We start from the raw sequence: 71,610 nt of genomic DNA, 5'->3' as shown, positions 1-71,610 counted from the left end.
TTCCTGACCAGTGCCAGAAGACTGACTCAGCCTCAGGTCTCCTCCCCCAGGAAACGTCTCTTGACCTTTGGAGTCTGGGAGAGGAAACCCTGGTCAGACCCCCTTGTACCTTGCATGTCCCTCTAGGTGGTGAGAGCTTGCTTTCATGTCCACCTCCATGTGACTATGAGTTTCTATAGGACAAGGACTGTAGCTTTTTAACCCCAAATCCCTGATGCCAGGCATATAAATAGAGTGAATGAGAGAAGGAATGCCTGAAGGACTTGCCCCCATCCCCATGCCAAGCAGCGTGCAACCATGAACCTTGGGACTTTTCCAAAGCCTCATGGCAAAATAGAACAGCCATGGGCTTTGGAGTTGATAAACCTTGCTTCAAACCTTGGCTATCTTACATACAAGCAAATTCCTCCTTAACCTCTCTGAACCTCAGCTTTCTCATCTGAAGAATGGGGACAGTGCCTAACTCTGATACCAAGCAATTGGGAAGATACGAAAAGTGGTTGGCACACAGTAGGCCCTCAGAACAGGCTAGCCCCCTTCCTCCTCCTCACACTTCATCTTGACTCAATTCCTTCTTCCTGGACCCTTGCCTGGGTAAATATGTAGCAATAGGGAAAAGGTTAAATAAACTATGGTATATTAATAAGATAAAATGTTATTCAGCTAATAAAAATAGCTTAACCAATAATTTTTACTAGTTTCCTTTTTTTTGCACAAAAATGGTGAAAATTTCAAAAACCAGATTTTTTTTGCACACCAATAATTTTTAATGGCATAGAAAGTGCTCATGTATTCATGTAAAGTGAAGAAAAGACCAAATTATTCATGCAGTATGATCTCAGCCATGTAAAATGAATATACATATGCATGCTTGCACATGCAATAGACAATTTCTGGAAGACACACAAGGAACTCTTTTTTTTCCCCCACTCCCCAGGAACTCCTAACAATGGTTTCTTCCTGGGTGGGAGAAGAAAGTTGGAGGTGGACTTTGACTTTTCACTTTATAACCTTTTGTTCTACTTGAGTGTGTGTGTGTATACATACATACATACATATATATACACACACATATTTGTGTGTATAATTGTGATTTAGCTGTGAGTATATATTAATATTTAAATGAAACTCAAAAGTCAGAAAAACATAAAGGGAATAGAACAAGACTTCAACAGTGGTTATTTTGGGAGTAGTGGAATTACAGGATTATTAAAATGCTTGTTTGTCTTTTTCTACACTTTCTAAGTTTTCTACGATGAATTTATAGTTCTTCCATAATCAGAATTAAGGGCAAAACTTACTTGAAGTGGCTCCCCTGGGGTGGGGTTGGGGGAAGGAGCAGGTGACTGTGTCTAAAGGGAGAAGGAGCATGAGACGGAACCAGGCAGAGGCAGTTGTATTTTTGGAGCCATGTGGTTCCTCCTGAGTCAACCAACTTGTTGTTTGGCCCCAGCCTGCCAATGGAGGCAGGAAATGCTCCCACTCCTGCCTGGTTCAGTCTTAGTCATCCTCTAGGAGAGGAGGGTAGGGTATAGGGGCAGGAGGCTAGCTGGGAGGAGTCTCCCTCTGCCCCTGGAGACTTCTGGACAGAGAGGTCCCAGGAAAGAGTCTTTAACCCAGGCATCCTATCCACCCATCATCCTCACCCTGGGGCTGGCAGGGGCTGGGAGTGAGCAGGTAAGGTTGAGGGAAGAATACTGGAAAAATACCCCCTGGCCTTTGGTAGATACCACTGCATCCTCCTGTGGAAGCTGTTGTGAAAATTAATTACCATTTGTCCAGGGCTTTGAGATTCCCCAGATGAAAGACTCGGCAGGAGAGTCATAATGAATGTGTGTTTATGGTTCTGACTTTCATCCCAAACAGCTGTCATGACAATCACGTGTCCCTCACCTAACCTCCCACTACCTGAACATCCTCACCTCAAAGCACCAGAAGTTGAACATCAGTATTGACTCAGACCTGACAGGGAAGGAGGGAAGAGCAGGGGACAGGTGATCTCCTATCATCCTGCATTTCAGATGGGTAAACAGGTGTTCCATCCCCCGACAGGTTAAATAGAGGAAATTGTGACAAAGTCTAGGAAGCAGAGGAAGGAAGCCTTGGAGAGGAGGTCAATGGATTACTCTGGGCCAGTTCCTGATTGTGCCATCATCTTGAAGCCCAGACTCTGTCTTTCTTTTGGATAGACGGCTGGGAGGAATTCTAGGACGCCCAGGCTCAGGCTCTGCTTTCCAGTGCTAGGCACGTTTATCCCTATACCCTCAAGGCAAATGGAATTCATTCCAACTGCTGATTCCTCCAGCAAAATGAATCGATTCTTTGCTAATTGCTTCAGAACACACTTTTGGAATTTTCTTTTTTTTTTTGAGACGGAGTTTTGCTGTTGTTATGCAGACTGGAGTGCAATGGCACGATCTCGGCTCACCGCAACCTCTGCCTCCTGGTTCAAGCAATTCTCCTGCCTCAGCCTCCAGAGTAGCTGGGACTACAGGCGCGCACCACCATGCCCAGCTAATTTTTGTATTTTTAGTAGAGACGGGGGTTTCACCTTGTTGACCAGGATGGTCTCGATCTCTTGACCTCGTGATCCACCCGCCTCGGTCTCCCAAAGTGCTGGGATTATAGGCGTGAGCCACTGCGCCCGGCCTGGAATTTTCTATTTTTTAAAAATTACTTTTTAACTAATGTAGAGATGAGAGTGTCACTCACTGTGTTGCTCAGGCTGGTCTTAGACTGCCGGCCTCAAGCGATCCTTGCCCCTCAGCCTCCCAAAGTGCTGGGATTACAGACTTGAGCTACCACACCTGGCCAGCTTCCAGACACCTTTTTTTTTGAGGAGTCTTACTCTGTTGCCAGTCTGGAGTGCAGTGGCACAATCTCAGCTCACTGCAATCTCCACCTTCCAAGTTTAAGTGATTCCCCTGCCTCAGCCTCCAGAGTAGCTGGGACTACAGGTGGACACCATCATGTCTGGCTACTTTTTGTATTTTAGTAGAGACAGGGTTTCACCAAGCTGGCCAGAATGGTCTCAATTTCCTGACCTCATAATCCACCCACCTTGGCCTCCGAAAGTGCTAGGGTTACAGGCGTGAGTCACCGTACCCGGCCTCCGAACGTTTTTGACCACAGCTGAATTCTGTCACCTGGCTCCTGAATCTGAGCAGGAAAGTCTTTTGTCTTCTGGGTTCTTTCCATTTTGTCTTTCCTTCTTCATTTCATACATAAAAATAGTTATCTGTAAAGCCACTCAGTGCAATTCTGGGCAAGTGTATGGAGCAAATGAAGAGAGGATCCTGAAGGGGCCAACCTGTCACTTGAGGAGACTGCATTCTTATTGGAGAGTTGGGCCCTTGCTTATAAGACACTTAAACAATCTAAGCCAGGTGGCGGTGGGGGGTGGTGGGGAGCAGGCAGGAGAAAAGGCCTGGGTCCTGAGGAGAGCAGGATGGCTGTGGACTGGAGAGTTCTGGAGACTCTCCTTGGACCCAGGTAAGGACATAGCCTAAGCAGAGACAATGAGGAGCCTCTCACAGCCAGAACTGAAGGTTCACCTGGGACAGGGGCAGGCAGGGCTGGGTAAGATTGTGAAGGCCCTTGAACACCAAGCTAAAGAATTGGGATTTTTGTCCAGAGGACAGTGAAAATCCATTGGAAGTTTCCCAATCAGAGATTGATAGGATGTAGAGTTTGAGAGGAGGTTAAAATATCTCACCAGGAGGTAAATCTTAGCATCTCTGAGTCAGCAGCTCTAACAGGGAATCATCATCTTCCTCCTCAGATCAGCCCCTAACTTCTATTTCAGCTAATGACACGTCAGCACCAATGTCACTTCCCCCGGTGCTCTCTGACACACTATCCAGTTTTATTTTTTTCACAGCACTTGTCACCTTCGGAAATGATCCTGTTTATGTACTTGTTTACTTCCTTTTTCTCTGTCATCTCATAGAATGTAAGCACAATGGGGTAGGTGGGGGGTTGTTACCTGATTTGCTCCCTCTTACATCTCTAGCACCTCTAATAGGACCAGGCTGATGGCAGATGTTCAGTGTGTATTTGTGGAATGAATGAATAGATGGATTGATAAATGGATTCATGACACCACTTTTCTCAGTTACCTGGGCCCCAACCCCATGGTGATACTTGACTCATCCTTCTTCCTCCTCTGCAGAATCTAGTTATTTCCATGTGTATGGATATTATCTCTCCATCCCCCCTGCCTTCTCCTTTGCTTTTCCACTTGTACTCTCTAAGCAACTTGGAAACAGAAGTTCCTCACCATTTCCCTCACGGGGCTCAGGACAGGGCCTTGGCAATGACAGTTCTCACTGATCCAGTCTTTACATTTTTCCAAGAATTTTTCACATCATCTTGCTCTACCTAGGGGAGATTCAAGACTTGAACCTCAGTCTTCAACTCTAAACAACTTATTGTGGTTATTCTCATTCTACTGTTGTTCTGATCTGTGCATAATTTATGATGAATGAATGAATGAGTGAATGCTGAGAGTACTAAGAGTAACTGTAGAGGAGAAACTGAAAAAGGGAAGATCATGTTGACACGAAAGGACAGAAAAGAACAGGAAGACAAGTGAATGGAAGTGGGGAAGCAGGGGTAACCAAAAACTGGGCCTGGAGAGGACAACCCCGCAGGGACTGGATTACTCTGTGCTCCACTGTCTTCTAATATAAGACAGAAAGCCAGGTAGCCAACCCAGGAGAAGATGCCAGAGACAAAGTTAAAGGGGCAGGGGCCTGGGCAAGGTGGCTCATGCCTGTAATCCCAGCACTTCGGAGGCCAAGGTGGACAGATCCTCTGAAGTTGGGAGTTCAAGTCCAGCCTGACCAATATGGAGAAACCCCCATTTCTACTAAAAATACAAAATTAGCAGGCGTGGTGGCACATGAGTGTAATCCCAGCTATTCGGGAGGCTAAGGCGGGAAAATTGCTTAGACCCAGGATGCAGAGGTTGCAGTGAGCCGAGATTGTGCCATTGCACTCCAGCCTGGGCAACAAGAGTGAAACTCTTGTCTCTAAATAAATAAATAAAGGGGGCAGGGAAGTTCTGAATCCAAAGGAAATATTATCTATCAGTTTGTGAGTTTATTACTTATAAGCAATAAGTACTAAAAATATAAGCAATTCCCCTGGGCAAAAATTATAAAGAATAAAAAAAGTATTAAAATAATTAAAATCACTAGTTATTGCACCAACCAGAAAATGTCTTTCTAATATTTTGATGTACATCCTTTCAGACTATGTAAATAATCATAAATATAAAATAAGTACAGGCACTTATATTTTATATATCATAGTATGTATAATACACACATCATGTATATACTTACTAGATATACCTGTGTGTATGTATATACAATATACATACACTAGCATATACACACATCTGTTGTTAATAAAGTGAGATACATACAGTTTTGTAACCTGCTTTTTGTTCACTTAATGACATGTTATGAACACAAAGGAGTTTTTATAAGCCCAAAGGGTAGTTTGAAAAGACAACCTTTGGGATAAACAGGAAGCCAGAGAAGATATATGAACTTAAAGTGTGCAGCTAAGCTCTGTGGTTTTGACAAATATTATTAAAGTAAATAAATCTTAAATGTCCTGCCAGGTTAGGTAATGATTAGCTCCCTATCAGCAAGGCCACTAATTCACAGACTCATAGGATGTTGGTTCTCAAAGGTGCCTTTGAGGTTATCTAATTCAATCCCCTTACCTTCAGCACTGAGAAACTACACACCCAGAGACATTGAATAACATGCCTAAAGTGCTATGACTGGTAAACCACAGAGCTAAGATGAAAGCCAAATCCCTTGACTCCCAGTCCGGTGCTCTTGCCACCAAACAATGCTCATCAGCAATGTACGTGCACTTCAGCTACATGAAATGATGTGCAGAATGGAACAGAGAGTGACGCGGCCCCAGATCCTGTGGTTGTCTGGGTATATAACATTGACGAAGGGGTGTGTGTCAAGAAAGCAGCAAAGTGTCCCTGGGCAGGTCATTGGTGAGACAGTGGAGCTCATTAGTGAGGAGTGGCTGGCCCTGATGTCAGACCACTGAGAACCAAATCTTGGTTCTCCTATTGATCTTGCTGTACCTTTGGGCAATTTATGTAAACTTTTTAGCCTCCATGTTCTTTTCTGTAAAAAGGAGGTAAGAGTGGTATCTACCTCATCAGATTGCAGTGAGAATTAAGAGAAAATGCACACAAAGAGCTTAACAAGGTGCTTGGCATATAGAAAGGGCTCAATGGGGCCGGACACAGTGACTCACACCTGTAATCCCAGCACTCTGGGAGGCCAAGTCGGGTGGATCACGAGGTCAGGAGTTTGAGACCAGCTGACCAACATGAAGAAACCCCATCTCTACTAAAAATACAAAAATTAGCCAGCTACTCAGGAGGCTGCGGAAGGAGAATCACTTGAACCCAGAAGGCGGGGGTTGCAGTAATACAAGATCACACCACTACACTCCAACCTGGGTGACAGAACGAGACTCTGTCTCAAAATAATAAATAAATAAATAAATAAGAAAGAGCTCAATAAATGTGAGCCATCACGATTATTAGTACTTGGGTATAAAGGCCAATGTCCTTGTAAACTTTAAAAGGAGCATATGATAGCTGTCCTTGGCTGCAGACATGTATAGGGAAAGGGGACTTAGAAGGAAGTCCAATATGCCAGCTTTGTCCACTATGAGGGCAGTAACTGAGAGACATCAACATCACCAAAAAAGGACATATGGCCCAGGATGGAGCTGTAAGCAGCTGGAGACTCAGGGACTGTTCAGTACTCTCACTGGAAGTCACCCCCAAGATGCCACAGTGAGGCCATCCCCATATTCCTGGGGCCAGCCACTTATTATACAAATCAAGGGTGAAGAAACATTTTATTAATATAAAACATATCTATGAATATAAAGACTGGGCATGGTGGCTCATGCCTGTAATTCCAACACATTGGGAGGGCAAGGCAGAAGGATTGCTTGAGCCCAGGAGTTCAAGATCAGCCTGGGCAGTATAGTGACACCTCATCACTACAAACAAATTTTTAAATTAGACTGGTACTGTGACATGTGCCTGCAGTCCCAGCTACTTGGGATGCTAAGGTGGGAGGATGGCTTAAGCCTGGGAGGCACAGGTTGCAATGAGCTGTGATCTCACCACTGCACTCTAGTCTAGCCTGGGTAACAGAGCAAGACTGTCTAATAAAATTAAAAAAAAAAGCAAGAGTAGAAATATTAATATCAGGCAAGGAATATTATCAGGGACAAAGAGGGACGTGGCTCACACCTATAATCCCAGCACCTTGGGAGGCTGAGGCAGGGTGATCACTTGCACCCAGGAGTTCAAGACAGTCCAGGCAATATAGTGAAACCCCGTCCCAAAAAAGAAAAAAAAAAAGTTAAAAAAATCAAAAATCTTTAAATAAAAGAGGGGCATTTCATAATCATAAAGGGCTCAATTCATCAAGAGGACACACGGACCTAAACACTGCTGCACCTAACAGAACTTCCGAATACATGAAACAAAAACTGATAGAACTGAAAGAAGAGACAGACAAATCCCAATTTTGGCCGAAGACACTCCTTTCTTGGTAATCGACAGAAAAGTAGCCAGAAAGTAAGTATATAGAAGACTTGAACCACATTGATTGATGATGAATCAGCTTGGCTTAATTGACATTTCATAACATTCTACCCTAAGCCATGATATTACACATTTGTTTTCCATGGGCACGTGAAATACTCACCAAGGTAGACTCTGTTTTGAGCCATCAAATTAGTTTCAGTGAATTTCAAGGGACTGGAGTCATACCAAGTACGCTCCCTAGCTACCTCAGAATTAACCTGGGCATCAGCAACAGAATGACACCTGGAACACCCCTCCATTTTTGCAATTAATCAGGTAGATCAAAAAAGAGATCATTTCAACCTGAGGAAGCTGAAAAAAGGAAAGACATTATAAGGGAAATTAGAACGTATTTGGAACTGAATAAAAAGGAAAATATGCATATCAAAATTTATGGAAGTTTAGAGGAAAATTTTTACCTTTGAGTGCTTATATTCTAAAGGAAGAGAGTAGAAAATCAATACTCAGTTTCCACCTTAAGAAACTACAAAAAGAAGAGCAAATTATACCCAAAGTAAACAGGAAGAAGTAAAAAATAAAGAGTGAAAATTAGTAAAGTAGAAAACAGACAATATAGAATAATCGATGAAACCAAATGCTAGTTAATTGGCAAATTTCTATCCAGACTTATCAGGAGAAAAAACAGAAAGGACAAGAATTACTATTATCAGGAATGAGAGAAAGAACATCAACATAGATCCTAAGACCTCACAGGGATAATGAGGAAATATTAACAACTTTACGCTAAACAAATTCAACAACTTCAATGAAATGAACAAATTATTCGGAAGACCCAAATTAACAAAGCTTACTCAAGGAGGCTAGGTGTGGTGGCTCATACCTGTAATCCCAGCACTTTGGGAGGCCAAGGTGGACAGATCACTTGAGGTCAGGAGTTTGAGATCAACCTGGCCAACATGGTGAAACCCCAACTCTACTAAAAAAAATACAAAAAAATACCCAGGCAGCAGGGTGCGTACCTGTAATCCCAGCTACTCGGAAGCCTGAGGCAGGAGAATCATTTGAACCCTGGAGGCGAAGATTTGAGTGAGCTGAGATCATGCCACTGCACTCCAGCCTGGGCAACACAGAAAGACTCCATTTCAAAACAAGAAAAAAGAAAGAAAGGAAAAAAACCTCACTCAAGGAAAAAATAAGTAACTGGAATAGCTCTCTAGCTCTATTTACCTATAAAAAATCAAATTTATAACTATAAAGCTTCACAAAAAGAAAACCAAACTTATTCAGTCCCAAATGACTACTTGGTAAGTTCCCAAACATTTAAGGAAGAAATAATACCAATTCTGTACCATATCTTACAAAAACTTGGAAGAGGAAAGAACTCTCCCTAATCATTTCATGGGGGAAGCATTATCCTGATACCAAAACCAGACAAATACATCACAAAAAAAGAAAAGACCAAAGACTAATGTTCCTCAAAAACGTAAATACAAAAATCTTCAACAAAATATCAGCATATCAAACTTAAAACTGTGTAAAAAAAAGATAGGCCGGGCACAGTGTCTCATGCCTGTAATCCCAGCACTTTGGGAGGCCAAGGTGAGTGAATCACTTGTGGTCAGGAGTTTGAGATCAGTCTGGCCAACACGGCGAAACTCCCTCTCTACTAAAAATACAAAAAATTAGCTGAGTGGCGTGGCCTGTGCCTGTAGTCCCAGATACTCTGGAGGCTGAGGCAGGAGAACTGCTTGAACTCAGGAGGCAGAGGCTGCAGTGAGCTCTGATCTCGCCACTGCACTCCACCCTGCATGACAGAGCGAGACCCTGTCTCAAAAACAAAACAAAACGAAACGAAACAAAACAATACATCACGATAAAGTGGAATTTATCCCAGAAATACAGAGTTTGATCAACACTCAAAAATCAATTTATGTATGAAATTACATGTACATGAATTAATCCCTTTACAGTAGCATCCAAAAATATTTAGGAATAATTTGACAATGGAAGTGCAAGACTTATACACTGAAAACTACAAAACATTGTTGAGAGAACCTACAGAAGAATAAACGGAAAGCCATCCCCGTTCATAGATCAGAAGACTCAATATTATTTACTTAATATATACCGTAAATGTACAATGAGTAAATTTTTATTGTATGTAAATTATACCTTAATAAAGCAGATTTTCACAAATTACAGGCATTATTATGCCACGTGATAGTACTACAAAGGAAAGGTATAGGTACCAGAAAGACAAATAATATGGAATCCTGAAATCTGAGAAGGCTTCTTGGAGGAAGGGAATCAAGAGTGAGGGCCAAAGCACAGCCGTAAATGAGCAGGGTAATGAGGGGAAGGATGAGGCAGAGGGAGGGATGCGTGCAAAGCCTCGAGGCTTGACTCCTTTCCACAATAGCCTTTCCTTAGAAATCCCACTTCTGCTTGTCCAGTCCTCAATGCTCCACAGCTGCAATTATTGTAAGTGGTAATCACTACCACCATTCATTAAGGACTTCCCATGTCTTTGACCTCATCTTAGGCCATTACTCCTTATCATATTTATTGTTCAAAATTGTACCCACAAGGTAGATTCAATTAGTATATCCATTTTATGAATAAGAACGTTGAGACTTTGAAAGATGAAATTGGACCACATCCACACAGCTAGAAAGCAACAGAGCCAGAATTCAATCTCGTGGTTATGAAAATCCATTTACTTTATACTTTCCATTACACAATTCACTGAATCTTCTCTCCAGGCCAACTATCACTACCTCTCTCAGCTCTTTTTCATATAATATAGCCTCCAATCCCTTCATTGCCTTCTATGCCATTATCTGTAAACACACCAGTTTGTCCACATCCCATTTACGATTCAACTCCCAAATCTAAATGTAGTAACGTTTAAAGAGAAGGCTTTGTAAAGTTAGCAAACTTTCATGACAAGATTACTTGAATATTTGTTCCAAATAACAAATAGTTTTTTGTGTTGTTTTTTGAGATAAGGTCTCCCTCTGTTGCCTAGGCTGGAGTGCACTGGCATGATCACAGCTCACTGCAGCCTTGATCTCCTGGACTCAAGCCATTCTCCCAGCTCAGCTTCCCAAGTAGCTGGGACAACAGGTGTGTGCCACCATGCCTGACTAATTTTTTAGAATTCTTTGTAGAATTAAAATTTAATTCTTTGTAGAGATGAGGCCTCACTATATTGCCCAGGCTGGTCTCAAACTCCTAGTGTCAAGTAATCCTCCTCCCTCGGTCTCCCAAGGTGCTGGGATTACAGGGATGAGCCACCACACCTGGCCTAACAGATCTCATAACCACATTTAAGGGGTCTAGACATGGAGACGCATACGGAGAAGCTGTTAAATTTCCTTTTCTGGAGAATAGTACAGTTTGGAGCATCAGTCTCCAACCTTTTTGGCATCAGGGACCAGTTCTGTGGAAGATAATTTTTCCACAGACAGGGTCAGGGGCTGGTGAATGGTTTCAGATCAGGCATAAGACCTCATAAGGAGTGCACAACCTAGACCCCTCACATGTACAATTCACAATAGGGTCTGAACCCCTATCAGAACCTAACACCGGCCCTGATCTGACAGGAGGTGGAGCTCAGGTGGTAATGCTGACTTGCCCACCTCTCACCTCCTGCTGTGTGGCCCAGTTCCTAACAGGCCTCTGACTGGTACTGGGTCTGTGGCCTGGGGGTTAGGGAACCCTGGTCTAGGGGAGAGTATGGCCCTGGAAGTCCATTGTAAGTTGGGTATCCTGGCTCTAAAATATTCACAGCCTCTAGCTGTGTAGCCTCGGGCAGGATAGGTCATCTCTCCATTTCCTCATCTGTAAAACAGGGCTAACAATATCTACCTTGCAGGTTCTTGCAGATCTTAAATGAGAGACCACAGGCAAAGCACCCAGCACCCAGCCGGACCATAGTAAGTGCTCAATATATTATCTCTCTTTCTTGCCTTTTTGTAGAAAACAGGTCATTCTGGCCTCGTTTGGAGATGGTTCTTCTGAAGCAGGAGATAGAACTATGTGACCTTTTGAAATTATTTCCAGTCTGGCAACTCTAGGACATTACAGGACCTGCTCCTGGTCCCCTGCTCCTTCCACAACCCTCACCCTTACACTCACGTACGTACAGGTTGCCTTTGGGAGCAGCTTCCCTTTTGGGTCCCAGACAGTGGGGTTTCCTCGGGTCTGGCATCAGAAGCCATGCTTCCTGATTCTAAGTCCATTGTTCTTTCCTTGTGGGGATAGTTTTTCATCTTTCTACCATAGTGACATATTTAAGGCTTCACCATCTGGAAGGTTAGTTCCTTTTAAACAATATATTTTCTCCTCACCTCTGGAAGAAGCCAGAATGAAAAATGCACAGATGCTTCTAGGGCTTGCTTTAAGCCCCTATTTAGTGGCTTCTTGGTTTCTGTAAACTTCGTAAGTGAATGGGTGTGTTGGGGATGGGTGATGGGGTACTGGGAAGGGATCGAACCTATGACTACAAATAAACTAGGATTTAAATTTTAGTTACCATGGCTGGGCACAGTGGCTAACACCTATAATCTCAGCACTTTGGGAGGCCAAGGCGGATAGATCACTTGAGGTCAAGAGTTAGAGACCAGTCTGGCCAATATGATGAAATTCCATCTCTACTAAAAATACAAAAAAAAAGAAAAAAATGTAGACGGGCATGGTGGTGCATACCTGAAATCCCACCTACTGAGGAGGCTGAAGCATGAGAATCACTTGAATGTGGGAGGCAGAGGCTGCAGTGAGCCAAGATCACGCCACTGCACTCCAGCCTGGGCAACAGAACAAGACTCCATCTCAAAAATAATAATAATAATAATAAATAATTTTTAATTAAATTTAGTTACTATAGTTGATTGCACTGGGACAAGCAGGGTACATTGTTTTATTATTTATTTATTTTGAGACAAGGTCTTGCACTATCACCTAGGTTAGAGTACTATGGTGTGATCATGGTTCACTGAAGCCTCAACTTCCTGGGCTCAAAGTGATCAGTAGGGTTTTTTTTTTATGGTGGTTTTCTGGGGCCTTCTTATGGAACACTCAAGTTTCAGGTCCGACCAGCCAGGTTTCTGAACTTAGAGGAAACTGATTGGTCCCAGGGTGGGCACCTGACCCAAGGGCAGCCCAGCTGTAGGCTGACTAGAGACCAATGAGGTGAGGTGGTACATGGCCTCTGACCAATGAGGTAGCAGTAATTAGCTAAGGCTAGGAATCTGCTTCCTCCAGGACTGGGGAAGAACCGGCAAATAGGCCCTGGATAAAGGAGCTAGCATGTTTGGAGGGTCGTAGGGGCTCTGAGTGAAATGGAGAGAACAGCTTCTGCTTCTGACCAGCGTTTCATTCCGTTTGTCACTCACTCCTTCACTCAACCAGTACTCATTGAACACCTAGGATAAGTCAGAGTAACCTGTTTGGTTACTCTTGAAATGCAATGTAATCTGTGTTCTCCTGGGGTGCTTCTAGTCTGAAGAAGATAACATTAATAAAATAATCACAGAGAAACAAATAATTTTTAAACTTTGATGAAATATGAAGAAAATATATAGAGAGCTATGAGAGTTCCAACAGGGACATCTGACTTAGTCTGGGAGGGCTTCCCTGGGAAGGTGAAGTTTGAACTGAAAGGCGAAAAACCAGTATGAGTTAATCAGCTGGAGGGTGAATTTATAGGAGAAAGGTTCCAGTCAGAGGGACCAGGATGTGCAAAGGTCTTGAGGCAGAAGGGATGTTGGCATGTTTAAGGGATAATCAGAAAGTGAATGTGGATGGAATGTAGTGTAACTGGGCATTCAATGCCACTTGCATTTATCCACAAACGCTTTTCCTTAATGTAGACTGAGGAGACTTCCTTGCAAACAAAAGCCCAATGGACAGAAGTACCTATGATACACCCCAGGTGTTCAGAGAGGTACAAGATCAATTAAGTAGTTTCATTCTAGTTCTACCATTGGGCAAGTTACTTAATATCTCTGAAGCTCAGTTTGTGCATCTGTAAACATGAGATACAAAAACATTTATACAAGGCTGCGATGAGAATTAGAGACAATGCCTATGTGTCGAGGGTGGTTTATGGCACAGAGCAGGTGCTTTATAAACATTTTTAATGCTAACCAAATAGCCCAGAAAATGCTATGGCTCAATAAGAGCTCATTTCTTTTTGAACTCTGAGGTGGGAGGTGGGGGTGGGGTATTCATAAGAAAATTAATGAGCAATGCAAGAGAGACTAAGGGGTGGGCTGAGTAGGGTGTGAATTGTTAGCACAGGTAACACAGCCATAACCACAGGCTGGCATATCTGAGGAGCTTGGGTGTGAGGTTGTGCTGAACCATAGGTAGGAGAGGATGGAGCTGGAGGCTAGAAGAGAAGAGCTGGAGAAGGTAACTGTGTGGGGCTAAGGACATTGGTCCAACTAAGGAGGCGGGCTCCAGGCTAGGAAGGAAAGCCTGGTGAATAGTTGTCAGTACTCATGAACCCATGAAGGTGGGGCCATATGGCTGTTTTCTCCTGAATCCCAGGTTCTAGAAGGGGCTGATTGCCAAGTGGATGGAAGGATGATGGTTATTTAAGCATGGGAGTCCCCTCCATCCCATTCAGTGGTTAGGGGTCAGAAGGCGTGAGCCATAGCTTTGAGCATCTGTCCATCAGTGCCAGCACTCTCCATAGAAGGGTACTGGCAGCAGAATACATGGCTGAAAGTAGAGGGCAGTTCCAGTGATTCTGAGGCAAGGATCCAGGGCCCCAGCTATGAGTTTTGGGCTCTGGACAGAATCTATTTCAGAAATAAGAGACAACATGGCAGACTCACTGAAAAGGTAAAGGAACCCAGTCTTACGAATGAGCCCTTAAGGGTTAGACGGAGAACAGCAGTACTGAGGATGCCCAGCCTATTCTCTATATGTATTTATACCCTATTTCATTTCATAAATGCACTGGAGTCTAATCTTTAAAGAGGGTGTAAAAGTTTTGCTGTTCTTTTTAAGGATGCTGAGGAAATGGAAGTAAAAGAAAAATAAAGACGGGAAAATTTAAAGGAAACAGGGTGGAATCAATACCAGAAATTCATGTTAAGTTCATACAAAACTACCAGAAGTGGGCTAAGAATTTAGTTCTGAGCTGCCTGGTGGCCTTAGCAAGTAAGGGAAACAGGGGTAGTCATGACCTTTATGGTGTCCAGAAGAAAAACTACCAGCAACTCTAAGAGACAGACCTGTTCAGAGTACTGAAATTGGGAAGGCATTTTTCTGAGGTCCTCACACAGTGAAGATCCATGGGTACCCAGGGCTCCTGCCAGCACAGTGGATGCTGGGCAGAGGCTGCTCACACAACTCCTGCCCCATCAGGCCTAGCTCATTAGCTAGGGTGGATCTGAGGGGGCTTGCCCACAGGTACAGCTGGGAAAGAAAAAACGAACATCTCTCTTCTCCCAAACTCATCTCTCCATGTGATGATGCTTGGAGACTGACAGAGGTGCTTCTCAAAACCTGGGGATGAAGGATCTAAACACCATCAGCTTGAATTCCCACCTGGCACTGGAAGCCAGTGTGGAGTTGGGTCTTGGCAAGAATGGAGATGTAATTAATGAAGAGACTATTAAGTAGAGTGAGGGTTCTAGAGCCATCCCCAGCTGTGGGGCTTCACTTGACTTACCCTCCAGTGACTCACCCGCCGATGAGCAATCCTCATATGTCTGATTTAGAGGACTTACTCACCCTTCAGAGAAAGACTTTAATGAAATAAAGCAAATGTCAGCAAGTGGGATGAGCTTAGCACATCACCCCAGTCTGCATCCAGCTTCCTATTCCCTGGCTTTCCCTACTCAAGATTCCTTCAGCCACTCAGCACCTGCACAGGCTCACACAATGGGCAGTCTTCAGGGACACACTGTAGTGCTGGTCAGAGGCTCAGAAATGGGACACCAACAGGGATTAGGCACCACCTAGACTGAGTCTTGGAGAAATCTAGTCCGTAGAGGTTGGAGGTTAGCTCTAAAGCACTGGAGAGTTGGGGGCAGGGCAAGGGCTAGAACCCAGAACTTCTCACCACCTGGTCTGGTGCTCTTCACTGTGGAAGCTATTTGGTTACTCAGATGAGGGGAGTGGTCTGAAAGAAATTCAGCATTCTGATCCTGGGTGACCTTCTCATCTGTGGACTTTCCAAGGAACCTCTGAAAGGAAAGGTGGGAAAAGGAAAGGCAGGTGGAGAGAAAGACCTCAGGCAAAGCCTTTGAGGTGAGTAGTTTAGGGAGCAGGGCTGCCTGTGCTCGGCAGCCATCTCGCTATTTGTTGACACAGGGCATGTTGGGGGAGCTGAATGCCCTTTGGACCCTCCAGCATTGACAAGTATGGATGGAATCCCGATGTCAGGTATCAGCTGACTGGGATGGCATAAACCCCAACCAGCTCCCTGTTCCCTCAGATTAGGAACAGGCCCCAGGAGTTAGGCTGGAGCCCAGGCAGAACCGATCATGGGAAGGTGACAATTGCCCCTTCCTTCCTCCACCTACGCAGAGGAAATTACTCATAAAGCAAGTCGATTCAGCCTTGGATTTAAACCCACTAGCTGAGGGATTTACTTTGGAACTTCTGGGGAATGATCTAGAATTAGTTGCTGGAAAGAGGGGTTCTGGCAGGCAGGCAAGGCAAACCATCACCTCATTCACTTCTCCATCCCTTGGCCACTTACCCAGCCTTTTCTGAGTCTGCCATGTGCCAGGCACTGGAGGGAGGAGGCTGGTCACAAGCTTGGCACTCAGGTTTACTGGAACCAAGGGCCTTATGCTTTAAGGGACTCTTGGGATCATCTAACTCAGTTCGCTCTTTTCACAGCTGAGGAATCTGAGGTTCAAGGAGAGCTTTTTGCCTACTGTGATGGGAGTGCAGGGCCCTGAGTGGGCAGATACTCTGATCACCTCCCTGTGAGGCCTGCACCAAGGACTCCTCTTACAAGTGAGCTTAGGGAAACCCTCAGTTGGAAAGCAACATTCTGTATCGTCACACCAAAAGCTGCACCTCCACCACCACCACCCTGTGGTTCATTTAGAAATAAATCCCAGTGAAGCAGGCTGGGTCCCCACCCAAAGGTATTCCTACCTTATCCCAAATCACCGACAACATGAAGAAGTGCTTTTTCCTTTTACTATTTTTATTTTACACTATAAAAAACAACAACCATCAACATACTGCTTTTCTTCACATTCACATGGGTTTTAGAAAATTATTGCCTTTTCCCCTGGAGAAATAACCAACAGACAAAAAAAAAAGGTAGTACCACATTGCAAAATCTGTAAATCCCAGAAGTCCACAGCTTGAAGACAACCTCCAGGGGCAGGAAGGAAAACAACTGTCACAAGAGACATAAGCACACAGAAGGACAGAAAGCTGAGGAAACCAGTGCTCAACACCACTGACCCAGGATACACAGCAAGTACCCTTTTCCTCCAGGCATCTACTGCCACCACCTCGAGGGGATGACTATTTTTGGTCTATGATCTGAAAAGCTCTTTTCTCAAATGAAGAGCTGCTCTGAGAAGAGGTGGAATGAGGCAAGTTCAAGTATGAATAAGAATCATGCCAAAGTCCAAGGTCAGTGAAGAACCCACGGCCAAAAAAAAAAAACCAGAAAAGCCAACTTCTTGCTACTTCAACCAACTGCCTCACTGGACCCAAGAGGGTATCTAAAAAAACATTTCAGGCTTCAAATCAGAAGACTCATCATGTCCCTACAAACCCTGTAGGGTTACTTTCCCAACTAGAAGGTGATCAGCTTACGCCGTGAAGCAACGGAGACAGACATTTAAACTGCCAAAGTTCAAAAAATAAGGTGGAAATTGTGCTTCCTTCAAAATGAATTGGCTTCGTAACTGCCTTTTCTCCTGGTCCAGCAACTTCTTTCTCCCATGTTGCTGCAGGTATTTATTGCCTTACGCTTGAAATGAAAAGGCGAACTTTGAGGTGCAAGGACTGGGCAGTCCTGAGAGGGAAGGGAGTCTGGAAGTACAGTAGTCAGCACATGCTGTGCTCCCCTAATGGCTTGGCCTTCCTTCAGTCCCGAGAACCTACCCTGAGGTCCGTCTGAAGTTCATTTGCAAGCCTGGTGACCACTCATTGTCTCACTGGGGCAGCATGACAGAGTGAGGTCTTCAGTATTGCACAGGTATGAAATGTCCATGAGTCTTAAAACCAAAAATCACAGTTGCTCTTGGGGTTGGGCTGGTTCCTCCATCCCAGTTTTAGCAAGATGTGGCTGTGGCCACAGGGCTTCTGCTGAGCTCCGGGACTGTCGAGTGGGTGGGCACCGGCGCCAGCACCGAGGCAGGGAATGTGCAGTAGGCACCCTGCGTGCCAGGGCTCAGTGTCTGCAAATGGCCTATCAATGAAGAGCCTGCTGCCTCCCCTTGGCAGGAGGGAGGCTGGGGCTTGGGCGTGGAGGGCAGGATCTCAGATTCGTACTGCAAGAGCTGGCCCATGAAGCCAAAGTTGGGTGAGACCAAACCCCTCCTCTGCTTGATATAATCGAAGGCCTCCTTCAGGCGGAACTGCTTGGTCTTCATAAGGTAAGCCATGCAGATGGTGGGTGAACGGGAGATCCCAGCCTCACAGTGGACCAAGACCTTGCCTCCCTTTTCCCTGACACAGTCTGGAAGGAAGAAAAGATGGTGGGAGTGAGTTGGCATTGGAATCTAAGGACAATGGCAAAACATGAGAATCAAACACTGGAGTGACCTAGTTAGCAAACTGTTGTGCCTAAGAGCTGTGGCCCTACACTACACTTCTGCCAGTTCTTCATCCCCACTGGTGAGAAGACAGCTTTTGGGGTCACAGCAAAAGATCCCTAAGTAGGATCTTTATATTCCTTACAGCGGCTTCACAGTTCCCCAGGATACTTGCAGATTTGACCTCTGGAGGCCATGGACTTGGAGAAGTTCCTTCTTGGTGATGCCATCTTAACTTAGGTTCCACTGATGGTTTTTTTTTTTTTTGTGAGATGGAGTTTCGTTTTTGTTGCCCAGGCTGGAGTACAGTGGCGCAATCTTGGCTCACTGTACCCTCTGCCACCTGGGTTCAAGCAATTCTCCTGCCTCAGCCTCCCAAGTAGCTGGGATTACAGGCATCCACTAACAGGCTTGGCTAATTATTTTTATATTTTTAGTAGAGACGGGGCTACACCATGTTGGCCAGGCTGGTCTCGAACTCCTGACCTCAGGTGATCCACCGCTTTGGCCTCCCAAAATGCTGAAATTATAGGCATGAGCCGCCGTGCCCAGCCTCCACTGATGGTTTCAAGAGGGCATTGGAAAATCCTTAAAATTGTGCACATTTTTATTGGCCATGCACATTTTTCTTTTTCCTTTTTTGTCTTTCTTTTTTTGAGACAGTCTCTCTCTGTTGCCCAGGCTGGAGTGCAGTGGCATGATCTTGGCTCACTGCAACCTCCGCCTCCCGGGTTCAAGTGATTCTCCTGCTTCAGTCTTCCCAGTAGCTGGGACTATAGGCACCACCACACCCGGCTAGTTTTTTGTATTTTTAGTAGAGACAGAGCTACACCATGTTGGCCAGGCTGGTCTCGAACTCCTGACCTCAGGTGACCCGCCCGACTCAGCCTCCCAAAGTGCTGGGATTACAGATGTGAGCCACCATGTCCGGCCAGCGACACACATTTTTCTAAGGAGAGCATCCCAGACTCAAAGGATGACTTGAAGAAGCAACTCTGGCCTCTCCAGGTCTGATTCTAAGGGTAACAACCTAACCCCGATCCTGGTAGAGGCCTTGCAGCCTCTCCGGGCACCCCTTCCTGCTGTGCCAGGGCAGGATGCCTGGCTCAGCTCCCAGGGTTCTCACCAGCAAACACACAATAAATAGCGCAGGCCACTAATTATAGCCCTTGCTAAGTGACGCCTACTAGACGGAGGATATAAATGGCTTTCACAAATTCCATCTTGCTCAACAATGGGAGTCACTGCTATAAAGCTACCACCATCAGTTAGCATTCTTTAGCTCAATATGACAAAAAGGGAGGATGCCTCCCTTCCTGCTCTACCCTTCAGCCCCACCCCCAGAAAACCAGCTACAACTATTAAAAATGGGAAGGGATAAAAGGTTAAAGATGTGTACACATCAAATCCACAAAAAAGGGTCTTTCTGATTCCCTCTCTTGCTAGTGAGGAAACAAATTATATCACAGGAAGTTAGATGTAGCCGGCACTATGCAGGCCACAGTACACAACAACATTTGAGATTTTGAAGGGCCAAGAGAAAAAAAAAGTCATTCCCCTTACCATCCTCTACTTCCCTGCCCCAAGGTCAAAGTATGCAAATCAATCTGCAAGATCTGAAAGGTAAAATTTCTGAGGCATCAGGGAGTTTCCCCATCTGAACAAAAACCCCACAGGATATCCCAAAGCAGTTCAATAGAGGTGTCCTCCAATTCAGTCTGAATCAGAAGAAACAACAAAACAGTCTCTAAATTAGTTCAAAGGGGAGACCAAAGTCCCTAGAATTACAGGATCGTGACTCCTATTTACCTTCGCTCCTCTGCTGGCCTCCTTGGAAGTTTAGCTTTTAACTGGCCTCGTGCCACATCCAAGAATGCAAAGGTCCAGAGTACATTGCCTCTGGAGCCCACTCGACACCTCAGGGCCTGCCTTCCGCATGGCCCTCCTCCCGTGGAAGGGGTGATTGTATATTCAGCACATGGCTCAATGGGCAGGCCCAGTCTCTCCTTCCACTAGCAGGGAAAGGAGTTTGGGAAAAAGCATCCTGTGCTTTCAAAATACTGTGGGTTTGTGGATTGAGTGTACATAGACACAATACACACAGAGGACAGGGAGGCAGGGTTCTGAGAACTGGATGGGGGCGGGTTTCATGACCTCATGAAGTAGCTACTTAGGTAATTAAATAGCAGGCTGAGAAGGGCAAGGCATTCCCAGGGACAGGGAGAACAAGTCAAGGGGTTCCCACCCTGAACCATCACTTTGGCTGCCTTTCAGACTCCAAAGGAATCATCTCAACCCAGAGGCTCAGGGGACAAGCAGGACAGGCTCAGCCTTTTGCTTCTGATGAGTTTCTCGTCAGGGTTTCCTGAGGAGCAGAAATTGTGCAGTGATCTGAGGGCCACCATGTGGCTCAAGGGGGGCTTTTAACTGATACTTGGACTAAGTAATTAGTGCCGTGCTAACACCTGCCTTTCTTCCTCCAACATCCCTTGGAACAAGATACAGGAATATCATGCATCAGTTTCATCAACTCCCTATGTCAAAGAAGAAAATGGGCGCTGGAAAGGGGGGCATGACCAAAAGGTTAGGGAGTGGTACTTGCAAATTTGAGACAGACAAAAGTCAGGGCAGCCTGCTAAGGAGCAAAATGTGGGAGGAGAAGATGCCAAATGGGAGAACAATCCAGGCCACACAGAGTACCTGGAAACCCTAAGGCCACAGCCCTTTACTGGCAGAGGCACCAGAGGCCAAGGCCTTGGTTTTCAGGTCTACGCAATGGAATAAATGATAACAGTCTTACAAGAATGAAGAAAGCATGCAAAAGATGCCAATTTTTGTGTGCATACAGCACTGAGCTTGAGTCAAGTGCTATCTTTAATCCAAAATTAGCTGAAAATGCAAAACAAATTGCCCCAAAGCTGTTCGCCAAAAGTACAGAGAGTTGCTGGGGGCCCTTGGGGCTCAGTGCATAAGTAGTCCTCTCTGAATCCTTCTGTTTGGTTTTAAAAATAAACCCAACCTGCGTAGAAGCATGGTTAGGGAGGTTCTTCCCCCACTTTCCTCGTGTGGAGCATTACTCAGGGATGCACTCAGCTCCTGCCCAGCTAGAAACAATCACAAGATCGGCAGCAAGTACTGCCATGAAATTAGATTCATTCATTTATCTTGAAAATTAAAGCTCCTATTAATAGCAACTTAAATCCTCCCTTCTACCTTTCTGGGTTTATCCCATGTTGGCTCCAACTCTTGGCAGCTGCATATACAAGACACTTTTCTTTCAGTGAAGATGGCCTCCACAGGACATCAAAAGGCAAGAACACATGCCCCAACGGGACTCCCAAAATAACTGAGGGGGAATGGCTAAACCTACCAATGAAGTCTATTGCTTCTTGAAAGTGGGAGCTAATGTCAGCCGTGTGGCTGTCTTCCACAGGGATCCATTTGTAGTGTAGGTGGGTCGTGCAGGCCTCGGAGGTCCGTCGGGAGACATTCAGCAGGGCTGTGATGTGCAGGTTGGCGAGGAACTCACACTTGGATGCATGGTAGGCACTTCCAAGGTAGAGGAAGGGAAGGATTTCAACTGGGCCACCCTGGAAGCAGGGACAAAGGATAATCAGGAAATATTGAATTAGCTTGTTCATTCAAGAGAGGAAAAAACAACCCTGACTTATTTGTTTCTTAAGATGGGCGGTTCCCTTTCTGGTTTCCAAAGTAGAGAGTTCAGAGCCAGGGCAGTTTTCAACTGCATGTGGGTGGTACCTCCATCCTGGTTAACTCTCTACCTTGTGTGACTGCCTCAATGACAGCAACATCCACACAGCAGAGAGTTCACTTTTTTGCACATATCAAGGAGGCAGGAAATGCCGGCGGCCTTCCTGCGCTGACAAGGATGAGAAGCCACATGGCATGATGGGAAAATCGACAGGCCCGTGTTAAAGTTACAGCAGCCCTGAGAATACCATGGCAAGTCCCTTTGCCTTGGGACAGTTTCACTTTCCACATAGGTAAAATGGAGCAGGACTCACATGGTGTGTGTCCTTTACAGCCTTAACATTTTCTATAGCATATTTTCTTTTCCGTTTTGGAAAGACAGGGTCTTGCTCTATTATGCAGGCTGGAGTACAGTGGCACGATCATAGCTCACTGTAATCTTGAATTCCTAGGCTCAAGAGATCCTACCATCTCAGCCTCCCGCGTAGCTGGGACTACAGACATGCACCACCATGCCTGCCTAATTTCATTTTTTTTGTAGAGATGAGTTCTTGCTACATTGCCCAGAATGGTCTTAAACTCCTGGCCTCAAGCAATCTTCCCACCTCAGCCTTCCAAAGTGCTGGGATTACAGGTGAGCCACCAAGTCTAGCCTATACAGCATATTTCATCAAACCTAAGACACTGTTGATCCTAAGAAGCATCCAAGTTTTAGAGATGTTAAAATGCACCTCCACCCCCACAAAAAAGTATGCTTCTTAGAAATAAAAATAACCACTACCTACCCAGAATCTTTAGATAAAAAACATTGTCAGGCCACAAGCAGAGGGGCTTCCCCCACCTCTGACCTTCTTCACACAGGGTTTTGTTGGCGATGCGGGTGAAACCTGCTTACAGAGCCACCCTTTTGGGAGGGTACCCACACCCCAGGTTTCTAGTCAAGGGGGAACCAGAGACCATCCACCTTGAGGCAAAGCTAAAACGAACTGCTAGTTAGACCCTGGCTGTCTCTTTACAGGGTTCTAAAGGTGGCAAGAAAAACCAGAGATGGTTGGTAAAATGGGAGCCCGGCAGGGTGTAGTGGCTCACACCTGTAATCCCAGCACTTTGGGAGGCCGAGGCGGGCAGATCACAAGGTCAGGATATCAAGACCATCCTGGCTAACATGGGTGAAACCCTGTCTCTACTAAAAATACAAAAAAATTAGCTGGGTATGGTGGTACACGTCAGTAGTCCCAGCTACTAGGGAGGCTGAAGCAGGAGAATGACTTGAACCCTGGAAGTGGAGGTTGCAGTGAGGTGAGATCGAGCCACTGCACTCCAGCCTGGGTGACAGAGCGAGACTCCGTCTCAAAAAAAAAAAAAGAAAAATGGGAGCCCTTAAGAGACTGAGAGGGAAACATGGTGACAGTGGCTGTGTTTTTGGGAGCCTTTCCCATGCCAGCCATCTGCTTCCTGTGTTTCCATTTCCTGTCCTGGAATAAGAGCGGAATGGAAACTCTCAGTCAGATCCATAACAGGGAAGGGTGCATGGGACAAGGGCCAGACACAGGCAATTCTCAATTTACCCTGCACCCGGCATTAGCTTTTTGTTTCCTAAGAAGTCAAGTGTTTAAGCAAAGGCCAGTTCAGTCACTTGGAAGAAAATTACAGAGGATTTTACAAAGATAATAATAACAACTGGTATTTTTATCAGCATCTACTATGGATGGCCTCTGGGCTTAACACTTTAGATGCGCCTACATCATACCAATTTCACGACAAAATCTGTAAGGTAGGTTATTCCCATTTTACAGATGGGCAACTTAAGGCTCAGATGCATTAAATAACTTGTCCAAGTCAGAGCTAGTCAGTGGCAGAGCTGAGCTAAACCCAAAACTGCTTAGCATAAGATGCAAGGACTTGTCTGACTCCATTTCAATAGTGATCATTATGAGAAAGCAAGTATTTCAGGTAGACAGGAAGGAAAAAATTCCCTTCTTTCCTCTGTTCCTCTAGAGATAAAATGTCCATCTGCATCCCCTCCTCGAAACCTCCCCAAATTTCTATGCGTACAGAGCAGCCTTCCTGGTGGCAATGTGGTGCAACCGTTAAGAACCTGGGCTTGGGTGTCAGACTGCAGAGCTCTTGGTTAAGTTCCAGGGCTCCATACTTACTACCTGATGTGATCTTGGACAGCTTCCTTAACCTATGACCCTTCATCTCTAAACTGGGGATGATACCTATCCTCTCTGCATAATTGGTAAGGTGTAAATGGGATAATGAATGTATTAAAACCTGGCACGTTACATAGCTACCATTGTCATCGAGACTGAAGAATGAACAGAACATGGCTTCCCTCCCTGGGTAAGGCACAGGGTTTTAAGCAATCTATGCAGGTCTGGTCCTGGCCTGAGCTGGACACAGTCCCTGGGCATAGCATCACCACCAACTAGATACCAGGAAAACAGCAGAGGTGGTAGAAAGTTCTTTGGAAAGGTGTCAGAGTTCCAAGTACAGATTCACGTGGCCACTGAGGACTTATGGGTCCCCACCAAGAGGCACTAACTGGCTCACCCTCCAAGGAGCAGGCTGGATGGTTGACTTAAGATCTCTTCCTCTCCCAAGTGCCTGGAAATTGCTGATACCCCAGACCTGGGATCCCATCCAATTTCTTTTGGAGTTTCAGCCCAACACGCCCCTGAAACTACATTTCTTTCCCTTTTTGAACTTCTGTTTAGACCAAGAGGAAGAAACCAAAGGCCTTCAGAAACCCCAAAGGTTAACACGTCCTCACCTGACTGCTCTAATGCAGAAGCGTTTCTAAGAAGTAGCAATAGGGGGTTCCCCAGATGAATCTTGAAGACACATCAGGGCCTTCTCACCCCTTGCTTCACCAAAGACGTGATGTACTTTCACAACATTCTGCCAACTCTTATTTCTCTTTCACTTTCTGAGAAATGGGGGGGGAAACACAACCCAAACAAACAAGCAAAAGTAGAAATCTAGCCAGGCCGGATGTCCACAGCTTGAAAGCCACGGGTTGGTCATATACTGTAAGAATGTTTAATAAAGGAAAACAAACAAAATCCTAACCCTGGCATCTGGACAAGCTAATAGGCTTCCTGACCAAGGAGCCCATTCAAGAAAAGGTCACCTGGCTTTACTTCGAAGTTTATCCCTAGGGACAGGGTTTTGCTCATGGCAGGGAGCTGGCATTTTAGCATCTAGAAATCTTTCTTCTTATGATTTGGGTATGTTCTTGATTTATGTGAAAAGTTTGAAAGGTTACTCCCACCAGGTTAGGTGTCTAGCTTAAAGGCCATATGGAAAACAGAAGAAGGTCCTAAATAACCAGAACAGGGAGCTGAGAGAAAGGGGTTCCGAGCCTCATGCTGCCTTGAACCAGCCTCAGGACTCTGAAAAATCAATCATCTCACTTGTCATAGAACACTTCTCTTCCCTTCTGTAAAATGGGTACGCAGGTTCTGATCTCTGGTTTCTGCCAGATTTGGATTCTCACCAGTGTTTTCATCTTCCTGGTGGTGCTAGGTAACCCCCTTCCACTTTATTTTTCCCTTTAGTGAGTTATCGCAAAGCATTCATTTCCTGAAGAAAAACAAAACCCACTAGTTTACGGAAACATGAAGCCCTCTAGTATCTTCTGATTTCCTTTGGTTTCAGTATCTGTGGAACTGCAAGCCTAAGAACCCCCTAGAGTAGGCTACTTAGCCACCCAAACAGGACTTTCTCTACAGCACTCCCCCACACCAGTTTCAGTTAAACGTACCAACAAGACACACCTTGACAGGTACTAAGATGGTCTGCAGAAACCGCAGAGCCTGGACAATTACAAAGAAAAGCAACACAGGAAGCCTGAAAGTCAGCTCTGAGATGTCTTCAGGGAAACCTAGACCAGTATTTTAAAGCTTCTCTGAACCTCCGAAGCCAGATGACAATAATGTATCTTTCACTTCCCCTTTTCCCCAGAAGCTGCCAAGCATCCTGAGGCTGGTTTGCTCTTGTCAGCTTGTTTGCTGGAAGGAAGCCCATTTACTCTTGGATGGAAACTCAAACTGGCAAGCAACAGAGGCTCCCTAAAGCCAGGGGATTTTGCCAACACCCTGATCCACAAAAGAACTAAGCATCATTGCTGAATGGGAAGAGAACAGTCAGGTGCTGAGGAAGGAAGGGGAGACAGGAGCCCAGAATACCACTCAGGATACCTCTTCCCCATCACGTACCTGGTCATAAGCTGGCCTGTAGCTGACTGGTTTTCCACACTGGCTGATGAGGGCTCGCTCACTCTCAATCATCTCTTGTGAAATGGGTTTTACATCCACGCAACACTCGGGATATTCTGAGTAGAAGGTCTCATATCCCCCTACAAAACAAATAAAAAGGTGAGATAGACGATAAGCATCAATTTCTCATGCTGTCAGAAAATACCAAGTTAATCAATACACTCAATGTTAACATAGTTAAAAAAAATTAGGACAATATAGATTCTGGACATTAAAAATTGAGCAAAACCAGCAAACAAATTTATACTAGAAAGGGGCTATACGCACACACAAACCTCTAAAAAGAACTCGGTCCGAGGCAATGATTAACTTTTTGTGTCTATCAGAAGCAGCTTAAACTGTGAAAGAAAATATCTAGCATCTGGCAAATATTAACCAAATCTCTCCAGAAAACAAAGCCTATTTTCTCTCATTCATCTAAAAAAAAAAAAAAAAAAGGTGTGATTATGCAAAATTTCATTAATTGGCGGAAAGACAGGCTCCTAAAGTGGCTTCTTCCCCAGCCCATCTGCTCTAAGCAGGATTCTAGTTGGAACCTCCTCCATTCATAAGGAAATGGGGGCAGATAAGAGGTTTCAACTCAGGGCAGTAAAACAGCCTCACAGCCTCACTGCCTCTCACTCCCAAGGTGCTAAGAACACTGCTGACAGTCCTTTCCAGGTCCAATTTGTAGTCATTAATCCATTTAATTACCTTATAAACCAACTGAAACAATGAGGACTTCTGAATTTAATTCTCAGCCCTCATGAGCAAAAACTATCTCTTTCCCCTTCCTGACCACCCTACCTTCTAATTATCCCCACCTTCCTTAGTTCTCCCCTACTCCTCCTGCATGCCTCCTTCAATAAGTCAACTTAAGGCATGTATGACTCAGAATCCTTAATATTACATTTATACCTCTCCAGATGGATTGTTTAAGGTAAAAATGACCCTCTGAGCAAGTCACAGAAACTAGCACAAATGAAAGTAAGCCGTCTTGGGCCCATTAGACTTTAGACTGAGTAGGGAAGAACCAAATGAAAAACCGGCCTTGGAACCCTCTGAATGCTGACGACTGCCGGGTGAACAGGCTAGCCTTGCTTGGGAAACTCCTTTGCTGCTGACCCAGAGCAACCTGAGGCATTTCATTTCCTAGGGCCTCCAGAAAGCCCACTTCTGTCTGCTTCTGGCCCACAGAATTCACTTGGAGTTAAATCCATTAAACATTCATTCTGAGACCAGAAATTTTCCAAAGAACCCCTTTTTCGCCTCTGACTTTGGGTGTTGTGATGCTGGCTTTTTAAAAGCCCTGCAGTAGACAAATGGTTAATGGATTACAAGGCAGTCTCCAACTCCCTCCCAGAAGCTGCAGCCAATTCCTAGAATGAGTCATCTTGCCATTACTGCTTCCTCTCAGCTCGCTGGAACTGCCCCACCCCCCTTTGTACACCCAAATCTCCCCTGTGGTCACCTCACAAACAGCCCATTGCCAGCCCATTGCACCTGCCCATGAGCTCCTGGTCCTCCTCAATGACCATGCTCCGCACCACAGCGGGAGGCCACAGCAGAGGTGCAAGGTGTTGGTATAGGCGGCTTAGCTTCTCAAGCTCCGCTATAGCCCCTAAGCCCCTTTCCAGCACTCAGAGAGAATGGCACAGACTCACACTGACCCACAGCTTCCTTGGAAGACATATCCGTAGTCAGTAAACCACTGATCACTTGCTGTGCCTGGACCTCAACATTATGAGTTCCAGGAGACAAGGATTTTGGATGGGAATTTGGAGTTAAGAATGACCTGGGCCCTCCCAAACTCGATGACGAGGCTTGGGGAAGAGGAATTTTCAGGCTACCCCATCTTTTGGCTTTAAATAAATCACTTCAGAGTTGACTATCAGGACAGATAGGAGCTCTGGGTGTGGGCTGGATCCTGCCTGCTGTTGACAAAATAAGGCAGGACAACGGAGTCTCAGTTTAGTTGAGGGACAGATAAACAGGGCCCTGCCTCTTGAAGCTGGGATTCAGAGGAATCCTCCAGATTAGATGGTCTCAGTCTTTCACCCACTCCCATCAGAGGTGTGGAGAGACAGAACATTCCTCTCTGGTGCCTCATTTGAGTTGCAAAAGCCATGGCAATTCTTAGAGCTATTTCAGCCTTCTTTTGGAGTGAGTAAGTCTGCTTTCAATCACCACCACATTACCAGGAACAGAGAGAGCACGGACACTATATATAAATGAGCACTGACCACGCAATTCAGTCATCACTATTTCATTTTAGTGGTTGTTTGGGGACAGGGGATTATGGAAAGTGTAAAAAGGCATTGCCCCCGTCCAAGATCTGAGATGCCACCAGATTAAAACCTGAACTCCTATCTGCACACTTGTTAAGAAATAAAAATGTTCTGTGGCAACAATTTAAAGTTTAGTAGTGTTCTAAGGGTAGGCATGAAGCAATTTCTACTGAAATTTTAAATGCACATAACTCAACCTGGCAATTCTCATGATTTACTACTGAAAGACACAGCACACACAGGAGCACATGGACAGGAGATCTACAGCACTGCTTGAACAGTGAGGTCAGAAGCAACCTAATGGCCATTACAGGAGACCGGTTAAACGTAAAACAGACATGTATGGTCAGATTCGGACAAATCTCCAAGATCTAGGCGCGTACAAGAGGCAGGACAGGGACCATACAAAATCAATCTAAGATATTTATGAAAAGTTATCTAAAGGTAAACAAGAAATAGTTGACAACTGTCTGTGGGGAGTGGAACTGGTTTCTAAGCTGTGCTGAAAACCCGCTTCACATCACACAGCCTTCATGCTGTTCAAATTTGTACCTGTGTATGTTGCCTTCTTTTAAAAAACATTTTAACACAGTTTTCCTGAGATTTGAGTCTACAGAACTGCCTAATTTGTGGCAATAACTTCTAAACTGTCAGTGGGGCCCACTTAGAGAAGCATGGAGAGCAGAGGGGGGACCAGGGTCTCCTGGAACCCCTTTGCATGCTACTGAGGAGGCAGAAACTTTTCCTAAGAACAGGAGACAAAAACCATACTAGGAAGAGAAAGAAATCAGGAGCCACGCTGAAACCTCGGCAGAGTCAGAAGGCCACCCCTCCATCCCCTGAGGGCTAGGCTGCCAGAAGGACGATTACCATCTACCTCCGTTATTTCTCCAACAGGAAATCAACAGGGGACAGTCTGCAGGAGGTGCTAGCAGAGAGAGGAACTGTCTCCAGAATCTTCCTGGCCCGGAGTGTGTGAAACTCAAGTTGCATGGCTTTAAAACAGACTCCTAACTCTTGGCGCCGGCTCCCTGCACCGAGCTCTGATCCCCATCACTGTTACATCCCAAGGTGTCCGCGCCAGGGCTGGCACGGCCTTGGGGCCCTGCTGGGGCTAAGCCCTCATCTCTGCATGTGGGTCAGGTCTCCCCGGGTGTTATTTGAGGTTCAAATACAATGCAGAAGCAGTCATAGGAAGTGACCCAGAAAAACCAATGCTTTGGACTTTCAGAGTCAATCACCCACCCACCCACCAGAAACCAAAGTTATCTTCCCAGCAGGTGAAGTAGGCAGGCCTGTGGCGGTAGCTCCAGGAGGTGTCAAATCAAAGGCCGCAAAATATCCACACTACCTTGCCCTCGCGCACCTCTATTTCCTGGCTGGCCGGCTGTAGGCTCAGCTCTGGACTGGTCCCAGGGATAATCCTGGGGCGGAGGGAGGAGGTAAAAAGACGGTGGGAAGGGTGTGAGCTCCAAACTGAGCTAGAGAAAGACCCAGAAGGGGAGAAGAGGCCGAAGGGAAACAATAAAAAGCAATAAAATGAAATGGAAAGGAAGCGAAGGGACTCGTCAGGTCAAAAAGGCGAGAGGGGTCGGTGAAGACCCGGCCTGACGTACTGCAGCTGGCTAGGCGAGAGGAAGGGGGACACCGCGGAGCCACGCCGGGGGGAAGGGGTCGCGACCTGCTGATCCCGCCAGATCAGTATATCAGAAAGGTCCCAAGCCCTGACCCTAGCGACAGCTGCGAAGCTCGCGTCTGGAAATGGGGCTGGAGCCCAGCACGAGCTGACAGCCCCCGAACTGCTAAACAGCAGCAGCCCCCGCGGCATAATCAACTCTACCCAGTCCGGCGGACACACAGGCTGCCAGGCGCTTTCGAGGAACACGGGTGGGGAGGGGGGGAGGTCGGAGCGCCGACATTTGCAGTACCCTCCCAGGCGCACGTCAAACCCCAGGGTGCAGACTCCGGTAGGTAGTGACTCTTTCGGTCCGGAGGTGAACAGGAGGGCGCCCCGGCGCAGGGAGGGCAGCCGGGAGCGCGGGAGGGGCGAGTGTGGCAGGGACCCAGTGCGCTCACCTTTGAGGAAGTAGACCCGCGGGCCAGCGGGCAGGCAGGCGAGCAGCGATGTGAGCACGACGCGCGCGGCGCTCTCCTCTCGCAGCTTCTGCCAGTGGCGGCTCCCCTGGTCCAGCACCACCACGGCCGCCACGCCACCACCACCCTCCTGCAGGAGCCGCGCGCGCGCCGCCTCGTCGGGCAGCACGTAGCGCGCCGACACCGTGCCGCCCCGTGCCCGCCGCAGCACAACCGAGTTGAGGTTGACGTTGAGCGAGCCGCGCACGCTCGAGGCGGCGAAGGCCAGGTAGGGCCGGCAGTCGAGCACCACGCAGCGCGCCGCCGCCTCCTTGCGGAGCATCTTGCGCAGCTGGCGCCCGTCGAGCGACGTGACCTTCATGCCGCCGCCGCCCAGCGGCCCCGCGCCGCGCGCCCCGCGGGTGCCCACGGCCAGGGTGCCCGCGGGCGAAGCACGGGAGGGCGACTCTCCCGGCGCCCGAGCGGCGGCGCAACTCCGCGTTCCCGCCCCGGGCGCTGGACACCAAGACTGGCTGCTCGCAGCTCCAGAAGCCGGGGATTCCGCCGGCCCCGCAGCGTTTTATGTGAATGAGTGCCGCCCGTGACGCGACTGCCCATATAAGGCCAAATATGGGTGTTTCCCCGCCCCTAGAGCCGTGGCCACGCCCTGTCGGGGGCGGGGCGGCGGGACGCGCGGGGTGGGCGCCAGGGTTAGTCAGCGCGAGAGGAAGTGGAAGGCGCCTCCTCGCTTTCCTCCGCGGTGAGCGAAGTTACTCACTCGCGCATCACCGGCGACTGCCGGCCGGGTGTCCGAGGTGCTCCGGGGCCGCTGTGACCAGCACGGTGCAGGCCGAGGAGGAAGCGCCGTTGGAGGCGAGGCGGCGCCGCACGATCCGGCCTTTAACTTCACGGACGTGGGCTGAGTACCCTACGGCGCCGTGCTGAGCAGGGGCGAGGGAGCCAGTCAGGGCCCCAGTGGAGTCCAGAACGGATTCCCGTCGCTACCGAGGGCTGCGCGTGTAAGGAAAGGACGTCGGAGATTTGCTCGAGATGACTCGAGAGGTCGGACGCGGGTTGGTCATCGCTGAGGATGGGTGATGGGTGGCCGGATTCGTTATACTGTTTTTTCCAGTTTTCTGTATGTTTGAAATTTTTTTCATAATAAAGTTCCTAACGTGAAAACGGGATTTGGGGTACGATGAGAAAAGCAATTTAATCTCCCTAAATGGATTCTGCCCTCAATGGATTGACAGCCCTTTTCTCTGTCACTCTCCAATAATAATTAGAATAATAAATTGTATTTCGAGGAGCCGTTTTCTGGTACGGGGAAACTCAGTTTACCAGTGGCAAACTCAGCGGTAGCATCAGCATGTATCCCACGACGGAGCTCAGTTCAGCCAACTGTTGTCCAGGTGGCTTCTGGATTTGGGGGATTATCTGTGGATCAAGTTTAATCCCAGGCTGTCTGCCCCCACTGATCCCCAGGGGCTTCAGGCCTCCCACCCCTGTTCCTGGGGAAGCAGACACAATTCACCCATTAAGCGAGCATTTATTGAGGATCAGCTCTGTGCCAGGGTTCCTCTAGCTGCGGGGACACGTGGATGGAAACAGGTTTCTGCCCCCAAGCTCACTGCCAACCATTTTATTGTTAGCCTGGCTGGGACTGCTTGATGGAAAACAGCCTTCCCGCACTAGACAGGGGCTTGTTGACAACTGACATAGGGAACGAGGTTTTTAGAAGGAAGCAGAAATCCAATTCCGAAATCAGATGCAATCAAATCAGACATCAGGACAGCTGGGATTGTCTCTGGGTCACAGGTGCATTCATCCAAAGGCGCTGTCCTCGCCTTGCCAGTGGGGTCTTGGTGAAGACGTGATGCGGGGGCCTTCATTCTCTTTGGGGTTTTCTGTACCAGCTTTCCCTGCAACCTGCTCTTCCTCCAGCATGTTCTGTCTGTTACCAGCTCCTTCCGCCCACAGACATCTCTGCCCGGAGACACACGTACGCGGAGTACCACGTGGGCCAGTCTTTGTTTTGGGGCTGGCGGCACCATAGTGAGTAGGACTTACACTCCTCCCCAGCTGCCCCCAGCCCAGAGGGGAGGGGAGGGCCTGTAGTCGTGGGGAAGAGGGGCCAGCGTGAGTTGGCAGGGTGGGGTGTGGGCTGGAGAAGGCCTCCCAGAGGAGGTGAGCGCTGAGGCCAACTCCGAGGAACGAATTGAGGTAAGCCAGGCTTCGAAGCAGGAGGGGAGATTCCAGGCAGAGGAAACTGCTTGAGGTAAAGAAAACAGAAAACACAAAAACCCAGCATGGTGTGTACTGGAAGTATGTGGAAGACTGCAGCCCTTCTGGCATTTATTAGCAGATCAAGCAGGGTCAGGCAACAGAGGGCTTTGTGTTGTTTTACTTATTTGGATCTTGGTCTTTGGCCGGGCAGTCCCCAGCAAGGAACCTTACTCAGTGACCAGATCCGGTTAGCATTTGGGAACGTCTCTGAGGCCGCTCTGTGCGGGATGGGTGTTTTATTTGAGAGTGGGTGTGGGGTCCAGACCAGAGTCGGGGATGGATGGGAGGATTTCCTGTGTAATCTAGACCTGAGCTGATAAGGGCCTGCTGGGACTTGGCAGTGACAGCAGCTATGGGGAGGCCATAGGAATGGGAGCACATTGAGGAAGTGAAATGCTAGAAGCGGTGGGATGGGGAGAGAGAACTGGAGACTGACACCAGATAATTTGTGTGTGTGTGTGTGTGTGTGTGTGTTTTAAGAGATAGGGTTTCACTATGTTGGCCAGGGCGGTCTCAAACTCCTGGTCTTAAGTAATCCTCCCACCTTGGCCTCCTAAAGTGCTGGGATTACAGTCATGAGCCATGGCGCTTGGAGACACCAGAATTTTTAACTTTTAGATAGGGACTCTACAGGAGCAGGTCTGGGGTGAGGGTAGCAGGAGAAGGAGGAGTGGGTGATGTTTATGAGTGTTAATAAGCTAGAGTTGGTCACACCAAGGAGGGTGCCCAGAAAGCAAAAGGGTGGCCTGGCACCTGGTATAGGAAGGTCATCTGTCAGCTGGATTGCTTCCTCACTTCCCACGTCCAACAGATTACTAAGTCCTGGGGCCCTGCTTCCCAGAGCTCTTCTCTGACCCATCCTGTCTAGTCCCACTGCCAAGGCCGGCTTTACAGGTATGTGACCTGTGCAACCAAACATGGCCCTGTACTTGGAAGGGACCCCCACTTGTTTTAATGCTCTGTTGTTACTAAATTGTTAATAATTTTGGGCCAGAGATCCTGCATTTTCCTTTTGCACTGGCCCCCACAAACTCTGTAGCTGGTCCTGCCTGTGACTGTGAAGGGTCCCCTTATCCCCCCATCCCCACTGGACCCTCCAGTAGCATCCTGTATCCTAGCCTCCAAGCCCCCTCTTTGCTCTCTCATCCTCTGCAAAGCGGTCTTAAGCTTACACCTAAGCACAGAGCCCACCTCCTCTGCTCAAAAACTTTCAATGCCACCTATGATAAAGTCTTGATAAAGTCCAAATTCCTTAGTGGAACACTGAGGTCCTCGCTCTGCCCAATAGGCCACCTCTATAATAACCCACCTCTAACGTTTCTCACCTTCCTACTCATTGCCCCTCCCCACCACCCCCATTATTTGTAAAGCAATCCTTCTCCATCTTCACACAGCTCTGGAGCTACTGTCCACATTCAGGATGCCACCCCTTAATCCCCCAGCCTGTTAGCTGTTGCTAGGGCTTCTCACTTCCCTCCCCTCCCCCCCACCCCCACTCCCACCCCCACCCCCAGCCTGGCACGTGAGTGTTATCTATCTTGCCATTAGCCTGCAGTCTCCCAGGCTAGACTTAAGGGCTTTATCTGACCATCTGTGTCTCCTTCACAACACCCTCACATGGTGAAGGCTGAATCAGTGTTGGTGGAATGTAATTCAGTGCTTGCTGAGACCTGAGAGTGGCCAGCTTTTTAGGAGGCACCTGGGGAGAGAGTTGGTAACAGCACAAATCAGGGCCCTAAGACACTGGGTAAAAGGCAAAACAGCACAGTCCATAGACACAGGACTTGGAGTCCATCAGCCAGAGGTCTAGAAGGAAGAGGAGAGTGTCTGAGACTGGAATGGCTTAGTGGAGCAACTAATCTCTTGCCTGTCCACCAGATACTTAGGAATAGGGGTGAGAATGGGCTCAGGGAAAAAAGCAAAATCTAAATTAATATTGTGAGTCCATGAGGCAGGACACTGTCCTATTCATTAGTCTCACGCCTCACCAGTTATTTTCAGAGGGGCAAGAAGTTTTTCAAGGTTCTTGGCCCTCGTTTGACCAGTCATCGTAATCCTCATGTCTTGGGTCATCATTACAATCCGGGTTTACCTATTGGAAAGGTCATGGGATGCCCCTTTGCAAAAGTGATGGGCCCTCTCCTTGGAAACTACACATGCAACATGCAGCTTACAATTCAGGGAGTTCACAGGTCTGCGGAATCCTGGAAACTCCCGTGTCTGGTTCCACTCATTGTAGCCTCAGTGGGACCTTCTGGCAGTCCTTCCCAGCTCCTCCCTAGGTCCTCAGCTCTGCTCCCCTCCACCCATCAAGCCCTCCCCAGCCCATAAGGTGAGCCAGGTGGCTTGTGGGGATGGGTCGGAGTGCCCACAAGTGCAGGGGACCAGAGACATTCCGGAGCAAACTCAAGAATCCCTCTACAAGCCCTAGCCCACTCAAGGATGCATTTTGCTCCCTCTATTTATTTGTTTGTTTTTGATTATGAAAGGAAGGTATGCTCATTGTTGAACATGTGGGAAATGCCAAGAAGTGAGAACAATGCTTCAGGCGCTGCTGCTTCTGGCTTAAGATCCTAAATCAAAGCAGCTGCCAGGCCTGGACCTAAGACTTGCTTCCCACCACCTTAAACAAATGAAAGAGCACTAGACTAGGAATCAAAGATCTGGATTCCCATCAAATCTCTACTATTACTCGCTTTTATCTATTTATTTATCTAGTACCTTTTGTGAACCGAGGCCCTCTCATCTCTCTTGCCCCTGATCCTGGAATGGAGCCAATACCTTGTTTACTGAGTTTACTGAAGGATACAGACAATACACGCTATGTGACTGTTGAGAATCACTCACCCTCCTAGAGCCATGGGTTCCTCTTCTATAAAACAGGGATGTTCATGCCTATTTGCTAATGATGAGTGACAATGACATAATGTACATAACGCTGTAATGCATGATGCAAACACAACATCATATTTGTAGGATTGTTGCTAATAATATTATCCATCAGCAAAGCCGTCATTCATTTACTCAGTCAAATGCTGATGCACTGGTACATTCAGTTTCCTCTTTTGTAAAATGGGGATAAAAATAGGACTTAGCTCATAGGGTACTTAAGATTCAGTGAGTTAATACATATAAAATACTTAGAGCAGTCCTTGGAACATATTAAGAGCTCAATAAATATTAGCTAGTTGAGCAGACTGTAGTATTTGTTCCAGCCAAGGAAAGACGGTTCTCTAACAGCACAGGAAATAAAGATGGGGTTAGGCATGACACGGCAGCAGGATTTACCTTCTGTCTAATTCAGCTGGAAGTCAAAGAAAGAATTATTAGAAGCCTGTGAGCTTGTTCTCCCAAAGATCTACTGAGTACAGGGGGATATTTAAAGAATAAAAATCCCTAGACCCACTTATGGTAAGACAGGAGAGACAAGAAGCTGTTCACACAATAATAACTACTAAATGCCTTGATTTTTATACTGACAGCTGAAGTTTTAGAGAAGAGAAAGATCAATAAAGACTGGACTATTAGAGCAGACAGGTCTAGAAGAGGATTTTAGATTTGATAAAGAATTCCTCCAGTTATCAGAGGAGAGACTTTGGAGAGTAACCACTTGGATTTCAGTCCTTGTCTGCCACTTACTGATTGCGTGACCTTGGAAAAGTTACTTCACCTCTGTGAGCAATGATTCTCTCATCTGAAAAAAAAAAAAAAGAGGGTAATAAAAGTACCTACCTCATAAGGCTGATGAGAAGATTAAATGAAGTACCTACATAAAGCCCTTCTTTGCATGCCTGGAGCATGGTGAGGGCTCCATGTGAGCCAGTATTTTCCTTTATGAGGAGTCACGGGCAGCACCACAGCTCAGAATTTTGGCAGTAAGGAATTCTCATTCTACCTTGAAATTTTCCAGAGGGGGAGCTGACTGCCTCATGAGGCATTTTTGAATGAGGCCAAGAAAGGAAACAAGTGTGTCCGGGATTTTATGAGATGCTAGGTATGTCCTTAGCACTTAATCCTCACAACTGCCCTGTGATGTAAGTACTATCCATTGTCCCTGTTTTACAGTTGGCCAAGGTCACGTAGCTGAAGCTGACTTCTGTGTGTCTTTTACCTTTTGCTTTCAGGTCTGGAAAAATGCAGTGTAAATCTACACCCTCTTTGAAATATTGAAGATGGTGATCTTATCCCTTCCTCACTTTTCACTTTCCTCACTTTAGAAAAATTTTCTGTTTTCTAAAGTAACCGTCCTTGCTCCTTACAATGGCTGTTTTTCAGATTCTTAGAAGACTTTTTGCTTATTTTCCAAAACTCTTTACTTGTGATTCTGGAATGACACTGGGATAGAGCAGAAAATGTTTATTTACTCACAGTTCAAAGGTCCTACAAAAAAGAGTTGTTAGCTTGGCACGATGGTGTGTGCCTACAGTCCCAGCTATGTGGGAGGCTGAGGCAGGAAGATCGCTTGAGCTCAGGAGTTTGAGGCTGTAGTAAGACATGATCACACCACTGCTCTCCAGCCTGGATGACAGAGTAAGACCAATCTCTTTAAAAAAAACAAAAAAAAAGGTAATAATAATAAAATAATAATAATAATAATAAAGTGCTGGCCGGGCGTAGTAGTTCATGCCAGTAATCCCAGCACTTTGGGAGGCCGAGGTGGGTGGATCACGAGGTCAGGAGTTCAAGATCGACCTGTTCAATGTGGCGAAACCCCATCTCTACTAAAAATACAAAAAACCAGCCAGGCGTGGTGGTGAGCACCTGTAATCCCAGCTACTCAGGAGGCTGAGGCAGGAGAATCACTTGAACCTGGGAGGTGGAGGTTGCAGTGAGCCAAGATCATGCCAGTGCACTCCAGCCCCGGCGACTGTGCAAGACTCCATCTCAAAAAAAAAAAAAAAAAGTGCTGCTGCGAAGTGTCCTGGACGGCGTTAGAGATTAGAGAAAGGAAGAGATGAAAGAGTGCAAACACCTGGAAGCAAAGAGACGCAGGTCTTCATTCTCCCTAGAGCAGCCACTGGCCATCCCTGGAGCGTGGGAGTAGGATTTTATCCCCCAACTTCCACCTCCCCAGGCAGCCTTTCCTTGGTTTGACTCCAGTATGGATGGTGCTCAGGCAACCTTGAAAGCTTACAGGAAGTCGGCTGGGGTGGGAGGAGTTTGGGAGAATATTTGTCTTCTCTTTTGCTTTGCCCTAGAGATTCTGGCTATTTACAAATAGCTAATAAAACTTGGTCTTTTCCTTTTCTTCTTTTGAGACAGGGTCTCATTCTATTGCCTAGGCTGGAGTGCAGTGGTGTGATCGTGGCTCACTGCAGCCTCCCAGATTCAAGCAGTCCTCTCATCTCATCCTCCTGAGTCGCTGGGACCACAGCTCTGCTAATTTTTAAATTTTTTGTAGACGTGAGGTCTCCATATGCTGCCTAGGCTGGTCTCAAACTCCTGACCTCAAGCGGCCCTACCGTCTTGCCTTCTGGAAGTGCTGGGATTATAGGCTTGAGCCAGTGCCGGCCTCTTTTTTCTTTTCTTTTTTTATTGTTTTAAGGACTTTATTTGTTAAATGGGGAGTCTGTGCCATTGAGTGAACATTGTATTTATTCCATACTAAGAGGCTGATGGGCCACTGGGAGAGAACTAAACATTAAATGTAAATAGCCTCTGGGTAGAAAGCCTCTGGCTGGCTTCCTTTCCTTTCTCTCCTTTTCTCTACTGTGGTGTCTGGAGGTATTTCCCAGACTCCAGTCTCTTACCACCTTCATGGATTTTGCAATTGTATTATCACCTCCTTTATCATTCCCAAAATCGACTTTACAGAGACTCATTAAAAGAAAAAAAATGCAGGCGAGGTGGCTCATGTCTGAAATCTCAGCACTTTGGGAGGCCAAGGTAGGCAGATCATGAGGTCAGGAGTTCGAGACCAGCCTGGCTAACAGGTGACACCCCGTCTCTACTAAAAACACAAAAATTAGCTGTTCATGGTGGTGCATGCCTGTAATCCCAGCTACTCAGGAGGCTGAGGCAGGAGAATTGCTTGAACCCAGGAGGCGGAGGCTGTGAACCAAGATCCTGCCACTGCACCCCAGCCTGGGCGACAGAGCAAGACTCCATCTGAAAAAGAAAAGAAAATGTCCCAAACCTCTTATTCTGTCTCAGGCACTAATACTGTTGTTTGATAATCTAGTTCATCTTTTTGTTTTTGTTTTTTTGCGGTGCAAAGTAAAATATATGACAATTCAAATGGGAGACTTCTATCTATGCACCACCTACAGTTGTCTCTCCTGCCTCCAAGGCTGCCTGGGGAAGCAGTAAGTGGGTTCTGGGGTAAAGGAAAAGGCTCTAGAAAGGAGCAGCAGTGCAGCCAGCCTTGGAGACCTGGCGTAAGTGCTTCCGAATTATACTTTCTTCTTAAGTTAGGATAATTAATTATTAAGTTGTAAAGTAGAAACAAAATAATAGGAAAACACCTTCTAAAATGCTCGTGATAGTCTTTTTCATCAGTATCTTCCTTGCTCCTGGGGGCTGAAATCCTATCCTTCCTGGCCTAGAACTAGTGGGGAAAAATTTCTGAAATTTCGAGTTCAGAGCAAGGGCTTTGCCCAGGGTCCCACCAGAGTTCCACCGCTTGATTTGCGGTGGGGGTTACTTCCCTTCTCTATGCATCAGTTTCCCGTCCTCTAAAGTGGGATCTTAATGGCAGTGCTTCTCAAACCAAATTGTGCATAAAATCTCAAGGAGCCTTTTAAATGCAGGTTTCTATTCTGGGGCTGAGACTGTATTTCCAACCAGCCCTCTGGTCATACCAATTCTACTGATTCTACCGGTCCATAGATCACACTTTGAGTAGCAAGGGATTCTAGTGCTTACCTTCCTGGAGGTGTTGAAAGGCTCTCATTAGACAGTACATCCTAAGCATTTAGCCTGGTGCTTATGTCAGGTACTTATAATAGATTGTAGCTCATTGTCAATATTATAGTGATTTATGTGTTTATAGGTGTGAGGTGGGTTGACAGGTAACCCTAGATGGAGCTAGCGATAGATCGTACTTGTGGGGTTCAGAAAGAGCAATGTGCTAGGAATCAGGATAACAAGGTTCAAGTCCTAACTTTATCATTTGTGCCATGAGCTGTGTAAGCTTGGGCAAGTCTCTCAACCTTTTTGAGCCTCTGTTACCCCTCTACAAAAAGAGGGGAGAGGTTTGAATTAGATGGTGTCTAACGATTCTCTCAGCTTTAAATTGCTGAAATTTGAGGGTTATAGTCCCTGCTCCATCCCCACTACCAAAAGACACTTGGCAAGCCTGACCCTGACCATGGCCTTGAGCTTCATCTGTTGCAGGGATGGGGCTGCTCTGAGCCTGCCTTGACCATGGGGAGGATGAATAACTGCACCACCCGGCCTGGTGCCCTTGGCATTCCTCGAATCTTGTGTGACATCACTCCCAGAAGTCTCTGTTCTTTGGGCCTCAAGCAAAGTTCTCCTTGTTAAGGGAGAGTGATTTGCAGCCTGAACAGGAGGAAGTTTGCAGCATGTCCAGAAAAATGATGTAAAAGGAGGCAGTGTGCACATTCTGTCCTATCACTTCAACACACAGAGGCAAAGACGATCCACAAGTAAACTCACTTCCTTGTAAGCACATGTCACCTCCCCCTCACCCCCAATTCCATCCCTTTATCATTCCCAAAATCGACTTTACAGAGACTCATTAAAAGAAAAAACGTTCTTTTTTCTTTTTCGGGCGCTGTGGTTCATGCCTGTAATCCCAGCACTTTGGGAGGTCGAGGTGGGCAGATCATGAGGTCAGGAGTTCAAGACCAGCCTGGCATGTCCTTCTGGACTCTAGGGACTTGAGACCCAAGCAACCAGACCCTTCAGGAAACCTGCCTCTTGGTGGAAGAAATGAGCATGCAGCAGCCTAGTCACAGAACAGGAAGAACAGGCCCCTAGATAAGTGAGCCCCCTGGCCACCTGCACCCTCCTAGTGCAGCCTTGGCCCGTGTATTAACCCACAAGTTTATAAGAAGCTCTCACCATAAACAAACATTTATTGAGCACCTGCTGCATACTTCTGGCTAAGCAAGTTCAACTGAATAACTTATTTAATCTCTGCTTCCCAGTGAAGAGATGAGTACAGATAGGGCACCCAGGTTCATAGAGGCTAAGTGACTTGCTCAGAGTCACACAACACCAACAAGTATCACTCGCAGAGCAAAGCGCATGAGGTTAAGCTGACCCTGCCTTCTCTCCTCTCTGTTATGAACTTGTCAATGCCCCTGTCTTTCGTGGTTACATTTGGTTATTTATGTTTCCCTCTCTCCCGCTGACTAGAGAGTTGGCTCCTAAAGTCCCAGCAGCCACATTCCTTAGCCTGTCCCTAGTAGGATGTTTTGCCCAATGAATACGTGGTGAAATTCCTGGGCGGGGTAGGGAAGGGAGAGAAGCCCAAGATTTCATTCCTGAACTCAGGAAGGTCTGGGGAAAGGTGTGTAAGGGCTGAAAACCAGGGAAGATTTACTCAGGCAGATGGAGGGGGAAGGCCTCTATAGCTGAAGGAGACAGGGGAGGCGGAAACACAGGGAGTGGGAGGTAGGAGGCAGCCAGGTGTCATTTCCAGGGAGGATGAGGGGCAGGGAGGTTTTGGGAATGGTAAAAAGGTGGGGGTGGGGCAGAGGTAAGTAACACCTGCTTTGTGCAATCAGGCATTATGTATGTGAAGTCTAAAAATGTTTATTACCCTTTGACCTAGTAACTCCACTTTTGGGAGCTGATCTTAAGGAAAATATCCAAAATGCGGGGGAGATAAAGCTATATTCACAACAGTGTTCATCACAGAGCTATTTATAAGAAAGTAAAAATGGAAGCAGCCCAAACATTTCTCATAAGAGAATGGCAAAGAAACTAGAATCTAGCCATTCAAAACTAACCATTCCATCTGATGTTTTTAAAGACTCCGAAGAACATTCAGATTATGTTAAAACATTAAGGGAAATGGACAATAGCTGTCATATATTAATCTTATTTCCTAGAGACTGGGCTGGGTGCTTTCCATACTTGGTCTCATTTAATCCATACAACAACCCTGGAGGGGTGGAATCACTTCCATATAACAGATTTGGAGACTGAGGCTCACCCAGGTAGGGGTGAAAAATCTGCATGCGATTCAGCCCTGGTCACACTCCTGTGTGTTCTGACTACCACTTTCTATGACAGGACCACATCCAGCAAGGAGGCCTGAGAGAAATACATCAAATATTAACAATGGTTCCTTTTCAGAAATAGGTGGTAGAGGGAGTGGTGATTCTACTTCCAACTTTTCTATGTTTTTCAAATTTTTCCTTATGAAGTTGTGATACTCTTTCTGTATTCTTTACTAATTTTTGGTTATTTATTACACTTATTCCGCAACTTAGTTTGATGCAATTATAGTAGGTCTCAGTGACCTTATTATCTTCGGATGCAATTTATTCTTTTCTGGGGGGGGTGCTCAGACTACTGCAGTACAGATTTGGCACAATTTATTTACTCGGATCTCCCCCTGAAGGACATTTAGCAAGTTTCTAACTTTTCACAAATACAATAAATCCCGCAAGAAGCATCCAGGCTTACACCCCTTTGGGCAGAGGGTTTTGATTGTGTGTGTGCTTTTTTTTTTTTTTTTTTTTTTGAGATGGAGTTTCACTCTTGCTGCCCAGGCTGAAGTGCAATGGTGCGATCTCGGCTCACTGCAACCTCTGCCTCCTGAATTCAAGCGATTCTCCTGCCTCAGCTTCCCAGGTAGCTGGGATTACAGGTGCCCACTACCACACCGGGCTAATCTTTTTTTTTTTTTTGAGACGTAGGTTTGCTCTTGTTGCCCAGGCTGAAGTGCAATGGCATGATCTTGGCTTACTGCAACCTCCACCTCCCAAGTTCAAGTGATCTCCTACCTTGGCCTCCCAAGCAGCTGGGATTACAGGCATCTGCCACCATGCCTGGCTAATTTTTGTCTTTTTAGTAGAGACCGAGTTTCACCATGTTGGCCAGGATGGTCTTGATCTCCTGACCTTGTGATCCCCCCGCCTCAGACTCCCTGGGATTACAGTCTTGAGGAATGGTGCCTGGCCTTGATGTTTGTTTTTAACTGAGAAGAATGGACTAGGGAAAAAGTGTACTTATGGGTGACTATATTTTTGGCTTTGGGAGATTGTGGGTGGAGGGATTTAATTAGAGGGTCTAGAATCAAAGACGTCCCTGTTGTTAAAAAACGGAGAGCTGGTGGGAGTGGGTGTATTTGAAGACTCAGTTCACTAGCAGTATCCCCATTCCTCCCACTGCCTGCCAAGGCCAGCTCTATCAGCAGGCTGGGGCTTTTCTCTTTGGGGGAAGTTATAGATTACATTCCCCGCCCTTGATTCATATTGACATACAGCTTAATTTCGTTGAGCTGTGCGCAAATCCTCTTCAGGAAGACAGTTATTCTGATGCCTCCGGGGCTTCAGGATGCGGAATCTACTCCATTCAATTCCACCCCTTTCCTGGAGGTCTTTTATAGCAAATATAGTTTGAAAAACTGGGGAACCTCAGCCAGTTCCTCACACCTGCTGCATGGCCTGCAGCCAACTTTGTGAGAGCCCTAGGCTGCTGTGCTTCATTTATATGGAATAAGGGCCTGGAGTTAAAAGACTTCAAATAGCTCCAACCTTCTGGTGTGATTCCAGGAGATCTAAGTAAGAAAGATACAGCTCGATGGATGCCTCACGAACTGTGTGACTACGGTGAGCTATTAACATCTCTGAGCATCAGTTTCTCATCTGTAAGATCTACCTCATTGGGTTGTATGGATTTTATGAACTGCTTTCAGGAGTCTGGCACCTAGCACAGTGGCCATCCCTAGAAAACGAGCAATGCATCCTGGGTCCAATCCTTAAGGAACCCTTCAGCCCCATCTCCAGGATTACCTGGGGCTGCCAGGAGAGCTTTTCTTTGAAGGCCTCTGATCTGTTAGAGAAATGAACCTATTCATTTCTCCGCTAATGGGTTGGCATCTTGAAGCTACCTAAGCTAAAAGATAGAAGCAACAAGCAAACACCTCATCTGAAGGTAGCCCCTGGACAAGTGAGAGTCCAAAGCTGTCCAGTCGCTGTTGTAGCCCGTACATTATGCAAAATGGCAGTTCATCCCAAGATTTACCTTCATCATGTCCCTTTATCCTTAGCTCCAGCAGCCAGAACATCCGAGTAAGGCTTGGCTTTTAAGAAGGGAGGCAACAACTTAATGGAGTTTAAAGATCTGGTTCCAAATGTATTAATGGAGAGTGAAAAAACTAAGTGAGACAAAATGTCTGACACTACTATTGTAGGAAAAATAAAAAACTCACTTAAGTTGGGTGCTGTGGCTCACACCTGTAATGCCAACACTTTGGGAGGCCAAGGTAGAAGGATCGCTTGAGGCCAGGAATTTGAGATCAGCCTGGTCAACATAGTGAGACCTGTCTCTGCAAAAATAAAAATAATCAGCTGAGCATAGTCCTGGCTACTTGGGAGGCTGAGGTGGGAGGATTGCTTGAGCCCAGGAGTTCAAGGCTGCAGTAGCTGGGAGTGCTCACTGCACTCCAGCCTGAGCAATAGAATGAGACCTTGTCTCTAAAAGAAATAAATAAAAACAAAATTTAAAATTAAAAAAACCCCACTTAACTACACGGGTGTATGTGTTCATATCTTTTTATATACTTGTATACATTTTACTGGTATAAAAATTCTGCTGATATAAGTATTATCAGCTAACAGCAGTTCCTTGGGGGAGTGTGGTGAGCTCTACCTGTTTACCTTCTTCAGTATCTGACTTTCTGATAGGAGCATATCTTTCAAGAGAGGCAGGCAGTTATTGTAGTGGTTAGGAATGGAAGGAATACCAGAGTCAAACTATCTCATTCGGCTTCTTTTTTGTTGTTTGTTTCAGACAAGATCTTGCTCTGTGGCCCAGGCTGGAGTGCACTGGCCTGACCATAGCTCACTGTAGCCTCTATCTCCCGGGCTCAAGCCATCTTTCCACCTCACCCTCCAGGGTAGCTGGGACCACAGGCACATATCACCACACCTGGCTCATTTTTTCCTTTTTTTTTTGTTTTTTAAGCAGAGATGAGATTTCACTACATGGCCAGGCTGGTCTCAAACTCCTGAGCTCAAGCAATCCTCCTGCCTTGGCTTCCTAAAGTGTTGGGATTACAGGCATGCCCAGTCTTGTTTGGCTTCAGTTCAGATATGAGTCTATGTGTCTCTGCATCAGCTACTGAAGCTATTGCAGTTTATCTGTAGAAGTAGGTTGACAATAACAATAAAACTAGCCTTATAGGGTTGTTTGGAGGGTTAAATGAACAGATCTCTATACTTAGCACAATACTTGGCATTCAGGAAGCACTCAGAAAAGATAAACGATTATTATTTATATAAGTAAAATATACATTATATATATATATACATAAACATAGATTTCTTACCAAAGGACAGGGATAACATGAGTTTGCACATGCATTATACATACATCTGTAAAAAGAATGTGAGAGGGGAAGGAAGGGAAGAGAAGGGAAGGGGAGGGGAGGGGAGGGGGAAGGGGAAAGAGAAGGGGAGGGGAGGCCAAGGGGAAGGGGAAGGGGAAGGGAAGGTAAAGGTAGGGGAGGGGAAGAGAGGGAAAGGGAAAGGGGAAGGGGAAGGGAAGGAAAAAGGAGGGGAGGGGAAGGAGAACGAAAAGAAGGAAAGAAAGAAAGGAAGGAAAAGAAAAGAAAAGAAGAAAGAGGAATGACTGCTTTTCATAGCCAGCTCTGAAAGCCTCTGTCCCACGTAATTTTCCACTATTCTCTCAAGAAGGACAATTAAATAAAACTCTGGCCAGATATAGTGGCTCTCACCTATAATTCCAGCTACTTGAGAGGCTGAAGTGGGAGGACCACTTGAGGCCAGGAGTTCAAGACCAGCCTGGGCAACATAGGAGACCCTGTCTCTAAAATAATGGAAAAAAAATATTAGCTGAACGTGGTGTATATCTGTAGTCCCAGCTACTTGAGAAGCTGAGGCTAGAGGATCATTTGAGCTACTGTACTCCAGCCTGGGTGACAGAGCAAGACTATGTGAATGAAAAAAAAAAGAAAAGAAGGATGAAAAAAGAAAAGAAAAAGAAAGGAAGGAAAAGAAAAGAGAAGAAAGAGAAAATAAAGAAAGGGGGAAAGGGGGGGGGAGAGAGAGAGAGAAAACTCTGGTGTGGGAGGAGGTAAAGTGCTCAAAGGCCCAATATAGAGTCCATCCCTACCCATGGCATCAGCGAATCTATGACATCATCAGTATAGAGTCCATCCCTACCCATGGCATCAGCGAATCTATGACATCATCAGTATAGAGTCCATCCCTACCCATGGCATCAGCAAATCTATGACACCATAGATTCGCTGGAGAAGTGACACAGGCTTATCTTCTCTCTTGACCCAGGAGCTTCTGCAGTAGGAAGGAATTTGAGCTGTCCCAGCCATCCACCCATCCACTGAATATTAGCTGAGTGCCTTTTGTATGCTAGTCATTGTTCTAAGTCCACAGATACTGCAGTGGACCGAGAAGACCAAAAGAAAACATCGAGCAAACAGAATCTCATCCTCAGAGAGCTATATCCTCCTGGATGGAGGTAAATAGACAAAAAATGCGTAAGACTTGTGGAAGGCCTAACAGTGATAAATGCGATGCAGAAACATTAAGGAGGGAAACACTTTCTGAATGATCAGGATGGGTTGTAATTTTAAATAGGAGGGTTGGGAAAGGTCTCACTGAGCAGATGACCTTTGAGGAAAGACCTGAAAGAAGTGCAGGAGAGACGCCTGCAGAGGGAAGAGCAAGGCAAGGACCTGGAAGAAGTAATGCGAACAGCAGGGAGGGCAGCAGGGCTGGCGCGATGGTCTAGACCAGTGGTCCTCATGGGGCCATTTTGCTCCTCTTCCCGTAGGGGACGTTTGGCCATGTCTGGAAACATTCTGGGTGTCACGGTTGGGATGGGAGCGTGCGCTATTAGTGTCAGGGATGCTGTTCGACATCCTGCAATACACGGGCCAGTCTCCACATTCTCCAAAGAATCACCCTTCCCAAGATGTCAAGAGTGCCCAGCTTCAGAAGCTCAAGTCTGGACTTAGGAAAGTTGTAGGAGATGATGTCAGAGAGATAATTAGAAGGGAGGGGGATGGAGAAGGGGGTGTGGAGAGGGAGATCACCAAGAGCCCTATAGCCATCCTAAGGATCTGAGCTTTTTACTGTTGGCCAGATGGGAAGCCACTGGTGCTCGGCAGTGTTTAGCTGGTGGAATTTCCAGGTCATAGGGAGAGGACCAGGTGGTCCTTGATCTTGGTCCCAGGCTTTGACTCCCTCTGGTTTCCTCTGGGAGGGGCCACACTTCAGGGGCTGGAAAGTATAAGACAGATGATTTCCAGTCATTATGCAGGACTCCGTCAGCAGGTAAAAATCACTGCTTTGCTGGGAAATCGTTAATCTTGATTCTGTGAGAATAATGAACCCAGCCTCCCTTAATTACCAACTTGATCACAACAGAGGAGTCACCCTTTCATTTCACCAATTGTTTCCTGAAGGCTGGTTGAAGTGCAAGGTTAGTATTTGGATGAAACCTTGCCTTCTAGGAATTTTTTTTTTTTTTTAGACGGAGTCTCACTTTGTCATCCAGACTAGAGTTCAATGATGCAGTCTTGGTTCACTGCAACCTCCGCCTCCTGGGTTCAAGCGATTCTCCTGTCTCAGCTTCCTGGGTAGCTGGGACTACAGGCACATACCACCACACCCAGCTAATTTTTAAATTTTTAGTGGAGATGGAGTTTCACCATGTTAGCCAGGCTGATCTCGAACTCGTGACCTCAAGTCATCCACCTGACTCAGCCTCCCAAAGTGCTGGGATTACAGAAATGATCCACTGCACCCAGCCTTACGTTCTTATTGAGAAGGCCTGGATCCAGTCCAAGAATCTGCATTTTACACAGCCCCTGGGACCTGCAAACCAGGTGTTTCTCTGCACCTTGCAAAGCCCTGCTGCAGGAAACAGAAGGCAGGGTTCAGGCATCCAGCCTGGTGTGGTGCTTCCAAGAGAAAGGCGTCCAAATGCTGCTGCTCTGAAAGACAAAAACCAGGGGTGGCTGGCCTGCCAAGCATGGCCACATGAAGTCAGTGGTTCTCAGTCTTGAGTGGCCTGTCACTGGGGGAGCTTGTTAAACATATATCTGGGTCACACCACAGACTCTCTGCCTCAGCATCCTGGAGTGATCTGTTGGCGACCCCACCTGGAGACCCACTGGCCCTGTCGCCTGTCTATAACTGAGACACTGAGCTCCCCTCCAGCCCCTAGAATCTCAAAAACACAAAGAGCCCTACACGCAGTGTCCCATCTGTTTATTTTAATCACAATAGCTGCCTTTTATTGAGCATTTACTGAGTGCAAAGCTCTGTGCTGAGCACTTGACATTTATTACCTTCCTTTAAGTCTCACAACAGGCTGGGTGTCGTGGCTCATGCCTGTAATCCCAGCACTTTGGGAGGCTGAGGCGGGAGGATTATTTGAAGCTAGGAGTTTGAGACCATCTTGGGCAGCAAAGCAAGACCCCTGTCTCTACAAAAAAGAACAACAAAGCAAAAGAAAACGTCTCACGACAACCTGGCAAAGGAGGAAGATTTTTATAAGGAAACGGGGACACAGCAGTCAGTGGCAGAGCTGGGACACAGACCTAGGCTTGCCTGAACCCAAACCCAAGTGCTTCAGCCGTTTCCTGCACCGCCTCCCTTCGGACGCCCCACTGGGCTTTCTGCTGCTGGTCCCACAGCTAGATTGCAAACTACTTGGGGCAAAAGTTGGATCTTATAGGCTGCTTGTGTTCCTCAGACAGAATTTTCTTGAAATAACTGGGGTTGCTTCTCAAAAAGAGTCATGAGAGCTCTCTCTGGACTCTTCTCCCTGGTCTGCGGCTTCCCAACCCCTTAAACAGTATCTGTTCTTTTCCGGAGGGTTCTTTTTAAAAGTGTTTTTGAGACAGAGTTTCGCTCTTGTTGCCCAGGCTGGAGTGCACAACGGCACGATCTGGCAACCCCATTGCAACCTCTGCCTCCCAGGTTCAAGCAATTCTCGTGCCTCAGCCTCCCAAGTAGCTAGGATTAGAGGCGCCTGCCACCATGCCCAGCTTTTTTAGTAGAGACGATGTTTCGCCATGTGGTACAGGCTAGTCTCAAACTCCTGGGCTCAAGTAATCCACCCAAAGTGCTGGGGTTACAGGTGTGAGCCACTGTGTCTGGCATTCTTCTTTTAATTTTTATTTATTTATTTATTTATTTATTTCCTAACCACTAGACAATCAGGGATTTTCTTTAAAGAGATGGGGTCTTGCATTCACCCAGGCTGAAGTGGCAGTGGCATGATCAGAGCTCACCACAGTCTTGAATTCCCAGACTCAGGCCATCCCTCTGAGTAACTGGGACCGCAGGTGTGCACTACCATGCCCAGCTAATTTTTTTTTTTTTTTCCGTAGAGACAGGGGTCTCACTATGGACCAGACATTATCCAGTCTGGTCTTGAACTCCTGGCCTCAAGCAATCCTCTCGCCTTAGCCTTGCAAAGTGCTGGGATTACAGGTGTGAACCACTGTACCCTGCTAGCACTCAGAGTTCTAACCCCCCTCCCCGTGGAGCTTACCAGAAAGGCCTTGTATTTGAGTTCTCAACTTTGTCTTTTTTTCTCACATGTTCCTTCTTCCTGGGCTGTGAGGTCCTGGAAGTAGTAAGGCTGGCTTCTTACCGTCTGTCTTCCTTAAAGCAGGGCATAGTGGGCTCAGTGAATTCAAGGAAGGCTGATTTATATGCATTCAGATCTCAGACTTCTGTGAACATAAACCAAGGACCATTATTTTTTTTCTGTAAATTGAATTCATTGGTATTTAATTTATTGAGCATCTACTATGTGCCAGGCACCGGCTCAGGTCCTAGGAATTCCATGGTAAACAAGGTAAATGAGTTCCCTGCTGTCATAGAGCTTCCTTCTAGTGGGGAAGACAGGTAAAACACAAATAAACTCTTAGCAACGCCAGTTTCTTTGGTGGCTAGGAAAGACGGAGGGCAATTAGAACTGGAGGCCAGAGGGGCCTCTCTGAGAAGGTGTCATCTGAACTGACAACGGATTAATCAAAATGAGCCAGCTGTGTCTGAATCAGGGAAAGGGCATTCCAGTCCTGAGACCGGGCCCACTGTGGCCTGTTTGAGGATTCACAGATGCAGCTATGGCTGGAACTTAGTGAGCAAGAGAGACAGGGAGGAGATGAGCTGGGAGATGTTGGCAAGGCTGGATTATGCAGGGCCTTCCTCACATGGTAAAGAGATTAGAGTTGGTTCTAACCGAGATGGGAAATCAGTGGTGGGTTTTAAGCAGGGTGATGATGAAAGATCCCCAGCTGCTTGGAGAATGAAGTGTAGGGAGAACCGACTGGAAGCAGAGACCAGTTAGGGAATTACTGCCATGGTCATGGTGATAGGTGGTGGGGTCTTGGATAAAGATAATAGAAGAGGAAGCTGAGAGATGGAGACAGACAAGACTTTCAGATACAGTGGATGTGGCAGGGTGGGGCATAAGGGAAAGAGGAATCACACAGGATGCCCCGGTTTGGGTTAGGTAGATGGGGTACCATTTTCTGAGATGGGAAAGATAGAGAAGAACAGGTTGGGGTGGCAAACTCAAGCATTCTGGTGTGCTCCTGGGCTGAATAATGTCCTCTCAAGATGGCACGTGTGAATATATGATCTCACGTGGCAAATCTGATTAAGTCAAGAATTTTGAGATGGAAAATTATCCTGGAGGGCCCAGTGTAAACACAAGGGGTTTTATAAAGGAAAGGGGGAGGCAGGAGAGTCAGCATGCTTCCATGTGAGAAGGAATCAACCCACCATTGCTTTGAAATGGCTCTGAAGGTGAAGGAAGGGAACCCCGAGGTGAGGAATGCAGACATCCTCTAGGAGCTGGGAAAGGTAAAGAAATGGTTTCTCCCATCGAGACTCTGGAAGGGACACAATCTTGCTGACACCATGCTTTTAGTCCAGTGAAAAACCAGTTAGGACTTCTGACCTCCAGAACCGTGAAATAATGCATTTGTGTGGTTGGTTTTAAGCCACTAACTTTGTGGTCATTTTTACAGAAGCAATAGGAAATGGACACACTGGCCTCACGGACATCCAGGTGGAAAGACAGGTGGGTAGCAGGCAGGCTGTATTGGCCTGGGCCCAGGGTAGAGGCTGGCACTGGAACCCTGAGAGCATTCAGCCTACAAATGGAACTTAAATCTGAGAAGCTTCGAATCACTTCAAGGCCCAGAGTGAGCCGCAGGGCCCCTGATTAATTCCTGTCCTCTCTGCCGGAAACAGGGAAACCCTGGCAGCTGGCCTTTCTCTCCTAAAGAGGTAATCTTTGGCTTGGCCCAAGGCACTAGGGTGAGGCCTGAGCTGGATGAGCCTGCTCCTGAGTGAAAGTCCATAGACCCTGTCACCCTGAGGGGCACTCCCATCAGGCTGTCTCAGGTGCCTCCAGGCTAGGTGGGGAGGAAAATGGGAGAGGGACGGAAATGTTTGTTTAGTTCCTAAGTGCTAAGCACCAAATTAGAGACTTTTTATCTGTGCTTTTAAACCTTACAGTAACCCTGGCAGGGAGCTCTAAGCCCCATTTATGAATAAATAAACTGAGGCTCAGAGTGATCTGATTACTTTTTTTTTTTTTTTTTTTGAGATGGACTCTCACTCTGTCACCCAGGCTGGAGTGCAGTGCCCCTATCCTGGCTCACTACAACCTCCATCTCCCAGGTTCAAGCAATTCTCCTGCCTCAGCCTCCCTAGTAGCTGGGATTACAGGCATGCACCACCACACCGGCTAATTTTTTGTATTTTTAGTAGAGATAGGGATTCACCGTGTTAGCCAGATGGTCTCGATCTTTTGCCGTCATGATCCACCCACCTCAGCCTCTCCTAGTGCTGGGATTACAGGTGTGAGCCACCATGCCCAGTCCAGATTACCTCTTTAAGATAACACTTGCAGAATGGCCGGGCACAGTGGCTCACACTTGTAATCCCAGTACTTTGGGAGGCCAAAGCAGGCAGATTGCCTGAGCTCACGAGTTCAAGACCAGCCTGGGCAACATGGCAAAACCCCGTCTCTACAAAAAATACAAAAGTTAGCTGGGCGTGGTGGTGTGCGCTTGTAGTTCCAGTCGCTCGAGAGGCTGAGGTGGGAAGATGACTTGAGCCCAAGAGGCGGAGGTTGCAATAAGCTGAGACTACACCACTGCACTCAAGCCTGGGCAATAGAGCCCAGACCTTGTCTCAAAAAAAGAAAAAATAAAAATAACGCCAGCAGGGAAGAGAAGATCCAGGAGTCCACCAAGCTTGATTGGGCGTTAGATGTCCCCAGGGTACTGCTCTTTCTGCCATGCCCCTCATCTTGGCCAAGGACTATTTGAGAGAGTTTTTTTCTTGTGTGTGTGTGTTTTTTTTTTTTTACCAAAAGAGCAACAATGCCTTCCATTCATTGACCTCTCCTCCTTTGCCTAAGCTATGCATTTAATCTTCACACCAACCTCACCGTTAGCTTTTTTTTTTTTCATTTTAGAGATGCAGATGCTGAGGCTCAAATAATTAATCAATTTGCTTAAGATAATGCAGCATGAGAAAAGCAGGTCAGGACCGAATTCCAGAACAATTATTTTGCTTAAAATAATACCACTACTAATAATTGCCTCTCTGCACCTCCTGGCTCATTTCTCTACTCCCACATCTTCCCTGAAGACTCTGGTCAAGGTGCTGTGAACACAGGAATAGTGCTTGATACACTAGGGCCTCAGCATTGGTCATGGGAGTAAGGGAGAAAATCGAAGTCTTTAAGAGGCCTTGTAGTTGATTTCAACAAAGAAGGCAATGCCAGTGAAGCCTCTTGCAGGAAGCCCTCCCTGACTGCTTCAGTCCACAGTGCTCTTACCTTTTTTCTCTATGCACTTACAATCTGTTTCATTTACTTCCTAGCAGACCTTGCAGAAACCATTATCATTTCATATGATAACATTTCTCCCATAGAATGTAAGCTCCTTAAGGGAAGAGATTTTTGTCTGGTTTTACAATGCTGAATTCCAAGTCCTCAGAAAGGTCCTGGCAGGTCATAGGCACAAGAAGTATTGGATGACAGGCTGTGGAGCCCAACTGTCTGGGTTAAATCTTTCTCTACCAATTACTAGTTGTGTGATGTCGTACCGGTGATACACTTCTGAGATAAATGCATATTTCAAGACTCACTGCAGAGATTCCAAACCAGCAAGTCTGGGCTGGCTAGGAATCTGCTTTATTGTTTTACAAACACCTCATGGTTTATTGCATAGGATCTACAGACCATGCCTTGAAACACCCTGGCCATCAGGGAGAAAGGGTCATGCTAACCAGCAAACTGGAATGTCACACTGTTTGCCATTGACATTTTTCAGTGTGAAATCATAAATTGTCACTTAGGGTTAGACTTTATACCACCCAGTAAGTGTCATGGAGGAGGCTTCGGGACAGCTGGGGAATTCAACAGGCCTGGTCTCTACCAGGTTATCCCGGGACACTCCCTAGCAGTGGATTTCAAGGCACTCTGCCTTCACATTAGGCCTGGGGTAAACCTGCAGGAGGCTCTCTGCAAATATTTATTGATCAACAGATAGATTTTCTAGCCAAGCACAGCTGGCTAGCCTCAGTCCCACACAGAGGTTCTGGGAGGACTGCATGAACCCCGGAGAGGGCTAGGCTGCAATGAGGGCTGAAGAGGTGATACCCAGCTCTGAAGACTCCATGTCTTGACCTGAATGAGGACCTCACTTCCAGGACCCCAGAGAAGCCAGATGGAAATAAGGCCATGGGAGACATGAGGGCACAGAGCCTGTAGTCCCTGGAAAAACTCCATCTCTTTGAGCCTCAGTTGAAATGCAAGGCCTGAGTGTTACAGGTCATTCTTTGTTCATTCCATAAATAATTCAGTCTCATATTCCATAAATAATTCATTCCATAAATAATAATTCTAGGGAGACCATGGTGAGACAGGTCTCTGTACTCAGTGAGCTTATACTCCAGAGAGGGATCAGACATAGGTAATGTACATTAATTCATATCAGAGGGTAATGAGAGGAAGACCATAGGCTGGGAGCTATGGCTCATGCCTGTAATCCCAACACTTTTTGGGAGGCTGAACCAGGTAGCCAGGTAGATTGCTGAGTCCAGGGGTTTGAGTCCAGCCTGGGCAACATGGTGAAACATTATCTCTATCTCTCTCTCTCTCTCTCTCTCTCTCTCTCTCTCTCTCTCACACACACACACACACACACACACATTAGCCAGGCATAGTGGCATGCTCCTTTAGTCCCAGCTACTCAGGAGGCTGAGGTGGGAGGATTCATTGAGCCCAGGAGGTCAAGGCTACAGTAAGCCATGATCACATCCCTGCATTCCAGCCTGGGTGACAAAGTGAGACCCTGTCTCAAGAAAAAAAGAGAGAGAAAGAAGAGAGAAAAGAGAGAGAGAGAGACCAAAAAGGGCGGCGGAGCTGGTCATCGTGGCTCATGCTTATAGTGCCAGCTACTTTCCAACCTACAGCCCACAGGCTTGGGTTTATTGGCCAACAGATATATTTTCTACCCAAGCACCAGCTGGCTAGCCTCAGTCCCATGTAGAGGCTCTGGGAGGACTGCATGAACCCCAGCTTTGAATGCCACCTAACACAAATTCATAAACTTTCTCAAATTCATAAACTTTCTCAAAAATTATGAGAGCTTTGCCAGGCACAGTGGCTCACGCCTATAATCCCAGCACTTTGGGAGGCTGAGGTGCGTGGATCACCTGAGGTCAGGAGTTTGAGCTCAGCCTGACCAGCACGGTGAAACCCCATCTCTATTAAAAATACAACATTAGCTGGGCATGGTGGCAGATGCCTGTCATACCAGCTACTAGGGAGGCTGAAGCAGGAGAATCACTTAAACTTGGGAGGTGGAAGTTGCAATGAGCTGAGATCGTACCATTGCACTCCAGCCTGGGCAACAACAGCAAAACTCCATCTAAAAATAAAAATTAAAAAAACTATGCGGTTTTTTGTGATTTTTTTTTTTTTAAAGCTCATGAGCTATCATTAGTGTTAGTGTATTTTATGTGTGGCCCAAGACAATTCTTCTTCCAGTGTGGCCCAGGGAAGCCAAAAGATTGGACACCCTTACTCTGAAGTGTTCTTAACAAGAGATCACCTAGCCTCTCGGTGGCTGTCCGCACTGTCTGAGGGCTCACTACTGTGACCTCAGGGACTCTTTAAATAATGAAGTCATGGCTATAACTATGGCAAACCTCAATGGAGAATGTCATGCCAATCGTAACCTTGTCTCACCTGAGCTGCACAATCACTTCTCAGGTAGGTACTCCTACTGTATTAGGGGCATTTTACTAATTGGGACGCGGAGACTTACAGAGTTGAAGCAAGTTGCTCAGGTCACTTATTTGTTAGGTGGCAGAGCAGGGATTCTAATCCAGGGCGAACTCCAGAGTGCTGGACTCTTAAAGGACACGTGGCATTGCTGATCTAATGGTGTTTGGCACCCTCCATCCCCCATCCTAGTTTTCTCTAATGCAGGAACTCTTGGATCTGTGGGTCACAGCCGCCCCTTAGACTGTAAAAAATGGCCCCTGAACCTGCTGGGCACTGCTCCCATGCTGAGGGCGCTTCTCCAGCACATCCACTGAGCATGTATTGCTGAGAGCTACAGTCTGGGGGTGGTGAGCCAGATCAGTACAGATCACAGATCGAAACCATCCTTCTAGGCAACTCCTTCTAGAAGGAAGAGTTCCTGGTCCAGGGCTGTGTTCTGTTCCCAGCCTGCCTCCAGTCTGCCTGCTCCTTGGCCCCAGATGTCTGCTTGAGTCAGTCCCACCCTGTGTGGGGGCATCCCCTGGGCTTCTGCAACATCCTGTGTTCTGCCTTCTATATACCTATTTTGCATTTCCAGGGAATCCCTCCCATCACGATTGGTTTTTACACTCTGGACCAACCCATAGAACAACTGCAATGGCTCCCTCAGAGGCTTCTGGAGCCATTCCTGCATTACACAATCTCCAGCCTCCAGGGTCTGGCAGGAGCTGCCTTTCTTTCTCTCTCCTGAAAGACTCCAAATTCTGCTCCTTCTTCAGTTCACACTGGCAGGACCTTCTCTTCCAGAAAGCCTCACTGCTGTCCCCACCTTCCTGAGCTCCTGTTCCCTCGTGCTGCCTGAGCCCCTGGAGTGCACATCACCGTGTTGGTCTTCCAGCATCACTTCCTCTCCTTGCTCTGAGGACAGCACTCCCTTTCCTCTGGGGAATAGCCCCTCCTCCACTCTCTGAGACTAGTTTGGGCTGCCAATCACACAGTACCTTTTCTCCTGACCAGGGTTGTTGGCCCAGGGCTAGGCATGTGACCCAAAGCAAGCCAATCACAATCCTAGCCTGGGATTTTTTTATATGGAGCATAGGGAGCAAAAACCCTCTGTTTCCTTGGGTTTGCTAAGCTGGCTTGATGGAAGCCAGGCTGGAGCTACCTGCATTCCTGCTTCTCTTCCCCTTTCTAGATAAAGGCTACCCCATCTGCAGTGGGAGAAAATGAGGCCAATACACAGAGCGAAGCAGAGAGAATATGAGCTGCTCATTATTTCCATTTTTAGAGATCTTGACACGAGCCCCACCTCAATTAATAAGTCAGTTTATTTATTTACTTACTGGGTAATTTTACTTGAACTAGTTTGAATTTGGTTTCAATCACTTGCAATTAAGGGTCCAAACACGTCTCTCTGGGCTAGGACCTAGCTTACGGCAACCTGGCTAAATGCACCAAGAAAGTCGGAATTGTTAGTAAATATGGGACCCGCTATGGGCCTCCCTCCAGAAAATGGTGAAGAAAATTGAAATCAACCAGCACACCAAGTACACTTGCTCTTTCTGTGGCAAAACCAAGATGAAGAGTCGAGCTGTGAAGATCTGGCGCTGTGGTTCCTGCAGGAAGACCGTAGCGGGTGGTGCCTGGACCTACAATACCCTGCCAGTGTCAGGGTAAAGTCAGCCATAGGAAGACTGAAGGAAGAAAGACCAGTAGAGGCTCCTCTACTCTTTGAGATATCACTGGCCTATAATAAATGGGTTAATTTGTGGCACAAAATTGCCTTGGCTTGTTACTTCATTAGACATTTTGATGTTTGCATTGTGTTAATACTGATGTATTGGAGAAGCATGCTGAGATGGATTATTGTAATTCAGTGTCTTTTTTTAGTAGTCAGATAAAATATGGCATAAGAATGTAAGCCTTTCAAGTTAGGTGTGTATATTATCTTTTTAGAAGTCTGTTCCTGCCAGTTTGACTTTGAGTACATTGGAGCAAACTGCAAACTTTAGTTTTTAAATTACAGTTGATATTAAAAAAAAAAAGTTTCTAGGCTGTGCTCAGCGGCTCACACCTGTAATCCCAGCATTTTGGGTAGCCGAGGCAGGTGGATTACTTGAGGCCAGGAGTTCAAGACCAGCCTGGTCAACATAATGAAACTCCGTTATCTACTAAAAATACAAAAATTAGTCAGGTGTGGTGGTACACTGTAATCCCAGATACTTGGGAGACTCAGGCATGGGAATTGCTCAAACCTGGGAGATGGAGGTTGCAGTGGGCTGAGATTGTGCCACTTCACTCCAGCCTGGGCAACAGAGTGAGACACTGTCTCCAAAAAATAAGTTTCTAAAGGTATAGGCTATACTAAAGGATATACACATAGTGCCTCTTCTATTATACCTTTGAGGTTTCATTTGACCTATACTGTATCAATATCTTTAGGAAACAATATGAAGCAATTACAGTTTCACATTAAATATTGCAAATGTCTAAAAAAAAAAAAGGTCCAAACATGTATAGACATTCATAGAGATCTCGTCTTGTGTTTTGACATACAAAATGTCTTTTATGTTGGTTTGTGCTTTTGGCTTCTCAGATAGCATTGTTCTTCATAGCAAGAGTAATGCAGTATTTCTTTCTTTAAAAATTTTTTTTTTAAATAAAAGAATACATGTGGGAGCTGAGGTGGCTCAGGCCAGTTGTCCTACCACATGAGGAGGTAAGGCTACACGTTCAAGGCCAGCCTGGGCAACATAGAGAACTCTCATCCATTTAGAAAAAAAATCACATGTGATTCATAAAACATAATGAAACAAAGATTTGTAACCTACTCCTGGCCCAAGAACTGGAATCTGACGAAAACCATTGACCCTACCTGTGGGCGCCTCCCTATCCAATATTCTGTTTGCCCCTCTGGGGTAACAACTGTCCTAAATTTTATGCTCAACATCGCATGCTCTAAAAAGGTTTTAAGACATTTATATGATTTCTTTCGAAAAGGTTTATCTTTGCTTATTTTTAAGCTTTAGGAAAAAATGGCATAGTGTATTGTAGTCTTCTGGAAACTCGCTTTCTCCATGCATCATTTGTTTCCAGATTCATTCATCTTAAACATTTTTTTAATTATTAAAAAAAAACAAGGATCCAGCATTCTAAGTTTCTGGATTTGTTGTTGTTGCTGTTGTAAGTCTGTTCTTATAGTTTGTTGTTGTTTTTGTTGTTTGTCTGTTTGTTTGAGACAGTCTTGCTCTGTTGTCCATGCTGGAGTGCAGTGACACGATCTCGGCTCACTGCAACGTCCACCTCCTGGATTCAAGTGATTCTGCTGCCGCAGCCTCCTAAGTAGCTGGGATTACAGGCATGCACCACCACACCTGGCTAATTTTTGTATTTTTAGTAGAGACAGGGCTTCACCATTTTGGTCAGGCTGGTCTGGAATTCCTGACCTCAGGTGATCTGCCCACCTTAGCCTCCCAAAGTGCTGGGATTACAGGAATGAGCCACTATGCCTGGCCTAATTTTCATAGTTTTTGTAGAAACAGGGTTTCACCATGTTGGCCAAGCTGGTCTTGAATTTCTGGGCTCAAATGATCCACCTGCCTCAGCCTCCCAAAATGTTGGGATTCCAGGCATAAGCCACTGCGCCCAGCCATCATCCATCTGATTGCTGGTAACTCTAGTGAATTCATTTCTCACTGCTGCATAATATTACACTATGGGAATAGATCTCAATTCATTCCTTATCCAAAGGGCATCTGGGATTTTCATAATTTTACTATTATGAACAATGCTTCTTTGAAGATCTTTGTGAAGGCTTCTGATACATGTGCAAGAGTTTCCAGGGCATAATCTTGGGAGTGGAAGTAATTGCTGAGCATCGGTGCATGCAACTTCAGTGTTATAATGCCCCGTTGTTTCCAAAGCCACTTATCCTCCCCACCACCCCTGCAAAAGCTCTCCTCACCGACCTCTCACCACCACTAGTACCACAGCATAGTCTCTGATTTATAATGGGCTCAAAAATTATTTATTTATCAACTGCCTGGGACAGTGGAATGACTGGAGTGTGTGGGCGGCATGGAAGACAATCAGAAACTTGGAGAGCACAGAGACCATCTTCGCTCAGAAAGATGAATGACTGAAACACCAGCATCTCAGACTGTCCGTGATGGCCACAGGCTCTGGGCTTCTTTGAGCCAATCTTCTGGGACCCCTGGGGGCCTTCATGGCTCCTTGGTTGTGACCCTCAGTGCTCAGCAAACCCTCTCTGTCTGGACACAAGCTTCTAGTATGTGCCTGTTTTAGGGGTCTCATGCCTGGCTCTATTGGAGCACTCTAGGAGACTTTCCTGATTGCTAAAAATCAGGAAAGCGGGATTTTGAGACCAGCCTGGGCAACATGGCAAAACCCCATCTACCAAAAATACAAAATAATAATAATAATAATAACCAGGTATGGGGACACATGCCTATAGTTCCATCTACTTGGGAGGCTGAGGTAGGAGGATCACTTGAGCCCAGAAGGGGAGGATTGCATGAGCCCTGGAGGCCAGCCTTGAAAACCCACAGAATTCCTATCTGTGAATAATACATCCTACACCCATATGGGCCCTGATGTTGGTTTCAAAGCAGCCATGTTTCCCTGCCCTCTTTACACCAACATTTTCCTTTAAAGTTGTTTTTTCTTCAAACAAGCAAGTCCTAGTAACATGGTACAATTTTTTTTAAATTGTTTTCAGCCATGCCTGAAATTCATAGTCTTCACACACATACATATACAAATGCACCCTCACAAAGAGCACATTCCTCACTCCTTTTCAAGTCCAAGGCCTGCAAAAAGTTTTCTGTCGAAGGTCAGCAGCTCTGATTGTATTTCTTTATTTAGAACATTGTTTTTGCTGAAACTCATTCCATTACCTTTGAGTTCACGGAAGTGGAGCCCATTAGAAGAATCAGCAGTCAAGAGGCTCTGATACAGGCTTAGAGAGTGATGCTAAACTTAGGTTCATTTGGCTACTGTGGTTTATTGACAGCGGCCTCTCTTTCTCTCCCTCTCCTTTTAATGGAGCCTGCATTTTCCTGCTTTGCAGCCACCAACCTGTTCATGTAGGAAGAAAAGAAACTTCTTATCTCTACTCCTAAACTCCCTACTCCTCCAGCAAGTGGCCTACTTCCCATCGCCCTTGTATGGCTAATCGACACCCACATCCAGGCCTCAGGCTGGCACAGGCAGGGGTACAGAATAGACAGTTCTGTGTCCCTGGTCCTGGTGAAGTGGGCTTACAAACCTGACCACTGTCATCTCTTGGCTTCCGACCTGTATACCCTGTCTTGACGCCAGAATCCTAGTATCTGTAGAGGCAGCCACTCCCTCACCTGGCCCCTACTTTCCACCCCACTGGCTTTGTGCCCTGGGGTGGGTGTCATGTGCTTCCTGATCTACAAAATGGGGTGATAATAAACACCCACAACACCTACTCATGCTTACACTTAAAAAGAACAATTACGGGCCAGGTGTAGTAGCTAATGCCTGCAATCCCTTGGGAGGCCAAGGTGGGAGCACTGCTTGAGCCCAGGAGTTCGAAACCAATCTGAGCAACATGGTGAAACCCCATCTCTACCAAAAATACACACACACACACACACACACACAAAGCCAGGTGTGGGGACATGTGCCTGTAGTTCCAGCTACTCAGGAGGCTAAGGTATCACTTGAGCCCAGGAGAGGGAGGTTGCAATAAGCTTAGATCAAGCCACTGTACACCAGCCTGGGTGAAAGAGCAAGACTCTGACTCAAAAAAAAAAACCCAAAATATTATAAGATGTCATGAGATTGACAAAGATGAAACATTTGGACCATGCATATGTTGACAAAGTAGAGGGCATGGCCTCAGAGGCAGCTGGCAGTGGGGGTGAGGGTGACTTAATGCAACTGTTCCCAAGAGCACTTAGCATGTATGAAAACAAAAAAATGAAATTTATCTTTTGAACCATGAATTCCACTTCTAGGGATTTATGCAATGAAAATACCAAAGATTATGTATGCGGAAGTTTTGTTTTTTTTTTTTTTTGGTGACATTGCTTATAGTAGCTAAATCCTGGAAACCATCTAAATGCCCACTTTCCTCTCTAACACAACCATTCTATGGTATACTATGTACTCACTAGAAAGAAAGAGATTGCGATCCATGGACTGATATGAAATGATCTTTAAGAAATATTCTTTCGTGTGTCAAAAAGGGTACAAAGTAGTATATATGCTATTTTATTTTTATGTTTAAAAATAGGGTGTGTGTGTGTGCGTGTGTGTGCGTGCGTGTGTGTGTGTGCGTGCGTGTGCGTGCGTGTGTGTGTGCGCGTGTGCGTGTGTGCATGTGTGTGTGCGTGTGTGTGTGTGTGTGTGCTGAGAATATTTCTGGAAAAAGAATGAGTAGAAAACAGAGAAGTTTTTTCCAGGGAGGGAGGACAGAGGTGGAGGAAGAATTATTTTTCACTGTGTGCTCTTGCGCTTGAAATTTTTATCATGCATTTGTATAATTTAAACACAATTTTGGAATATAAAAAGTATGTAAGCTACTTCTAATTACTGGCAGGTTTTTATTTCTAGAATGCTTCTAGGTCACAGAAAATGGTTCCAAGAATGACCTCTGAAGAATGGGAAGACAACAAGTCTTCAGAGAACCAAAGTAGGATGTGGACTCTGCAGAGGTGGCTACTGCTTGCTGCCTCTGGGGGCTGCCTGTAGCCTTAAGCCCAGGAAATGCGGTCTCCCCAGCCGCTGTCACTGCCACCTGTGGCCACACGTCTACATCTAGCCCCCAGCACCTCCTCGTCAGGCCCCCATCTCTGGAGGGGCCATTACTCATAATTCAGTGGGTGCCAGGTTCAGTGCTATGCGCTTCATGTGCATTAGGATTAAAGGTCTTTGCCTCTCACCTCCCTGCACCTCTCAGCATGTGCGGTGGTCCAGGCCACCGCAGCTTCCTTAGAACTGCTCTCCCTCTTTGAGCCATTCGCAGCCACCAGAGTGATCTTTCTAGACTATATGGCATAATGGTCATTGCCCTGCTTAAAACCCTCCTAGCCCATCGCTGTTGGGATCCCCTCCAAGCCCATTACCTTGGCTATGAGGCTGTCTTCCTCGCCTCTCCCACCACTCCTCATCTGCTCTGCTCCAACCATACTGATGGTCCTCTTCCTCAAAGAGAATGAGCACATTCTTGCAGCAGGGCCTTTGCATTTGCTGTTCCCCTAGCATGATGCCTGTTCCCCCAGACCTTCATGAGCTGTGTCTCATTGTTCAGTGTCACCTTTCAGAGAGGACTCTCTGACTACTCTAGGTAAAGACAAGGCTCCCTCCCATGAATCCACCTCTCCCTCCGTCCCACACTACCAGGATGCATTTTCTTCACGGCATCTGTGAAGTCTTGGCAATCGCCTTGTTGATTTGTTTGGGCTCTGAGCCCTCTCCATTGAATGTCAATGCCATGAGCACATGGCCCTTTTGGTATTGATCATCCATGGAGCATGACGTCAGCACTGTGGGAGTTTACCAAGTGAATGGATACAGTACCTTCACTGCAAGTGCCGCATGTCACTGGAATCTCTGCTGCTTACTTGCCATGTGGCCTTGGGAAAAATCACATTTTCTGCAGCTGTGCAAGGGGGCAGGCTAGGAGTACCAGGGCAAAGCACAGACAGCTCCTGAATAGAGCTTTTTGTTTGTTCTAGAAGTCTATCATTCTGAAGAAGTTGTCTGGAAACATGTATTCTGATTTTCCAGCTGGGCTGCTTTCTGCCCACCTTCCAGCTCTGGGAAGCAGGACAAGTTCCTGGGAGACTCTCCCTGGAGTCATGAGGGGAAGGAGTGGGCTGGAAAACAGCCCAATGCCTAAGGGGAAAGGGAGGCTGTAAATTCGGGAAGGGGGTGCCTCTGGGGGAGTTGAACTGTATCCTGAAAAAGAGTGTGGGAAGAAAGACTGGATCAAAGTACACAGACTTTAGGGAGGTTAGTGCAGCCAAAACCCTCCACACAAGGCCTGACGCTCACGTCAACACAGAACACGTGAAGGAATGGTCACCATGATTATAATTAATTACTGCTATTACTGGACTGTATCCCTTTCCATAAAGGAAGGAGCCAGACTATCTCAAATTGTGCCTTTTCACAATCTCTGCCTCATTTCAGCATCACCACTGTCCTTTGGGGCAGGTTATCCCCTTTGTAGAATTGAGGAAACCCAGCCACAGAGAGGGTGTCTTGCTCGGGTTCACACATAGCTGCAGAACTGGGATTCAAATGTGGTTGGGCTCTTCCTGCTACAATTTTGAAGTTTCTTGAAATTTCCCAGGATTCTTTATTTTTGTTAGTCAGGGCCTGTTTCCTTGTGATTCCCAGCAGTTAAAACAACCATTAGGAAATGAAAGGAGACCACAGACTTGGTTAAGAGGGAACAGGGCTGGGAAGAAGTAGGGACACCCTTGTCTGGCTCTCCAGGAGAATCTGACCCCACAGGGGTTACCTGGGAAGGGACAGAACCAAGGCCAAATTCTGAGGACCTCTCTTCAGCTATGAGGTCAGGTGGCTACATCTCTCTTCTGGCCTGAGAGGCTCTGGAGGGGCAGTGACCCTCCAGACGGGTCTCAGCAGCAGCAGCAGCAGACAGCCCCACAGCAGGTTCCCAGAGCACTGAGAACTCGGGCCCTATCCTCACCCCAGGGTTAGGGCCTGGCCTCAAATCCTGATCTTGCAGCTGTGGGACAGGCCTGGCCTGCATGTTTTTCCTTGAGAGCCAAGTTCTAGGAGCCAAGCCACCTTGAGCGAAAGCAACAGGTGTAAAGAACTCATCACTCAAAATGGAACCTGGAGCCACCTGCCCAAGATTCCTGGGGCAGGACCTGTCCCTTGCCCTGCCACTGTGGGGGTGACATCCTCCACCCTCACTCTCCCCCTTCCCCAGGATGGCACCTTTCCCCAGAATGGCAGTGTTACCATTACCACAAGTTTTTTGGGATGGGCACTTGGGGTCAAGCTCCTTGCTCAAAGAATGACATGAAGTCTCTAATTCCTTTGTGGGCCTTTATCCACTCAAGGGTGTGTGGGGTGAATATGTTCTTCCTGGGATGTGTTCCAGGGGCTGCAAGAAGGTAGGGAAGGCACAGGAAGAAGTGAGGATGGAACTGGGGAAAGGGTCCCAGCATGGCCTGGGGTCAGGACCTGGAAAACGGGTGGGGAAAACTGGAGGGAAAAAGGAACTGGTCAGGTGCATTTCAATTAGGCTGTGATATTTTAGGTAACACCTCTGCTGGAGAGGTGGTGGCCTGAAAAACTGGATGAAGGCAGCTCCGTCAGGGTTTGGTGCTCTGTGAACAGCCACCTGGGGTCTGCACGTGTCTTCTCCCTCCACCCACCCCCACTCAAACCCCCTTCCCAGCACCTCCCTCCCCGAAAGTTTCCGGAGTGGCCACCCACAGAGCAGCTCTGGGCTGGACGCTGAGTCATGAGGCTGTGGTGCCTGCCAGGGGGCGAGGGTGGCAGATGGCTTTATGTGGGCGTGAGTGAGGAGGGGGGCAGATAGGAGGGGCAGTGACCCTGGGCCCAGCAGAGATCCAGGGAAGTGGCCTGGGAGGTAGGTCTCCAACTCTTCCTTTCCCCCTTCTTCACTGCCATTTTCCAGGGATGACCCTTCCTGCTGGGGTAGCCAGCTGTGACTGGGTCGGGGTGGAAAGTGACCCCTGGGAGACCTGAGGCCTGAGGCCCTGGGCTTCCGCTTGACCTGGCTGGGTCAGCCGTGGGAGGCAGAGCCTGGCTCTGTTTATCCAGGCCGGGCACTTCCGGAGCAGATGGGCGCCTGTCAGAGCCTCCAGCCAGGAACTGGGCTGATGTCCTCTCATTGCCAAGTGGCAGGTGACTCGAGGGCCTGCTGGGAACACGGGTTTGGTCTGCCTGTTTATTAGGGAATTCTGCACTGGAAGCTGCCTGCACAGCTGAGTGGGCACAGGGCAGACTCTTTGACCCAAAGGGGCCTGGCCCTTTCAGGCACTGAGTGCTGGGGACTCGGTGGGGACTTCAGGGTCTCCCCGGAAGCCGTGGCTGAGCTCTGCTATCTGCCACCCCTACCTTGGTGTATGTGTTTCCTGGGGCTCCTGTGACAACGTACCACTAACCGAGTGAGTGGCTTAAAACAGAGATGCCTTCTCTCACAGTTCTGGGGCCAGCATTGAGCCCAAGGTGTCAGCAGGGTGGGCTCCTGCCAGAGGTCCTGAGGGTCTGCTGCTGGCCATGCTCCTGGCTTCCGGTGGTTGCCGGAAATCCTGTGCGTCTACTGCTTTTAGATGTATCACGCCCATCACATCCATCACGCCCATCTCGCCCATCTCTGCCTCCATCTTCATGCGGTGTTTTCCCCTCGGTGTCTTCTGCGTCCGTTCTCTTTTCTTCTAAGGACTCCAGTCATACTGGATTGAAGACCCATCCCACTCAGTATAACCTGAAATTAATCACATCTGCAATGGACCTATTTCCATTTAAGGTCACATTTTGAGATCTGGGGCAGGAAATGAATGTTGGGGGGATTGCTATTCCTTCCACCCAGGACACTTGGGTTGCCCATCTGCCTCACTCTACCTCTCATCTTTAGCTTTAGCTTTTCCTCCCTCTTGCTCTGGCATTTAGAGAGAGGACACCCTGTACCCATGCCTGAGCTTTCAGGGAGGGTGAGGCTGCTGTTTTCCCAAGAGCTGGCCAACTCCCAGCCTTCGACTGTAAATTAGAAAACCCATTAAGAGGCAATCAATGTACAACGTGGTTTTCATCCTGTGTAGAGTACTGGAGGCCTTTGAGAATCGAACAGAAAGCTCTGAACTCCCCACTCAGGGTAAATGTAAAGACAGACACACACCCCTCTCAGTGGTGACACAGCCCTTCCATTGCCCATTTGTCCTGGGACTCCAGAGAGGGCCTTCTCCACGCCAAGGAATTTCTGTCTGGAGCAAAAGGAGGCCCCAGTGCCTCAGCACTGCATTGCCTATGAGGTCAGGGGTTACCAGGCTGGCCGAGGACTGGGAAGGGTTTCCTTAAATCAGCCCAGCGTCACTGTGTGTGTGGTCATAGGGTAGGCATGGCAAGGGGGTGGTGGAGGTATCCAGGAAAAGGGTGGAGTGCTCTGCTGTGGTGTTAAAATGTTTTTTTTTTTTCTTGCCCCTGTAGCCACCACCCTCCAGATATTGTTGAAAAGAGGTCCAGAGCCTGATGATGGATCTCCAGGCATTTAAAGCAGAGGTTCCAAGACGTGTTAACAACAGGAGGGAGTAGGGAGTTGCAGCAGAACCTCCTCCCATTATCTTCTTTAGGTAAAAGCACCCAGACTCTGTCCTTCTGCGTGTACATATAAATGTCTCTAAAGGTCTTGAAGTGTAAACCCAAGCAGATACCAGTGGCTTCTTCTAGTCCACAGGATCTAGCACTGGGGGCATCAAGGAAGGACTTTTCCTTGTTGCTACCTCTGTTTTGGTGTGGCTTGAATGTTTCTAATGAAAGTAGATTCAAATGATAATTGTATGTTAAATTAAAATCTCTTCAAAGAAAGGCTCTTGATGTTCTGAGTGTTTCCCTTCAAGAAGTTTCTGATTCAAATGATAATTGTGTGTCAAATTAAAATATTTTTTTTAAAAATGGCTCTTGATGCTCTGGGGGGGGAGGTTTCAGATCCCTTCAAGAAGTTCCTGAAAACTACGGTCTATCTCTCCCCAGTGCACCTGCTCACCACAAGAATCCCCAGCCAGAGGGAGGGGCAGACCCCTGACCCTGAAGCAGACCCAGCTCCTTCTTCCAGAGAAGCCCACCTGCTGCCACCAGCCAGGCCACTGGGATACTTCTTTTCCTCTCTCCCTACTCCACAATTAGGCCCCCAGAAAAATCTAGCTGAATTGTTCTCCCGACCTGTGGTTCCCAGACTGATGCCATCAGAATCCCCTGGGGGCTGGTTGAAATGGCATGTTGAACCACCCCTTTACTTCTCTAAGATTTGCTTTTCTAATAAGCGTCCAGGTATCTGATATGATGGATCCTCCCACCTCACTTTGAGAGCCACTGATCTAGGTGAAGGGCATTAACTGTGCTTTCCGACGTTCACCTGGAATCCAGAGAGGGGTTCCAGCTGGGAACAAGGTTCATTCCTCTCCTGTGTGAAGGAGCATCCATGGGAACCACCTGGGGACAGGGAAGAGGGAAAATCCTTCTCTTAGGGGTGAGGCTGATGAGATACTTTGCACTGGGACTGTGATTGTCTCAATGAGAAGGTCCCCGGAGATCCCCCCAGTCACCTCTTACTCCTTGGGGACTGGAGGGTTGAGAGGAGTGAGCACGTCCTTCCAAGTATCCCCACCCAGCTAGTTGTTGGCCTGCTTGGGACTCTGAGCTCTGCTCCTTCTGTCCCCCCTCAGCCTCTCCTCACCCTTCACCTTTTTTTTTTTCCTTAGGGACAGAGTTTGATTCTGTTCCTCAGGCTGGAGTGCAATGGTGCGATCACAGCTCACTGCAGCCTCAACTTCCTGGGCTCAGGTGATTCTCCCACCTCAACCACTTGGGTATCTGGAGCTATAGGTGTGTGCCATCATGCTGGCTAATTTTTTGTATTTTTTATAGAGACAGAATTTCTTTTTTCTTTTTTAGAGACAGGATTTCACCATGTTGCCCAGGCTGGTCTAGAACTCCTGGACTCAAGCAATCTGCCCACCTCAGCCTCCCAAAGTGCTGGGATTACAGGCATGAGCTACCACCCCTGGCCCTTCTCCTCACCACTGACACAGAGGCTGGGCTAGCAAGGCTGGGGCTGGAGGGTGGGAAGGCAGCGGAAGGACTCTCCAGTCCCTCGGCTTCCCTATGACTCCTTTCCAACCTCTGTAGTTCTCAGGCATTAAGACACAGAGTCTCGCCTCACCCTCACTCAAAGGACTGGATTGAACAGACTGGGTACCCCTGGCACCTGGCATGGAATTGGCAATCAGGAAATGTTGACTGAAGGAGAGAAAGATGGAACTCAAAGGTGTGAAGGAAGGTGAGGCTTCTGCAGTACTTTTCCACTCCCTTCTCTTTCTGCCTCTCATCCTCCAGCAAATCCCAGTCCCGTGGGTTCAAAGGGACTCAACTGTGGGACTTACCTTTTTTTCCCTACAGCGACTGTGTTTCACCCTGGGGACATTTTCATCTTAACGAAGGACTTCCAGCCCAGGTGACTTACTCCAAGGATGGAATGTCAGGCCTCGGGGCAAGCGAAGTTGTGCAAGGCCAGGATCCAGGAGCAGCTGAGTTCTAGTCCGGCCGTCACCCCCAGCTCACGTCAAACCCACCCTGCAGCGTGTGCCTTAGGCCTGTGCAGGTCCCTGGGGGAGGGGGACTCACTTCGGAGGGGCCTTGTACGTGTGTGGTGCTTCTGTGAATGAGCTCAGCTGCTGTGTGGAGCATGTTTGGCTGCCAGACTGCCCAAGGAGTGATGAAAAGGGGTCAAAATGCCAAATTCTTCCAGCAGCTTCTGAGATAAGAGCCCCTACCAAATTGAGGGGGCGGCAGAGTTGGCGACGCTGGGCCTGAGAGAGAGAAAGAGAGGGAGTCTGCCCATTAGAAAACTCATTGAGGAATCAGCCAGATCCTCCCTGTCCCCCAATTTCTTTCACCTGCTGCGGGGGGGGGGCAGGTGGTGGTGGGGAGTGACTTGTGGAGGGGACAGGGACACTTGGAGCAGCTCTGAACCCCTGTTAACCCCTCAGTGCCCAACTGCCAACAGTCACCAGGGACTTGTGATGAAAAAATGCAATAACCCCTTCTTAGGCCTCCCTCCCTCCACCTCTGCAGATGTCTGCGCTGGGGTCAGCCCTCTCCTTCCTCTAATGATTGACAGGCACTCATGCCTGCATGTTCTGTGCCAGGCACTGTGCCAGGCTATTGGATACAAAGGGAATGAGTCCCAGCTCCCATTCAAGGAGCTCCCAGGGTGTGGAGAGAGAGAGGCGGCGATTGGCAGTTTCAGCACAGCAAACTGTGAGTGCAGTGGTTGGAGGATTTGAGGAAGGAAGCAACTCCTTGTAGAACTCCTCTCTTCCACATCCACCCTGGGCATTCCCTCTCTCCTCTCGCATTAGCTAATATCAGCTTATGTTTGTTAAGCTCTGGGCACTCAGATAAGAGCTTGATACGTGTTTTCCATCCTCACCACAGCACAGCACAGGTAGATACTGTGAACCTATTTCACAGAGAAAGAAACTGAGGGAGAGTGACTCAGGAGCTTTCCCCAGACCTCACACGTCTTCCACCCCTTGAATGCCCTTCACTCCTAACTCTCCCATTGTGGCAAGATTCCTGCTCACCAAGGTTCTGGCCTCTATTCTCTGCCCTCTTTCTGGTCACTCTTCCGTGATCTCATGTCCTCCCACACACTCAGCTGCCACCTCCTGTATCTGGGTCAGAGGCTCCTGCACCCTCCATACTTCCATACACGCTTCCTGCCAGCCCACTGGGCAGCTCCACGTGGGCACCCTGCCAGCACCTCAGCCCTGCTGTGTCCTAGCTCACCGTCTCTTCCATACTTCTCTGTGACTATGCATAGTGCCCCTGCTCCTGGTTACCCAGCTTTGCCACCTGAGTGATGTAAGGCTGCTTTTCACCATCATTTCAGTTACTCCCCATCTCACCCAGCTTTTTTGCCAGGTCTCCAGTAGAGATGCCAAGGTTTGTGGATTTGATCGTGGAGTGGAATTCTGAACAGAACAGGAAGAATCCAGACAGTGGCGTTTTGGGGGCGTTAGGATCCTTCTTCTTCTTGCCTCCCTTAGCTGGTCTATAATCCTTCTTTTCCCAATCATAGTGCACTCTATCCACCTTTGCCATTTCATCAAGTTTAGACTTCTCTTTCCCAGACATTGTCTTCCACATCTCAGAGCACTTCTTGGAAAATTCTGCAAAATTGACAGGGACCTCTGGGTTTTTCTTCTTACGTTCTCTGCACTTCTGCACAAAGAAGGCATAAGCAGATATCTTTGGTTTCTTGGGGTGACCTTTAGCCATCCTAACTGTATTGTTTGCTAGTCTCAATTTTGTTTAATTTTTTGAAAAACCATCTTTTTGTTTTATTGATCTTTTGTAAATTTTTATTTCCATTTTATTCATTCGTGTTCTGATCTTTATTATTTATTTTCTTCTACTAATTTTGGGTTTGGTTTGCTCTTGCTTTTCTACTTCTTTAAGATGCATTGTTAGATTGTTCATTTGAAGTTTTTTCTTTTTTTTTGATGTAGGCACTTTTAGCTATAAACTTTTCTCTTAGTACTGCTTTTGCTGTATCCCATAGGTTTTGGTATGTTGTTTTCCCATTATCATTAGTTTCAAAAGCTTTTCCATTTCCTTCTTCTTTCTTTATCTTTGTTGTTTGTTTGTTTTGTTTTGTTTTGAGATCAGGTCTTACTCTACCACCCAGGCTGGAGTTCAGTGGTGTGATCTGGACCCACTGCAACCTTAACCTCCCACCTCAGCCTCCTGAGAATACAGGAGGGAATACAGGCATGTGAAATCACACCTGGCTAAGTTCTGTATTTTTTGTAGTGACAGGGTTTTGCCATGTTGCCCAGGCTTGTCTTGAATTCCTGAATTCAAGAGATTGGCCTGCATGGGCCTCCCCAGAGTGCTAGGATTACAAGTGTGAGCCACTATGCCCAGCCCAATTTCCTTCTTAATTGAAGAAGGAAATGAACCACTGGTCATTCAGCATCAGATGGTTTAATTTCCATTTATTTGTATAGTTTCCAAAATTCTTTTTGTTATTAATTTCTAGTTTTATTCCATTGTGGTTAGTGTAGATGCTTGATGTTAACTTTTTTGAAAGTTTTAAGACTTACTTTGTGACCCACCTTACAGTCTATCTTTGAGAATGATCCATGTGCTGAGGAAAAGAATGAATTGTGCAGCTCTTGGATAAAATGTTCTATAAATATTTCTTAGATCCATTTTGTCTGTAGTGCAGATTAAGTCTGATTTTTCTTTGTTGATTTTCTGTCTGGAAGATCTGTCCAATGCTGAAAGTGGTGTTGAACTCTCCAGCTATTGTTTGGGAGTCTCTCTCTGTTTTTAGCTCTAATAATATTTCTACTATCTATTTGGGTGCCCTAGTGTTAGGTGCATATATATTTTAA

General features: G+C 46.9%; 1 protein-coding gene across 1 annotated transcript; it reads right to left on the bottom strand.

Annotated features, from left to right (window-relative positions):
- Nucleotides 1-16,778: 16,778 nt before the first annotated feature.
- DUSP5 (dual specificity phosphatase 5) lies at nucleotides 16,779-31,254 on the bottom strand. Its single transcript, XM_009010268.2, has 4 exons — nucleotides 30,704-31,254; nucleotides 26,301-26,440; nucleotides 21,737-21,956; nucleotides 16,779-18,290 (listed from the first exon to the last, which is right to left on the bottom strand). Exons 1-4 carry the CDS (start codon nucleotides 31,080-31,082, stop codon nucleotides 17,884-17,886), a joined length of 1,146 nt encoding a protein of 381 aa, XP_009008516.1. The 5' UTR covers nucleotides 31,083-31,254; the 3' UTR covers nucleotides 16,779-17,883.
- Between the last annotated feature and the right edge of the window lie 40,356 nt (nucleotides 31,255-71,610).

The sequence above is a fragment of the Callithrix jacchus genome, chromosome 12 (genome assembly GCF_049354715.1).
Source record: "Callithrix jacchus isolate 240 chromosome 12, calJac240_pri, whole genome shotgun sequence".
NCBI lineage: Eukaryota > Metazoa > Chordata > Mammalia > Primates > Cebidae > Callithrix > Callithrix jacchus.
This window is presented reverse-complemented; position numbering and strand designations above follow the sequence as displayed.

Coding starts and splice junctions, on each gene's coding strand:
- DUSP5 (XM_009010268.2), bottom strand. CDS start 31,082: ATGAAGGTCACGTCGCTCGACGGGCGCCAGCTGCGCAAGATGCTCCGC. Junction 26,441..30,703: donor GCGGGTCTACTTCCTCAAAG/GTGAGCGCACTG, acceptor TTTGTTTTGTAG/GGGGATATGAGACCTTCTAC. Junction 18,291..21,736: donor AGAAGCAATAGACTTCATTG/GTAGGTTTAGCC, acceptor TCTTCCTTCCAG/ACTGTGTCAGGGAAAAGGGA.